At 38.2% G+C, this 72,089-nt stretch overlaps 2 protein-coding genes across 5 annotated transcripts; both read right to left on the reverse strand.

Moving 5' to 3' along the window:
* Nucleotides 1-7,748: 7,748 nt before the first annotated feature.
* LOC110690760 lies at nt 7,749-31,619 on the reverse strand. Of its 3 annotated transcripts, none has more exons than XM_021867654.1 (15): nt 31,258-31,618; nt 31,022-31,149; nt 30,275-30,407; nt 28,963-29,119; nt 28,779-28,857; nt 22,857-22,897; nt 17,004-17,120; nt 16,737-16,817; nt 16,565-16,627; nt 16,384-16,432; nt 15,518-15,592; nt 9,028-9,095; nt 8,798-8,833; nt 8,638-8,712; nt 7,749-8,131 (listed from the first exon to the last, which is right to left on the reverse strand). In XM_021867654.1, the coding sequence occupies exons 1-14, from the start codon at nt 31,415-31,417 to the stop codon at nt 8,673-8,675; spliced, it is 1,227 nt and encodes a 408-aa protein (XP_021723346.1). In that variant the 5' UTR covers nt 31,418-31,618; the 3' UTR covers nt 7,749-8,131; nt 8,638-8,672. The 3 variants fall into 3 exon arrangements, 2 of the variants coding, with proteins under 2 accessions (XP_021723346.1, XP_021723345.1); XM_021867653.1 differs by having other exon boundaries at nt 9,028-9,075; nt 31,258-31,616; XR_002505157.1 differs by lacking the exons at nt 7,749-8,131; nt 8,638-8,712 and adding an exon at nt 14,896-14,998 and having other exon boundaries at nt 9,028-9,075; nt 31,258-31,619.
* An 8,375-nt stretch (nt 31,620-39,994) lies between these two features.
* On the reverse strand, nt 39,995-46,027 carry LOC110690761 (probable serine/threonine-protein kinase PBL8). 2 transcript variants are annotated; one of them, XM_021867655.1, is made up of 7 exons: nt 45,769-46,024; nt 45,374-45,667; nt 44,915-45,270; nt 44,682-44,817; nt 43,962-44,098; nt 42,423-42,546; nt 39,995-40,732 (listed from the first exon to the last, which is right to left on the reverse strand). In XM_021867655.1, exons 2-7 carry the CDS (start codon nt 45,423-45,425, stop codon nt 40,218-40,220), a joined length of 1,320 nt encoding a protein of 439 aa, XP_021723347.1. In that variant the 5' UTR covers nt 45,426-45,667; nt 45,769-46,024; the 3' UTR covers nt 39,995-40,217. The 2 variants fall into 2 exon arrangements, with proteins under 2 accessions (XP_021723347.1, XP_021723348.1); XM_021867656.1 differs by having other exon boundaries at nt 44,915-45,234; nt 45,374-46,027.
* Nucleotides 46,028-72,089: the final 26,062 nt, after the last annotated feature.

Raw genomic sequence — 72,089 nt, forward strand, 5'->3', positions numbered from 1 at the left:
TCCTATAAGGTCACACAAAGGGCCTATATTGAGCATGAGAGGACGAGGCCCATGATGGGCCTCATCCTCTAGTATGGCCGGCCATATAGAGTAGGATAGGAGAGTTTCGGGCTTCCTAACCCTAGTCTAATTACAATGTGATTATAAATAGACTATGTGCCTAGGGTTTGCATGACAGTTGAATTCAGTTGATCAGTAAGATCAAAACCCGAATTAGCAAACACGAGACCTAGCCCTCTAAAACACTCCTCTCTCTCACGACACTCTTTCTCATCCTCGGCGCCGGTTATGGTAGTGATCGTGGTTCTCCTCAATCACTCAACCAATCTAGTATTGGTGGACGACTCGTTCGTAGCTCGTGGACTAAGTAGAGGAGCAACGCTTGGGGCTCTATTCTCTTCCTTGATTTGTCAATCAATTGCTACGTGGAATTCACTCTTCAAAGGTATGATTATGTGTCTTGTGTGTTATGCATGTGATCTTGGGATTAGGTACTTGATTGAATATGATTCATGATTTTCCGCTGCGTAGTACCTATAAACTCCTACAGTGGTATCAGTTAGCCTCTTGCATGAACGCGCTTGATCACATTAATACGATTTATTTGAAGTCCATGTTAATTTTATAATCAATAAAGAGGGAGAAATTAATTTAATTATGGTTCAATTGTTATATTTAATGTGATTAAACTTTTGGAATTGATTAAATGTGATTTAATTATGCTCAAAATAGCCAAGAAGAAGACCGAATTAAGCCTTAGATCACTCGAAATTTTCGAACCCTAGAACCCTAGTTAGCCTCTTGCATGATTTTTGTGCTTGATTTTGATTTTAATTGGATTTTTTTATGTTTCATAATTTTAATCGAATTGATTTATGCATAAAAACGTTTTGTGTATGATCATCGATTTAATTTTAAGAGTTAGAATTAAATTGGGATTAATTTTATGATGTACCCTAATTTTAAAGTTGAATGTTGATTTACGAAAATTTTAGAAAATAACACCACAAAAAAACACAAATTTTGATTATAACACCACAAAATTTAAAATTTTGATTATAACACCACCAAAAAAACCAAAAAATTTGATTTCACCACTACTTTCTAATGCCATCCAAAAAACCGTTAGTGAGACCCACAAAGTACACGTGTCAGATGTATATTGGATTAAAAAAAGGAAAAATTAAATAAATAAAAAAAAATGAAAAACCCTAAAATCCAAACCCAGCCACCGTACTGACCATCGGCGTCGGTTTCTACTGATCACTGCCGCTGCTGGTTCGCGCAGTCAATCACCCTCGACCCCCGACCACCTGAACGACGCACCACCTTAACCGTTAAACGCCGTACCCATCTTGGCCTCACCCCCAACTCCGATTTAATTCGAAATCTGGAAACGGGTTAGGGTTCAGGTAAGGGCGGTTTTTAGTTGGTGCGGGTTGGGGTTTCGAAGACGGTTTTGGGTAAGAGAGGATAATCGGCGACGATGATGGTGTGGGAGAGGATTTCGGCGACGTGGGTGGTTTTTGGGTTGTGTGGGAGTTGATTTCGTCGAAGCTGGTGGTTTTTGGGTTGGTGCGTGATGTGTCTATTTTATATTGTATTTTACCCCTGTCCCTTGGTCATAATTAGTAGTGTTTTTAGCTCTTTAGAGCCACTTTTATTACTAATTGGCGTTTCCTAGTGTTTTCGTAGATTTGGTTGACTTTTGCAGGGATTTATGCTTTTGGAGTATTTTCCCGAGATATTTTGGAGCAATCACGAACATTGGAGAAGCACGACCAGATTTTATAGCCCAGGGCCGGTTAGAGCCATCGAACCGGCGATTGGGCTTGGTATGTGTGATACCGGGGCATTTGGGCCGAGTATTCAAGACCCGAAGAGGAAACCCAAATTGGCCCAAATAATTGGAGCCCAATCGTAGTCCAAATAGTGGCCCAAGAGAGTCGCCCGGCCAGGCGGGAGAAGCTAAGGTTGGCGCCCGGTGACGCGCCCGGCCGGGCGCGAGATTAGTATTAGGGAGCAAAAAGGCGCGCCCGATCGGGCGGTGCCTCGCTCGATCGGGCGCGTGTTATTGTTAGGAGACGATTAACGTCGTTTAAGTTTGTTTTAGTTTAGGATTCTTACGGAGTATAAATACTTCTCCGTAAAACGAATTTAGTAACTTTTTTACCTTCTTTTTACTCTTTTTTAATTTTTCTGAGACTTTCTCTCTCTAACTCTTTTCTCTCTCCTTTTAAACTTTTGGTATTATTTTCTCTCTATATAACTCTTAGTTTAATTTCAGTAATTTATTCTAGCTCTTTCTTTGATCATGTCTCCTGTAATTGTCTTGATTAGTTTAGTTTTAATTATGTGTGAGTATTTTATTTCTAGGGTTTATGGGGATCCATAAATAATACGAAGGGGTAATTTATTGTTGTTGATTGTCAATGCTAGATTAATTTCCTATTGATTGATTTAATGCTATGTGACTAGATTAGGCATGATCTTTTATGCATGAGTTTGACAATATTGATTCAAGATTCGACAAATGAGAATTGATGTTTAGTTATAGTTTCAATAGGCAGATTAATTTATAAATGGTTAAGTCGAGATTCGAGAGATGAGATTTAATACCGGTAAATTAATTGTGTGATTGTAATACGTAGCGAAAGCCCTTTACAATCTGGTTAATTGATGCATTGATGATTGACTATTATTGATTATTGGTATTGCATGATAATTTCTTATTGAATTGTTTTAACTCTTTACAATTACGGCTTGTAAAAGTATAGCAATATTGAATTGATGAATCGAGCAGATGTTAATTTGATATTAAAGGCTATTTTCAATAAGAACTTAGATCTAGTAAATTGCGAGAGCCTGTTAGATCTATGTTGATTAATAAATTGCGAGAGCCTGTTAATCATGTTATTCATGCAATGTTAATGATTGATTATTATGTTTTACCCTGGAGTATTATTTATTGGTGAACATATGCCCTAGATCCTTTTATATATTGTTTTCTCCTTATTCTCAATCTTAGTAGTTTAGTTTCTTATTCAAATATAAATATTGGTTACTTCATAATCTAGATTATTTTAGTTAATTAGGAATAGAAAGACTTGTTTCCCTGTGGAGATCGACCCTACTTCCCTATCTACAATAGTTATAGGATTTAGGTATTACTTTTGATTAGGGGATACGACTTTACCCTGTCAAAATTTGGCGCCGTTGCCGGGGATTAGTTAATCATAATTTGATGTTTGATCGCCTTGAAATCTTAACATGAGTTAGAGGATTTAGGTATTACTTTTGATTAGGGGATACAACTTTACCCTGTCAGTGCGGGTGAGAATTTCAGCGACGTGGGTGGTTTTCGGGGAAGGAGAAGGCAAAATACGGCAGCGTGGGTGGTTTCGTCAATTTTGGTGGAGGCAAATGGGTGCCGGCGACCTGGGTTACGGTGTTGGCGGCTAAGGTAAGGTGGCGCTGGTGGTGGAGCTAGCTAGGTTAGGGATTTTTTTTTTTTTTAATTTTTTTTTCTTTTAATTAATTCAATTTTTTAAACCTATAGATTATTGACACGTGTCTAATTATGGCCCCACTAACGGATTTCATCCAAGAATTCGTTAAGTGGTGGTGAAATCAAATTTGTGAGTTTTTTTTTGTGGTGTTATAAGCAAAATTTTAAATTTTGTGGTGTTATAATCAAAATTTGTGTTTTTTTGTGGTGTTATTTTCTAAAATTTCCTTGATTTAATTTTAATTTTTGACTGATTTGATTTAATTTTTATAAAAGTTATTTTAATTAAATTTAAAACAAAAAAATAATAATTAGTTTTAAGGCCGGAAGCCGCGGCTTGGTGGCGCAGCCACGCGCGGCTGCCGACCTTGTGGCAGTCCAAGAGGGATGGGAAGGGGAGGGCGACGGTCCAAGGTGGCTGGGGCAGCAGCTGTGCAACAGTTGCACGCTGCTGCCGTGGATGCAACTGCTACAGGGTGCTGCTGCCTTGCGGCTAGCCAACCAAGTTGGCCAACACCATGCAGTCACAGTTTTTCAAAAAAAAAAAAAAAAAAAAATATTGTTTTTTGAAAAATTATTTCAAGGTAATTACAAAATTATTTTGGGATAAAATCGGTTTTGTTTTGGATAAATTTTTTTGTTTTAGGATAAAATCAAATATTTAAAAGTTGTTATATTTGATATTATCCATATTTAAAGTTGTTAAATTGGTAATCATCCAAAATTAAAGTGGTTAATTTTGGATAAGATTGATTAGGATATTTTGAGCATATTCCAAAAGGATAATTGATTTAAATAATGTGATTATCCCATAATTAGATTAGGATATAATTGATTTTAAAATTATTTTATTGGCTAATAAATAGGATAGGATCTCCTAAATTTGTTAGGATAATCATGGAAGATTAGATATGATTTATTTTTCTAGATTAAAATAAGATTTGATTCTATCTCATGCCTAAATTAAAATATATGATATTTTATAATTGGTCATGAATAATGTATAATATTATCTAATTATGTTAAAGTATATGATATGTTAAAATATATGATATTTTAGGAAATACGTTGCCTTAACTATGAACATTCGATGTTATAGTTTAGACAAGCATGTTGAGTGATTTATTATATGACATTTTATATAATATATGATATTATGTTGCTGTATATAGACTAGTGTGGCTATAGATTCTAAAATACGATCTGCGCATCGTGATATATTTTTGTAATCTAAATACGGCCTGCGAAACGTTAAGAATTTTTGTAAATTTTATTTAAAGTAAATAGGTTAGTTATTTAAATAGTGTTAGTCCAAAGAAGCCCGTGAAGTGAAGGCCCAAAGGAGCGAGGTGGATGGAGATCCATGATGATTCAAGTGGGAGCTTTTCATTTCTAGTTTTCTTAGGACTAAGGAGCCATACTATGTCATGTTTTATTGCATTAGTAGATTATGCATGTTAGATTTTATTTATGTTGAGATGATGTGCTAGAGTTCACTAAATAATCACAACATAAATGAATCTAGGTCCCAGTAATATTGAGATTGCTTTTCCAATTAGATACCCAACCATCTTTGAATAGTGAGTGATAGGTCGGCCTCCGCAGAGTGTCACTTGTTATTTTAGGTATTGTGGGGTGGATAACGTTCTACATATTTAATTGATTATGCTCAACAAGGTTACCTAAAGCGTTTAGAACCTTGAAGCAAAAAGTAATAATTAAACATGTGATGGTTAATTATTCAACTAAGAGTTACAAGAGTTGTAATCAGTAAAGAGTTTACTCACCTTGAAAGTGTAATACTTGATGGTAGGGCCTCATTCCGGTCAACTATTACACAAATAAAGGATCTTAGAATCACTTAAAATTCAATTGGGATCAATTAATATTGAATAAAGTGCTTTAAAGTTACCTAATTAATTCGTATATGATACTTTAATGTTAAATTAAACATAATTATTAAACTTTGCCTTATTTTGACTTAGATGGGTAACCATAATCACAATGACAACAACATTTACAATCTTCGACCATTCCTTGAGAAGGATAGGTTGACAGGAGAAAACTTTTCCACTTGGGAAAGAATGCTAAAGCTCGTTATGAAATCTGAAGGTAGAGAGGATGTCATTATCATTCCATTGCTACGGCGAAGTTAAGAAGCACAAGGAAGCTCATGATAGAGTTGTGTCTATCACTTGCTTGATGATTGTTACCATGGAACCTAGTCTTCAAAAGCGTTTTGAGGACCAGGATGCGTACACAATTATGCAAGAACGCAAAGCTTTGTTTAAGAAACAAGCTAAGCTAGAGTTGAAAGGTACAAGCTCCATCGTGAGAATCTAGATTGTAGGATGGAGAAGGGTGCCACAGTTCATGATCATGTTTTAAAAATGATCGGCCTTATTCAAATTATGGAGAAACTGGGGCACCCATACAGTGATGAGATGACAACTGAAATCATTCTCCACTCACTTCCAGAAAGTTTTAACCAGTTTATCATGAATTTTAACATGACTGTGACTGCAAAGACTATGAATCAATTGCACACAATGCTGGTTAGTGCTGAAAAGCAAATCCCTAAGGAACCTAAGAAAGAGGTTATCATGGTTCAAAAGGGAAAGGGGTTCAAGAAGAAGGGGCAAAAGGCTAGTGCCAAGAGCAAGGGCAAGCAAGTTGCCAAGGCTCCTGATAAGCCTAAGGCAAATCCAAAACCCAAGGCTGCAAGTGAAAGTGAATGCTTTTACTGCAAGAAGGGGCATTGGAAACGCAATTGCCAGAAATACCTTGACTTCCTCAAGAAGAATGGAGCATCAACCTCAGGTATTATGTCACAAACATTTTAATTTTCACTTAGGTACTTTTGTGTTACCAAGGTTAAAAAAACGCGCATTGATGACGTACAATTGAATTATCACAATCCAAACTCTCAGAAGTTGAGTTTGAAAAAATTAGGAGGAGGAGCTTCCCACACCACCAAGTTACAATTGGATGGAGGTAGACATGTCAATTCGGGTTAACTTGTCGGGTTCGGGTCAACAGGTCGGGATGGGTCATTTGGTTCGAATGGTTGGATCATTACAAATTAAATTATGATAAATGGGTCAAATCGGGTCTATTTCGAGTCATTTGGGTCGGGTTGGGGTCAGGCTCTCTCTCATTAAAACGGGTTTGAAATCAAGTAGGATTGGGTTGCCACGTCGGGTCAGAAATTGACAGGTCTAGATGGAGGGGTATTGCAGTAGTTAGATGTCCTCGGAGGAGTAAAAGGTTTGTGAGAATTGCTCTTTGTGGTAAATTCTATATATATTTGAGACTCATTATATGATTATATTTATGTTGGTGTTTCGTTCTTTCCATGTACTCTAAATGAGAAAACAGTCCCTCCGTATTTTAATAAGTGTTACACTTTGACATAATTGTTTTGACTTAATTAATTTATTAATATTAAAAAACAAATATTATTGTACATGGTTTGATTCGCTATAATGTATACTTTGGTAAATATTAATTTTCCTATAGTTTTACAAACATATAATTAGATAAATAAATTAATGGTCAAAGTAGGTGTCTTGACATGTGTGTTCGATCAAACTATAACACTTATTAAGGCCTAATTTGGCAATTGGATGCTGCCTATTGGATGTGGACTGGTTTGATTGGCTGTTTGTATTGGCTTTTTTGTTGGCTATTTAACTTTTATTAGTCTAAAAACATATTTAGTAAAATTGGTTGCTGGATGTTATTAGTAACTTAGTTAGCAAAAAGCCAAAGGCCTTGTTTGGCAATTGGTTGCTGGCTATTTGTATTGGCTTTTTCGATGGCTGTTTGACTTTTTATTAGTCTAAAATATGTTTGTAAAATTAGTTGTTGGATGTTATTTGTAACTTAAGTAGCCAAAAGCTACTCCAAGTAGCTTTTACATTTTGGCTTAAAAGCCAACTTTTTAGCTGGCTAAAAAAATCATTTACCTAACACAAATTTTGGATATTTGACCAAATGAAAAAGCCAAAAGCCCAAAGCCAATAAAAAAGTCAATGAAAAGTCATTTACCAAACAATCAAAAAGTTTAGAGCCATTTTCCACTTTTTTCAATGTATTAGTTGTTGTTTTTGCAAGTTTACTTTATTTAGTCCCTTTTATGACCATTGGAAAAAAAAAAAAAAAAAGTATCATGGTTCCAAAACACCAAACTAAGCTTAGTGGTAAGATATGTACCTTCTAACCTTAAAGTTGTGGCTTCAAACCCTGCTGGGGAATTTAGTCCCTACTTCCAAAATATGAGATTTCCAAATTTGAAGGTTTATTGACAGATTCTGTTTACTATCCCCTAAAATTCAGAAAAGCAATTTTCTGCACATTAACACCAAATACAAGTAGTTGATCTCCCATATGCATATCAGCCCAACCATGGGATGGAAATCAGATATCAGAATAATATACAACACAGCATAACAAGCTGGTGCAAAGTACATGAAAAATACAAAATAATGGAATACTAGGAAGATTACAAGGTCAAGATTCTTGATCCATTTCAATGCCCAGGAAATCTTCCATCCATTCTCTGAATCACTCTTGTGCTGGTTCTATAACAGGGGGTATACAATCTACCTTGTAAAACAGAGCCTATTCCAATGATAAAAGAAAAAAAATGACGATGTAATCAATATTGAGATAGAAAACAACCAAGCCCAAATGCCAGAACAAGACCAACGTGTGCTATCTAACGCTTAGCAGGTAAAGCTCAAGTTGCGAATGAAATGCAATACTACGCTTCCTTAAACCAACTAGAATCTTGGATAGCATTAAGGAAATCACATACATAAGCCCCACCAAAAACAAGGCATAGGGGGTCCAAAACGTAAAAATTCTATTACATGTGCTAAAAACCTCATCTCAAGGCTATTCTAAGAACCTACATCTTCTCCGATATTAATTTCAACTTTTCAGATCATAAACCAAGGCTTTCCACCCTCTTTGAATGCAATGACTAGTTTAGCCCACCGCAAGTCTACTATATCATTTTACCTTTCCATAAATGTAAAAGGTATATGCAATGAAAGATAAATGCATAGATCACCAAACACATCTATCTAGTTCACAGAAACCAATTTCAATTTAAGCATTCCTACCTTTTTAAAAAAGGTTGAATATGAATTGTCCCATACTAGTTTGTAAGTTCCGGCCATACACGTGCAAAAATTTCCCTGAAATTTGTCAATTCATATAATTACATATCCCCATCAAGAACATCAGCAGAACAAAAAGCAACAGAAGTACAGAACTACTCACCTGATCAGATTCACAACGGCGATAAGGCAAGATAAGCTGTAGCATGTAAGTCAGATAATGCTTCAGTCACAGATTCATGAATGTTGTCATGTCGAAGCTCTATATAACTATTAAACTATATCTAGATGCACCATAGATATGAGAGTTTCCAGAAGACCAGAGAGAGAGAGAGACAGAGAGAGAGAGGGGGGGGGGGGGGGGAGAGAGAGATTTCTAAACTTATCACTCACACTTTTTTCACCAGAAGAGTTTGTATATTCCACGCTGAACCCAATATCCTGCATACAGCAAGATGAAGCTAAAAATATTACTCATAAGGATAAGTATAGCTTCGAGACATAATAATATATATACACAACATAAGTGTAAGAACAGAAGCCTCATACAGCTATAAGAAGCCAAATAAAATCATGCCACTATATCACCCCAGTGTAAGAAACCATCCTCATCACATATACTGTGTGTGTGTTTTGTTGGTACCATAGGCCTTAGAGCCATATAAGTTACGTACTTGCATTTGGACCTTGGATATGACAAAGTATTAAGTTTTCTAGTAATTAAAAAAAATATTGTGCTCCAAATGCAGTTTTAAAAAATAGGGTTTTTCTATACAGTGCCCCTGAAGTATTGACTTTTCCAAGCTGTGCCCACCCATTTTCAAAATTCTACGCTGTACCCCTGAAGAGCCTTTAGTGTTTACGCTGTAACCCTACCCTAATCCCTCCGTTAACATAAGTTAACTTCAAAATAAATTAATTAAAAAAAAACAAAAATTCCCAAAAACACCCAAACACCTCTCTCTCCTCCATCACAAGTACCCACCACCGCACCTCCAGCCGCACTGCCACACTTTCGATCCACCTGCACCGCCGCACCACAGTGGCTCGCCCCTCTCTCCTCGAACCACCACCGCATCATCCTCCTCCCTCCTTCTCTCTCACTTATCCTTTTACTGCCAGATTTTCGACCATTTTTCGAAATTTTTGGGCGTAATTCGAACAATCTCGACCAATTAAACCATATTCGTGCAGATTTTCATTGGAAAAATTAATTAAAACAAATTTATGTATTTAATCTCAATCTAATTGAACCAAAATTGATGATTTAACAATTAAAATTAAATAGGGGGAAAAATTAGGGTCTGGTGTCGTTTAATTGTTGCGGTGGTGCGCATGTGGTTGCGCTAATGTAGGGGTTGCTGGTGTTTTGTGATTTTAGGGGCTGAGGTGAGAGGAGAAGCTGGTCGGTGGCGTTTGCTGGTTCGTGCGGTTGGTCTGTTTTGGTGGTGTGGAGTGCAGGGAGCAGTTGGGAGTAGGAATGTGGGTTTTCCGGTGCAGGAGGGGATTGGGGTGGCTGGTATTCTAGCGGGCAGTAGGCGGTCGAGGAGATAGGGGCAAGCCACTGTGGTGCAGCTGGAGGTGTAGTGGTGGTTGGTGGGTAGTTGTGACTTGTGAGGGAGGAGAGAGAGGTGGTTGGTTTTTTTTTTTGTTTTTTTTTTTTAATTATTTATTTTAAAGTTAACGGAAAGTTAACTTAAGTTAACGGAGGGATAAGGGTAGGGTTACATCGTAGACACTAAAAGTACCTTAGGGGTACATCGTAGAATTTTGAAAATGGGTGGGCACAGCTTGGAAAAGTCAATATCTCATGGGCACTGTATAGAAAAACCCTAAAAAATAAATATACTACTCTAAATCTTCTTTCTCAGAGTAGTGAGTCTAGTGACAAACAAAGACCATCACGAGGATTCAACCTTTTGATCGGACCATAGTGTTAACTACTTTTTTTACCACCCACCCGGCGAGCAAAAACGATATGTCGGCTTATTTGAAGAATCGAGCATCCACAGGCAAGCATAAAGCATTGGTGTACACAGGTGAACCCAACTTGAAGAGATTAAGATTAGTCAAGAGACATGAACTACAACCGAAATTCACCAAGCTTTTTACACTTTGCAGACAAGTTGACAATGCAGGTGATTAATCCACGGCACTTCTGTATGCAATAGGCCGAGACCATGGTGCATCGAAAAATTGCTGAAGCAAAAATTAAGCTGCCAAGACTTCGATATTACAGTAATAAAAGGGATGCTACAGAAGTTAAAAGCTTCATCTTTAGCATTAGCTTCTTCAAAGAAGATATTTTTAGTTCATCGGCATACAAACACCCTTCTAAAGTGAATAGTTTTAGAGGTATTTGATGAATCATATTTATAAAGGATTCTTAGACACGTTTAGTTACTTTTATAGTTACTTTTTGGCTCTTTTAGCCACTTTTTGTGGTCACGTTTGCATATATTGTCACATTGTGCTCTATTACACTTTGTCAGTGTTATTATAGAATCTTAATACTACAGTTGACTTCACAATCATTTGGATGCTTTCAAAGTATTCAAAGTTAACTTGGATGATATTTGAAAGGAAAGTCAATGGATCAAGTTAGTGAATCAAAGTGTTCATGTCGATTTGGATGATTCAAGTTGATTGGAAACTACACTTGAAGAGCTTTTCAACAATAGGTCACATGCCCTTATCACAGGGATAAAGCGAGAGTTATAAAGGAAACAAGGACTAGTTGCCTTTCGTTGCTAGTGACAGCCGCTAGAGTGAAAACATTAACGGCCAACCATTGGGCGTTAGCCAAGTATTGTGATAGGGAATAAACTAAATTTGGAATTAATCTTGGCAGATGAGGCAAGGTTGAGATTAATGGTGGCAATTTTTCCTTTATATTATGAATCTCAATTGATCTTTTAATTTTCAATTGATAGTTTGATTAATTTTTATAAGAGTTTAAATAAAAAAATCGTACATTTAGAGGCTTATTTACAATTAATGAAGTCAATTATGGTTGCGACCATACTTTATATGTTAATTTGAAAGAGTTAATACCATATCATAGGATTAACTAGTGCTCTAGACATTGAATAATTAAATTGTAATGGACTGATATAACTCGATATAATAACAGTACAACTAAGGAGAAAACTCAGAAATTTAAGTAAACAAATTAATGGTTTCTTACAAACAATAGTAGTAGGTTTAGCCTACAAAGCTCCAATAGTGACTTGAGGTCACAACTCTCCTGGGGAATCACTCCAAAATTCTGCCTACTTTCTTCTACTCCTCTCTACCTATTTATACTAAGGGCAATTAACCTAGCAAACTAAAATTACTAAAATACCCATATTACATTTGATGACTACTAATATACTAAAATGCAACGGACTAGCGTGAAGTGATTAAATTAAATGGACGGAAGGTTGATTTGGATAGATAAAGCTTGAAGCTTTTGTACAATCGACAATGGCTTTAGGCCATCACTCTACAAGGACTCTCTAAAAATAATACTTTCTGTCTAATTTCTCTAGCTGCTGCCCTCCTCTATTTAAACTATTACAAGTACTACACAAATTGCCAAAGGCCTTAATTGCTATTTTACTACAGCTTGTCCCGTAGCTAAATTACCCATAGTAAAATTCTAACTAACACAGCCTGCTAAACAGTGGACCGTTGCTGCTATTCTATTGCCTCTGTTGTTTCTGAATCTGAATCTGTCCCCTGCCGTACACTAAGGTAGCTGGTGGTGGGTGCATTGCAATACCGCCCCCCAAAAGAGCCACCTTGTCCACAAGGTGGGAGTCAAGAATTCATCGACATCGCAGCCAGCAACTCCCCTGCTGCCGTCCCCTCTAGTGCCATCAGCTCGCTTGCGTCGTCCGTTTCATCTTCCTCCACGATTAGAACGCTTAGACTCTTGGCTGTGCAGACGTGAGTGGGACCCGTCCATCGGCCGTCGCACTTGAAACAGAGGCCTCTCGCCCTTTTGTCTTGAAGTTCCTTCTAAGTTAGGCGCCGCACCTCCCCACTAAATCTGGTTGAGCTTGGGTTGGTTCGATTTTGGTAGGAGTGGGTCGGGTGGTTTATCGAAGCTACAGAGGTTTGTGGAGTTTGGGTGGGGTTCGTGGTGGTGTAGGACCGGTTGTGCTGGTAGTGAAAGGTGTTTGAGTTGAAGGGATGTGCGAGGTTTAAGCATTTTGTGGGTTGGGGTTTGTGGAGTTAAAAGGCTGGTTGTGTGTTGTGTAAGATTGGGCCGGCCCAAGATCCTATAGGAATAAGAGGGATAGAAGCTGGGCTTCTATTAAAATCAGAATAGGGTCCAGACTTGGGAAAGGCTCCACTAGGGTTCTTCATGTGGCTGACCCGATTTCTCTCTTCTACCCGAATCGCAAGATCCATGGCCTCCTCAAGGGTCCACGGGTTTAACATCCGTAACTCCGCCTGTATCTCCTCCTTAAGTCCGTTCACGAAGTGGCTCTTCATGATACTCTCCGGGATGTCAAGTAGAGGTGAAGCCCTCTCTATGAACAAGCGCCGGTACTCCATCACGGTGGTGGTTTTCTCCACGGCAAGCCACTGCTCATGGAGGCTCCCTTCATTCACCGGCCGAAATTGAGTTAAGACCCGAGTTTTGAGATCCTCCCACCCGATTAGTGGTCGGCGCCGGCCTTCCCATTGGTACCAACGCAGCGCGTCGCCGTCCATGGCCACCACCGCCGCTTGGAGCCTCTCCACCTCCGTTAGCCTATAAAACTCGAAGTATTGCTCTCCCCGAAGAATCTAACCGTCGGGTTCGGCGCCGTCAAAGGTCAGCATGTCAGCTTGCGGTATTTCCTGCCACCACGACCGTCGGAGTGATCAAGGGGGTGATTCCGAAATCCCTCTCTCTCTCTCCGGGGTCCCAAGTTCCAAAACGGAGCCTGTTGAAACCCCCACCACCAGCTCTTAGCGGCAGCTCGTTGCAACCACCTGCACCCTGCGACGGGTCACTAAAACCCCCTGCTCCAGTAACTGCTCAGCCTCCTCTGTCGTTCTGGGTGTTTTTCCGTGATTTTTCAAGGCTGCAACCATTCCCCTGATTTCCTCAAAAAACTGGTCTTGCTGGTTCTTCATTAAAGCATTTTGTTGGTTCTGGTCATCTCTGAACTGATTCACGCGACCTTCAATTTTCTGGGTTGCTTCGTCAATGGCAGTCGTGTTCTTGCGGTTGGACTCTTCAATGGCTTCTCTATTTTTGCGGGCTGCCTATTCTTAATTCTTGTTGAATCTCTCCGTCAAAGTGTTTTGAATGGCTTCCATTCCTTCGCGAATCGTCGTCATCAAGATGTGCTGAATGGAGTTCTCTCCATCCCCTACCTTGTCGCTGATTTCCTCTAAACGCTCCTCGAGAGCTGCAACTCGTTCCACGGTCACTGTCGGCGCCATTGGAGGCATGTCGGCTCTGATACCAACTGCAACGGACTAGCGTGAAGTGATTAAATTAAATGGACGGAAGGTTGATTTGGATAGATAAAGCTTGAAGCTTTCGTACAATCGACAATGGCTTTAGGCCATCACTCTCCAAGGACTCTCTAAAAATAATACTTTCTGCCTAATTTCTCTAGCTACTGCCCTCCTCTATTTAAACTATTACAAGTACTACACAAATGGCCAAAGGCCTTAATTGCTATTATACTACAGCTTGTCCCGTAGCTAAATTACCCATAGTAAAACTCTAACTAACACAGCCTGCTAAACAGTGGACCGTTTCTGCTATTCTATTGCCTCTGTTGTTTCTGAATCTGTCCCCTGCCGTACACTAAGGTAGCTGGTGGTGGGTGCATTGCATAAAACTACCCATAATACCCTCCCCTAAGTTAGTTCATTACATAAATTGTAAAAGTATATTGATTGATTATGAAGTATAAACATGGTGAACCACAACCCTAGGGTTCTTTATTATATTTTATCTATTTTTGTTAGTATAGACTATCCATACTAATTATGTGACATAATTCTAAAGCAAGACTAAATAACCATCTCTCTATGTGTTCTACCATACTTACCCTACTACATTGGTAGGAGGTTTTACTAGGAATTTATTTTTGCCGGGCATATGATAACCTATCAATATCATTGTGTAAAAAAGAATTGAATGAGTAAACTCAACCATCTTACCCAAAAACTACTTTCCACCCCTTCTTTCACCAGAAAGAAAGAATATAGTACACTGAATTATTAGGTTCTTATAGCTTTCCAAAGTTTACAGAAAATTCTTACACAGTCTAGGTTGTATGGCGCTAGTTATGGAGATGGAGAGATAAATGAACATCAATGTTCCCATGGTCCATCAACTGTATCAATATATCCATTGAAGCCATCTCTAAGACAATGCACCAAAGAGGCAATAATTAGGCATAAATGATAAGAGGTCGGCAGCATCATGCTTTCAAACAACACAGACAGCACATATAATTCAACTTTGATGTCAATTGAGTTCACAAGAAATGCCCTCAAAATTTTCTGGAAGAAAATACCAACCAACTTGAACCACTATCTAAGCAAAAAATATCAGCTTAAAACTAACCCCAACTGCTTGATTCAGCTTAAAACTATCCCCATTTGCTTGATAGAGCAGCTAACTAATTTCGTCAAATTCACGGCTAAAAATTAGATCCACATGGTGGTGCTCAATCACAGTAATCTTTCCAAGTTCTCTAGTGAAACACTATACATTTGGACCTGTTTTGAGTTTAAAAAAACAGGCAACAGCCATTTGGCAATTACACTGGCTTATTTCATACACTAAAATAGAAAAGCACATCTTCTATAATTGCAGTTGCATTCAATGACAAAAAAAAAAAAAAAAAAAAAAAAAAAAAAAAAAAAAGCAAGAGAGTACCAATTTCATTTTACTTTGCTCCAAAGAGAAGTCCCAAGCAATATATGAGTTGATTGAATCCACTGACAACACCACCTAGAAAATTTTTATTTTAAAAAAAAATAATTAATAGTGAGATCAAGCAATACCAATAAATGAAAATATAAATAAAAAGATTTTTAAAATAAAATTTAGGTCAGAGAATTAAAATTACAAGCTCCTAGAACAAAGCAACAGGTTGGAACTTGTTTTTCAAGGTTGGCAATAAGATGACATAAGTTTATGTGTGCAATGTGGCAGCTTGTCCAGTTTTAATACGTAGTATTTAAATTCCTGCCCACCCCACCAACCCTAGAAAAATGGCATATTTGCCATATTACTTTATTGGTGTTGCCATTTTCAAATCAAAGAAATCAAACATTTCAAGACAGACTCTAAGAAGAGACTAAAAGACCAGATTCTAAAACAAGTGTTGTCTAAAATCAAGATGCAAAACAAGAGGGGACACCAATTCTACCTAAACCTTTCTGGCTTTGTACTCTACAATCAGTCTTCTCAAATCCAAGTTAAAGATATGCCATATGCCCCTTTCACCAACCCTCTTAGCAAAAAGGTCAATGACATGAATGATATCATTAGCTCAAACCTTAGATGAGCTATTTAATCAATGTTGTGGTCATAATAATTTACAAAATGGGGTCTCCAATAGTATTCCTGGTCTTATGCTAATTAGGCTTTTGCATGGTTATCTTCATTTTGATCTTCTGTCATCAAACTTAGCCCTAAGAAGTCAATCCACTTACCAAATATCAACAAACAAAAGAAATCCATAGACATACAAAATACCACCTTTACATTTAAGTTTGAAAAGGGCTATTGCAACAAACCTCATGGGTTTTCCCAGCAGGAATGCTCATCTCTTTATAATCATCATTTCTGCAGATTCCAATTACAAATTAAAAACTTGTTTATAGATTAACAACAAGAAATTCAATTGACAACCAATAATGAGGGTAGCATATTAGCCTTGCCTGACCCTGACAATAAGAAAACTAAATAAGAGCTCACCTTGAATCTATGGAGCCTACTTCATCAGCTGATATAAAGAAGGGGGAATTTGCAAAGACCTCACTAACAAAATAAGGTATGCCCCCAAAACGATGCGTCAATAAAGTATGAAGATAATGGAATGTGCTTTGGAGAGCAATTGTACTTTCAAAAGAATAGTAAGAAGGTTTACCCCATAAACTTGATAAACCTCTCAAATTCAGTAGTATAAACGTTGACAGCTTGCTCTAAAATAGCTAATTCATTTTCTGTTCTGTTTATCAAGTAAAACAACAAGAAAAGTGTTAGAAGCTCACAGGGATGACAAAGAGTACATCTAGGAAAAGTAACAAAAAAAAATCTGAAAACAGCAAAATTTAGCTGCACTACAATCTAAAGGCTAAACAGTAAACACATCAGAATCCAGGAAAATAAGAGAAAATATCAAAGAATATCTCACATCTTTCTGGCATCAAAACGCGTCCACATCAGTAAAATTAACAGCCGTATAGAGAGCACCATCTTTGTAAGGCTGTACAGTGGTGGTCCATACCGATGTCTCTGCTCTTCCATGGGCCTGTTAATAAAAAGCATTTAAGCTAATTTAAGTAAAACATGAACAGGAACATCGTGTTCTTATTTCTCTTAACCAGACAAGAAGTTAAATGAAAGAGACGAACTGAGCAACATCAAGCAAGCTATTACTTTTAAGTCAAGTTCAGCAGGATTCAGTAGCTGATGTAAATGAGTAAAAAGGGGTAACAGAATTTAGCTATATACCAATGGACTAGGTTGAACCAAGTTTTGGCACAATCTAAAAAGAGCTCTTAGCATTGGAATTTTTGGCCAATCATCACCATAGCCAATGAATTGGGTTTGAACTTTGAAGATAGCATTACCCATCATCAAACCATTGGCACACATTCTCTTCATCACTCTGACACGTCGTGTAGCTATTTACATTTTCACCCTACTGTAAATAAGTCTCTTAAAGGCTCTCTTTCATTGCAATGACTTAATTGTTTTAGCATTGAAGAATTAGCATACTTTTGATTAATATAACTAGTGTTGTTGGTATGTTGGAAATAATTATTTCTTGGAAGTTCCATTTTAATTTATCACCAATAGTCACCTAATTCACAAGGGAATGAAAGGTGATCTGGTGGAGCAAATGACTTGTAGGTGGACATGCAATCTCAATTCACGTGAGGATTAAATTTCCATAAAATTTCATCTCATTGGAAGTTTTTTTTCGCTGTACACTACCTAGGAGATGCCCTCGATATGTTTGGATGACGCTAAGGAAGCACTACCCATTGATTGATTTCTTTTCTTATGTTTGGCTGACTTCATCTATTTCCCATGGAATCTAACAGCTTCAACTACATGTTTATGTACTTCCCATAAATTGCCTGTATTTCCATTATAAATTAGGTAAAATTGGCCGCAACACTGAATTATGGCTTAAGTGCACTGAGCACCCTGAACTTTGCGTAGTAGCCAAAACACCACCAACTATGGTATTAGGTACAACGCATGCCATAAATGAACATTTCGGCAACTTATTTCACCGGGATGAGGTGAATCTTCACGCTCTATAACATTTATGTAGTATTCCATCCAATTAACACGCATGGATTTACATTCTCTAATGAAATAAGTGGCAGAACATTTTCATTTAAGGCACGCGTCACACCTACCACATAGTTGGTGGTATTTTGGCAACTACACATAGTTCATGGTGCTCAGTGCACCTAAGCCATACGTCAGGGTGTTGTAGCCAATTTTGCCTTTAAATTATTGTTTATCTAATACTTCCTCCGTTGTTTTTTATTTTTATTTTTATTTTTAAGTTTACATGTTTCTTAAGTCACATTTGCTAATGCACAAATTCAACTATTAATATTTTTATTTACCGATAAGCAAAAATTATAAACAGTTGATATTTTGAAAATCTATATCGTAACGAATTTAATAAGATCTAACATGACTATATTTTTCACTATGTATAAATCACAAAACATGGTATAAGGGAAGTGTGTGACAACTTGAAAAAGGAGGTAGTAGTTGTTATGGATGACTAAGGTTCATCACGCAATATATTGCATTATTTTATGATAATCTTAATGGCTACCTATTTATACATACTATTGATTGAAAAAGCTTCATGACTAGTTAATGTTCATATAGATTACATCACTTTTTAAAACCTAATAACCTTATTCTTTTTGCAGCTTAGAAACTAAAAGAGAGATATATCTCCATCTCTATTTATAAATCACAGTTATTTTACGCCTTCTTCTCCCAAGACAGAAAAAGGTTCAATGTAGAACCTAAATTTACGTCTTGGAAATTAGAAGAGGAGGCTGCAGAGAAAAGCTTGAGATTTAGTTGCTTGATTTCAATGGACGAATCAAATATATGAATCTGCATTTAATATATATAAGTTTTAGAATTTGCAAACTATCCATTTATAAACACTATAGAGAGGAAAAATTAGAGAGAAAGAGAAGGGGGGCGGGGCGGGGGGGGGGGGGGGGGGGGGAGGAGATGCAGCTGTATTATTAAAAAGAAGATGATAAAGATCATTACAGAATTGCCATTATTTACACGTGAATGGTAGCCATTAGATTTCAGTATATCCAATGGAATAATGGGTTTCTAATAGGTCTCTTATTAATAAGGTCAGGTTATAGCTATAGCCACCACATTTTAAAGCTCCCAAAATCAGATAATTTCAAAGCCCTAACACATTAAATCAGATAAAAGTCATCACTGGTCCCGCTTGTGTCTAACTAGACCTGCTTGGCCATCGTACAAAGCATTGATCAAAGATCTGGCGTGTACAACTACGTGCTCACAAGTACTTTTGACCCTAAATAGACAAGAGCGTGAAACACTTGGACCGTGACAGTTGGTATATACTCCCTTTGTCCCATAGTATAGTACTTGTTTCTCATTTTACATGGGAATTAAGGGTAGTAAAGGAAATGTGTAATATTTTATAAATAGGTGTATACTAGGTTAAGTCCCGTGCCATGCACGGTCATAATTAAATTTTACTGCAAATAAATAATAAATAATGGTTTAATTCAACAATAATTTATCCAAAAATAATAATTATTTGTAAACAAATAAGTTGAATTTTAATTAGTTTATACCAATACTAAATACGTAAAGGTTATTAAATTGAATTGTATAAATAAATAAATATAGTAATAGAAAATTAGAAGCTATAAAATTTTATATAAGAAAATTAAAAAATAAACTTAGATTAGTACCCATATACGAACTCATATACATTTGTCCTTAAATTGTTGACATACATTAATCGACATAATATGAAAATTAAGTTGAGTTCATTTTACTTTAGGATAATTAATATTCTATAATCAACTTTTTAAATATGTTTTAGTGAGTAGTAGGCCGAGGTTTTAAAATATTTAGAATAATTAGGTTTAATTTTTCAATATGTGTTATGTATAAAGTATACTATTACAAAATTATTTTTTTCTTATAAACGTTATGTATAATTTTAAGATTAATACAAAGTATGCTACCAAAATGATTTTTCATTTTTAATTAAAATAAATTTTATTATCATATGATAAAAGTTGAAGGAAAAAAAAATTGATATTGATAATATTATAATAATATTGTAAAATAATATATTCCAATACAATCTATGCTAGTATTTTTGTAACTTAAAGTTTCCTAGTATACAGAATATATGTAAAAAAATTTAATTGAGTATAATTGAATTAAATATATTGTCAAAATGGAAATAACTATTATCTTAGGTTATAAAATGGATGTCATTAAAATATGGCAAAAGACTAAAAAGGAAAGAAAAAAAGGCGGAAATTTTTTTAACTAAGAAATGACATGTGTCATTCCTGGTTTCGCCTTTAGTATAGTTTATTGATTGTGTTACTCACCCGACACAAATCCGGGTATGAAATCCGTTCCAGACATGCCACTAGGCCGTTGGGTACGGCAAGGTTGTAGAAGGGAAGCTATAGAGAGAAGATGAAAGCACGGGTCGTAGCATTAAAGGAAGATGATGCAATGTATAAAAAAGCTCAAAGGCGCGCTGAGGCGAGAAGGGTTATGCAGCGCCTTGGCGCACCCGCCTCAGTGCGTACAAGCACTTAAAAAATTTGGCAAAAAATTGCTTCGGGTGCGCTTTTGGTGCACCTAACCAAACGCGCCTCGCCCAGACCAAGTTAAGCGCTTACCCCATTTCGCCTTGCGTCTCATGGGCCTTAGGCGCGCTTTTTCAAACACTGAGATGAAGGATTTTTTTTTATTTTTTTACCTTTATTTAAATAAGCTTTGTGGTTTCCCAAGAGGTACAATGATAATTTTTGGTCCTTTGCATTTATTAAAAAAAAAACTTAAAGGCTCCCCGAGGAAGAAAAACTTTTTTGTATAGAGCTGATAAAAAGGCTTTGTGGTTAAAAATTTTTTGTTTCACTTCGTAATTATTATTTTAGTTTGGTTTCCCAAACAAGCCTCCCCAATATTTTATAGTTAGTTAAAATATACGGTGTTTATCAGTTTATGTAATCAATTTTAATAAATATGTTTAATTTTAAAGGGTTTCAAAATTAGATGCTTATTTCCTTTTTTAGTAAGTGATTTTTTACCAAGTTATCCTTATTCCCCAAATTTATTCCCGAAATTGATGTGGCAATACTTTATTTAATTTTGCTTTTGGCATTTAATGGTTGCACAGATACATTTATTCTCTCTTAATTCCCCATTTGAACAATTGCAAACCATGTGCAGCATATTAAATGAATTTGATTGGTTCTTTTATTTTTCATAAACAAATGTCATTGGCCTTTTTTTTTCCTTAAAGGATTGTTGACATGTGCAAGCATTTAATTTCATTCTATTTAGTTTTATTCAATGATAACAATAAAAGTCTTTTTATTCCCTTTGTACTTCCCAATCATAGGTTTTAATTATACTCCAAGTTCCTTAATTCCCGAAAGTAAGCATCTAATTAAGGGACGAAGAAAGTATCTTTTTTTTCCTTAAAAAAATTTATTATCGTATTCGTACCCGAGTCCAAAGTTAAGACAATGTCCTCGTGTCCTAAATTTTTAAAAATGTCGTATCGACACTTGGATTCGTACCAATATCGGATACCCATACCTGTGTGAATGTAACATAGGGTGTATATTATAAAGGGTAGAAAACTAAATAATGGCATTTAATCAAGCTTTGGATGTAGAGAAATATTATATTGCAAAGGTAAAAAAAAGTAGATTATGGCATGAAATATTGTGAAAATGTAGTAAATCAAAAATTGAGAAAATGATAAAAATCAAAAACAGAAATATTAGTAACACAACACTTTGGGAAACCTAAAATTGAATACAGGCTACCTAAATTACGAAACAATATATATATATATATATTTGTACGCGGCTGGCCACATGGTGCGGCAGGGGTTACTTGTAGGGTTGTTACTGTTTTTGCAGGAATTATTTGTATTTGTATTGTGGGGTTACTTGTACAAGAGTTACTAGTTTTGGTCAGGGGTTACTTATACGGTGTTACTGGTTTTGTCAAAGGTTACTTGTAGGTGTTACTTGAATTTTGGGGTTACTTGTATGGGTGTTACTGGTTTTGGTAAGGGGTTACTTGTAGGGTGTTACTGGTTTGGTATGGAGTTTTGGTCTGGAGTTACTCGGAATACAAGTAACACCTACAAGTAACCCCACGATACAAGTAACCTCATAATGTGCAAAAAAAATCAAATGTGCAAAAATAATCTGACCGAAATTTAATGTGCATATTTTTTTTGTGCATAAATCTTCGTTTTTCCAGAAACATCAAAAAAAATATCAGGTCAAAAAGAAAATGTGCACATTTAGTAGAAAATACTACGTATGTGCACGATCAGTTTAAACTAAATGCACATCAGATCTCAACACTATATGTGTGTGTGTGCGCGCGCGTGTGTGTGTGAGTATACACGCATGCGCACACACACACTTGGTGGACCAATCGCAGCCCCAACTAATTAATTATACTCTCCTTTGTAGGATTTTTTTTTTTTTTTTTTACCATGAAAAGATAAAGATGTGAACGAGAAAGGGAATTCAAACATATCCAAATTCCTAGTCAAACACTGGAATTAGGGTGGAGTCTAAAGAAGTGGGCACTATACATTCTCAGTAAAAAGGGGAATTTAATAGAGGGTATCTTTTTCCAAAACTAGCATTTCAGGACAATTCTAAACGTGAAACATTATTCAGTCTAAATCACATTTGAGTACATCAAAAATAAAAGTACATACCCATCATCATCATTAATCTGCCGAATAAAATCCAGCAAAACCTACATTCAAAGACATCACATAAATGAGATCATTCCCTAAACACTCAATTGTTTTTAATCATGATCAGGAACTATATCAGCAAGAGCAACAAAGACTGCGGACCACCTAATACTTCATGGCTGCATGCATTTCTATAACAGCAACATCATCAATATCAGTTCTACAAACCATATTGATGCAATTATCACCAGCTAAACTCATTCCGTTGATGCTTAAAAAAAAAAAAAAAAATTAAATTGTGGCCAAAATTTTATATCCATTTAAGTAACGATTCAAGCAACACATGTTGTGATTGCTGGGAACTTCTAACCACCTTAGACAGCCCAGGGGAAAAAAACCCCTCTGTGAGTAAATTAAAAGAGAAATGATTTCGAGTTAACATATCAGAACTCCACATGTACAACTTTGGAACCCTGTAAATACACTAATTAGATGTCCCCATTGAACTGGTACAAAGTCAGTGGAAAATTATGGGAGGACTGAGTAGCATGTTTTGTATGTTGCAATAGATATTATACATTCTTTCGTATCACTGCCTCATTTACAAGGATTGTCGTCGTCGATCTTTTACAAATATTCGGGAGAGTAATAGAAGATCTAGTACAAGAAGTGTTAAAGAGAAGAAATGCTTTACTTCTACACCGACATCTAATACAATCTAATTAATACATATGGAAGTAGAATATAGCACACTCAAAGAGAGAAAAGAAATAGCTTTTTTTTCGCACAAATAGTTCTCTCTTTTTTTTTTCTTTTTGAAGTGCCATTATTTCAAACTCCCTCTATTTCAAGATAAATACTCCTAGCGTCGCTAAATAAAAATCCCATTTAACTAACAACCTATGACACTAAATATAAGTCACATTTCACCTTTATATATAGTACCTCCGTTAATTGTTATGTGCAACTTTGGAATATTTTATATCTCAAAAATAATACCCAAAAGTTGCACATAACATTTAACGGAGGTAGTATATATATTGAGATCCAATAAGAAGGATCTTAAAATGAGAAGAATGAGAAGGAATTTTGATCATGTATTTAATCCAATGGTTAAATTTTATCTTTGTAAAATTGTGCACATTTAGTCTAAAATACCTGCACAATCAGTTCGAAAATTATGCACATTTCATTTTCCAGTTTTTATATGATACTTATAACTCTTTTTTCTCCTCCCCAACATCTCTCTTCTTAGATTCATACACATTCTTTTATCTCTTTTTCTCTCTCCCAAAAAATATGCACATTTGACTCAAAAATTATGCATGTTTGACTCAAAACTTAAGCACATTCATAATTCACTTTCCTTTTTTCATTGTTTTTCCTCTTCGTTGTATTGAACTCTCCCTCTCCATTATCAATGCTTATTCATAGTTTTAATTGTACTTATAATTTTAGAGAAGAGAAAGTGATAGTGGTCATGAACAACTTGTAAACCTAATAATAAGGATTAATTGCTAGCTGAACATTCTCCAAATAACGTTAACTTTTACTTGATTCCTCTTAATAATCATTTTAGAACATCTTCTAAACTCAAAGTGAAAAAAAAAAATGGGGAAGAGATATGAACAAGGAAGAGGGAGAAGGAGAGGAATGGGGAAAATAGAAAAAAAAAAAAAAAAAAAATAGGAAAAAGGGATATTTACATCTTTGCCATTAATGAAGGATGTAATGAGAGCCATTAGATCTTTTTATTTGAACGTATGAGATTCCTTCTCATTCTTCTGCAACGAGCCCGTGTACGGCAGGAAGCCACGAGGACAGTTACAGCAGCAGAGCAATTCACCCACTACTCAAACAACAACACAAGCAGCAAGTAGCAGGGCTTCCTTGGATTAATTGCTTAATTTGTTTTATTCCCTTATGTATGGCACTAAAAGACAAGTAGTAGTAGTTGTAGCACTTGTAGCCCTAAAGGCATGTGGCCAGCTATGTAATAGAATCTAGCAGTATAAATAGAGAGAGAATAAGAAGAAGGCAGTAGCCAGAAAATTGTATTGAGTAATTGGAGAGTCATGGCCTGAAGCCATAGTTACATTTCGCAAGCTCGACGCTTTATCTATCAAAATTACAACCTTTCTCCTCTAATATTCTTGTTGAGCCACCGCGTTCATTCCATCTTCTCATTTTAAGGTCCTTCTCATATGACCCTAAATATATACACACACACACACACACACACACACACACACACACATATACACGCACATATATAAAACTTTAATCAACCAAACCCCACTATCTTTAAAATTAAAAACTTTCAATCAACCAAACCCTCCTAGGCTACTATGTTCTTTAATGTTAACTTTTAATCAGTCAAACCCATCTTTTTCTTTTTACATCCCTCTAAACTTGTGCTGATAGCAAAACAGAAGGGTTCTCTCTATCTATCTCTGAATTCAAAAATAATCCTGCTTGCTTTCATCTGTCCCTTTTTGGGGCCAGTGGGTCCCTTATTAGGGCAAGCGGAGAGGGTAAAAAGGAGTTTATGGTGGAAGCATACTGTTTCTTTAGCAAAGAAATTGAAAATCCACAGACATACAAAATTTAACAGTTTTCCAGCAATTAAAATGTTCATTTCCCAACACAAGCCGATTGATAGTAACCATGCAAAATTTATTTGAGCAAGCCAGCATGATGTCAATGACTAGAAAAGGAGGAGGGAAAAAGAAAAAAAAGCAAGAAAAAAAACTATAAACTTTCAAGTATTATATGATAGTAATGGAGTTCTCTCTATCTGTCATGCTCATCAGATACAGGTTTCAAGTTTTAGATGACTTCCAAAGTCCTTTCTCATACCTCTTCAGCTTCTCTACCATATAAAGACAACAAAGTCATTGCGAGGGTCTCCTCTCTCCGACAGACTATAAAGCCGGGATATTTTTTACTCTTCCAATAAATTTTAAAATTAAAAGTTCTTGATTATCCTAGATCCATTCAAACTGATGCAATCTTCCAAAATTAACTTGTAACTTCTTATCTACAGTTTGTTAACTGCATCTTCTCTGCATCCTCTATTCATTTCAGGGTCGGACCCATATCTCATGTTTGTATCAATGTATAAAAAAGCCCAAGGCGCGCTGAAGCGATAAGGGTTATGCGGCGCCTAAGTGCGCCTCTTTGAAGTGAGGCGCACTATATAAACAGTTAAAAAAATGGCAGAAATTTGCTTCAGGTGCGCCTCGGGCGCTTTTGGCGCACCTTATTGAAAACGCCTTGCCTGGGCCAAAAAAGCGCTTACCCCCTATCGCCTTGCGCACTTTTTCAAACACTCGTCTATATCCAGCACGTATCCAACATCAAACTTGAGTAAGTTTTTTTTTTTTAAACTAGTAGAGGATATTAAACGTCCCCCCCCCCACCTCTTTTCTCCCATATGCTCCATTATTTTTTCAATTGTTAGCTCCAAGTCATTGTACACGAGCAAGCCGAGCAAATTGTGAAATTGATGGCTGACAGAGATGCCCTCCGCGAACAATTGCAATTTGTTCAAGGAAAAGCCGACGAAGCACTTGAGAAATGTGCTACCTTAACGCGCGTTGTGGGCAGAGACGCACTGGGTGTTGGTGCGGCGAAGATAAAGCCACCCAAACCTCGCGACTACAATGGCGCTAGAGATGCGAAAGAAGTTGATAACTTCCTCTTCGACATGGAGCAGTACTTCCGAATATGTCAACTAAGTGACGATCAGAAGGTGGATACTGCCATCATGTACTTGTCCGAAGATGCTAAGCTGTGGTGGCGCACCAAGCACGCAGACATCGAAGCAGGAAGGATCAAGATTGATACATGGGCGGAGTTCAAAGAGGAACTCAAAGAACAATTCTACCCCGTCAACACAGCGTTTGTTGCACGGATGAAGTTGCAAGAGTGCCGCCAGAAGGGTTCTCTTCGCAACTATGTTAAGGAATACTCGGCGATAATGTTGGACATCACAGACATGAATGAGAAAGATCGTGTGTTCAACTTTGTCAACGGGTTACAGGAATGGGCGCAGTGAGAGATTTTGAGGCAGAATATTAATACCCTCGCTGCTGCTATGTGTGCTGCTGAGAGATTTTGAGGCAGAATATTAATACTCAGTCGGGAAGGGTCGTCAATCCGAGAAGGATTCAAGTGGGACGTCAACACACTCTAACAGTCCGTCTCCAAGCTCTCCAAAGGGTACAGAGAACGGCTCACGAGTATCGTCCAACACCATTAATACATATCATAGAAGAAGTGGAGGAGGTGATGCCCAAAGACAAACATCTACCCCCTCCCACAACTCAGGAAACTCGAGGGCCGGCGCATCCTCGGAAAACACAAGGACAATAAACTGCATACTTTGTCGAGGTCCACACAAATGGTGGGATTGCGAGCATAAAGAAGAACTTGACAAGATCCAAAAGAGATTGTCATCCATGTCCGATCAGGAGGCCACAAAAGAGACTAGCAGCGATGAGGAGCCCACATATAGGATGGGTTCCATACGACGCCTGAGTGCTATGAGAATGATAGCACCTCAAGAAGAACCAGAAGTCCGATATCTTTCGGCAATGCGAGTGATGGAGCCTGAGAAGAAGGCAACATCGAAGAAACAAGCTCGCACCAGAAACCCAGAGAAGCGGGAGATGAAACCCATGGAGTTGGCAACATCCCAGATACACACCCGCCAAAACCAGAATCAGTCACAAGGTTCGAAGCAAAGAGCGACGAGCCCAGAGACACCAAAGAAGAACCTCCCAAGAGGGAGGAAAAACAGTGGTTGAGCAAACAACGCAGGGCGCATGCAAGGGATTACAAAGAAAATGGTCACCCAAGAGGCACCAGCCACAACTTGAAGCTCTCCACCACAGTCTCAAGGAAGCAGCTCCCCAACAGATGATGGTGGAAGCAGCTGTCCCCCTTAATTCAACAGATTCCACTCCCAGGAGGAAATTTAGAGATGAAGCTCTCAACAAGATGTTTGAGCCGAGCGACTCCAGAGACAAGCTCCTCGTCAACAAAGAAGATCCAGCTCAAGAGTCAGATAAGATTCCAGAAGATAGCCGCACCAACGGCGCATCCGAAACTTGAGATAGTTTAGGGCTTTCTAATTTTGATTGTAACTTTTGTAAGTCGACGAGGTCGTCGACAGCTTAAGTGGGGGAGGATGTTAGAATCCAACTCCTTTTGATGTATTAGATTCCATTTAAGTGCTTTCCTAGAGTTTAGGTTCTGTTTTCTTAGCTTGAGGTCCCATTATTGTGTTACTGTCAGATCAGTGTTCACTAGGGATTCTCCTTGTATGTCATTTAAAGCTCTTTAGAGGGCGAATGATTAATGAAATCTTAAAGCCTTCTACCAAGTGTTGCCTTGCTTTTATGCTTGTTTGTTGTTAGACCTTTATAGATATTGTGTCTTACTTGCATATTAGCTCCCCTCCAACCCAACTTGATGCGCTAAGGACTCGTGGTTCGGACCCGCTTGTGCCCGCTTTGAAGTATCGGCCGTCACAAGCCCCAACCACCCGCACTCCGTCGCCCAGATAGACGTGAGTGCTCCTGAGATTCTATTGCCCGCTTGTGTTGCTTTGTGCTCACAAGCCCCTCTTCCGCTCAAGGCTAGCGTTCTTGCCGCCAAAAGGCTAGAGCGCGCCGCACGTTTCGGGGTCCAAACTCCCGGACCGTGACACTTATACATAGTCGCCATTAATTGAATAAGACACTAACTAAATCATAAAAGTGGTAGCTGTTCTTTGTTCTGCTAACATGAATCTCTAGCATATTATCAACAAACAAAAAGGTAATTGTATATCCTACCTTGCAAAACAAAAGGGCTCTTATTTACCCCATCCCAACCACTAAAAATCAGTGAAGGAACAACACCCAAACAAAACTAAACTAAAATAATACAAACCTGTGGTACTCCTACTAGGTACTTCACAAGTGTTTTATATACACCTGTTGCAGATCCAAGCTGAGCCAATTGCCGCCTCCTGAAAATACAACAATAATATGAAGCAAAAAAAAAAATAAAAAATAAATAAAAAATAAAAAATAAAAAAAAGAATTGGCCGACAAACAAAATTTAGACAAGCCACCTTTCCATCTGTTGCTTCCACAGCAAAGCATATCGATCACGTATACTGACTCCGGACTTGACCAAAGCATCAATTTCAGCTTGCTTAGTCCTCTCTGAGCGTTCCCTTTGTTGTCGAATCAAGGTACCCCTGAAGTCTTGAGGCATATAGCTCATGACTGAAACATAACCACAGAAGAAAAAAAAAAATCAATGATATCCTCCTATTGCAAAAGTGCAAGACAAAGACTACGAAATAAATTGTACGCAGTGCACGGCTATGTAACACTTCCTCCATCTCTATTTACTTGACTAACATTCCTAATCTAGAAATGTCATATTTCTTGTCCTATACTATATTTGGAAAACTTTTGGTAGACAAATCCACTAAATTATCATCATATTGTGCAAGTGGGAACAACTTTTGGGGTAATAAAGTAAACCATGTGCACCCCGCAAACCACCCCTCCTTTTTTTCCCCATCTCAAAAAGCCCTCCTTCCCCACCGAAATCTGTCCCCTTCCCCAGCCCCACCATCAAAATGCCCTCTCTTTCAAATTCTTTCAAAATCCGTCCCCAGCCTCAAAATTCAATTTCTTGTAATGGTACCTCTTAATTCAAAAGTTTCCCCAGCCCCACCATCAAAAACTATCACAAGAAATTTCATTTGCCTAAGGGAACAACAGTAAGAGACTTCCTCTATGTGTGGGAAGTATAACTGTCAACCAAACAGCTCCGCCCTTATCCACTTCCCATAAAAATTATACATTGTACTTCATCCGTTTGTTTTAATTGCATCACTTTTACAATTGCAGACTCCTAGGCAATTTTTAGAAAAAGAGAAAATAAAGAGGGCCTGCGTGATAGAGAGAGAGGTAGATAGAATTTATCAACTAAAAGAGAAAGTGATGGAACTAAATTGGAACTTCTACTTATCGAAAGTGATGTAACAACAAAGAAACGGACAAGCTATTAAAATCACATTTTGTACTATAAATCCATACAATGTAATGATCCAGATATGAGTACATGATTCATATACATTGTACGACCATTGTAGTATTGTAGTATAATATTTGTTAACGAAGGAATCACTAGATTCATGACCCTAAATCCTAGGAACATTTTTAGCTATCCTACAGAATGATTAAATCGTAAGCATTGAACTCCAGAAATGAGAATTTTCCAATATTGCAACAAAAAGATCCCAGGAACCTACTTCAGACTATGATTCTATGATACAATCCATACAGAAATCTTGAGAAATGTTACAAAGTTAAACTTGGTGTCTCAATACGCATTTACTATTAAAAGTGAAGAAGAGCAGAGCTAACCTGTATTAAATACATTATCAGCATTTTTTGATTGAAAATATTCCAATAACTTCAATGTGTTTTCAAATTTAACTTTCATCTCCTCAAAAATGGGAGCAAGTTCCACATCTCCCAATTTGGATTGTTGTTGAAGCTGTATGCACAGGAAAAGTCAGTTCACACCTAGGCCCAGGTATCACTACACAAAAGATGGTTCAATGATACTAACAGCAGAAATTATAAATAGCATCTGTATCGTAGACTAAGTTTCAAATCTTTGCAACTGTACTTTATAGCCTACGTAGTACGTACTCTTTCAACTTCCTTCCAAATTTTTATTTTGCTTTGTAATCTTTTGGTAGAGACTTACCATCTAATATTTTCTTCCATATTTTCTACTTAACAACAGATAAAATTACATGGTATTTACTTTTCCTTTAATCACTCATTTCAGTTTTCATTGTAAAATGACTCAGAATCCGAATGCAAGATAGCAACACAGATGACTATATTTTTCTAACACATTGGGAATATTTCAAAAAAGATTTCATCAAATTGTGAATAGTTGCAAGATTATAAACAAAGGGAGCATGATTGATTTATCATGTACATAAAAAATTACTCCGTACTTACTAAAAATATAATCTCTAAGCCTTTAGGGGATCGCGTTTTATTAAAGCCCCAAGTAAATAGACGCAAAGCCCCAATCTAAAACTCAGAGTTGGGATCAAAAGCCAGGAAATGAATAAGGGAGTTAGTAGTGAATACCGTGTTTGGCCAATGAGGCCTATCGAGCAAAAAGATGATCTCTTCTAAGTGTTCTCGATTCTTCCACATATTCTCATCAATTTTATGAGGCGGCTGGGCATCAACTTCATCCACCAAAACACTTTCATCTGCAAAAGTATAAAATAAAATGTAATTGCAGACAAACTCTAATTCCGAAAGTTTCAAGAGAAAAAAAAAAAAAAAAAAAAAAAAAAAAAAAAAGGAAAATAGAAAACCTTGAGTAAGCGGGGTATGTGTCTGCAAATCGGTGATCAAAGAGCGAATATCCGAAGTGAGGGTAGCAACATCGTCGGAGAGAGGGACGAAAGGGTACTTGTCGTAATAAGAAGATAAATAAGCCCTGGTAATTGGAACCAAACCCTCGGTTGAAGCCATGAAAACCCAATTTCAGATCTCACCAAGGAAGAAGATCCCACTCACAACCACCAAACGACCGACTTATTATGAACAATGGAGTTTTTGCTTTTTAAAATCCAACACTGTCTCAGTATATTCTCGCCTCCCAAAGCATCCAACAGAATTTACCCCAACCAATTTCTCTCTTTAGCCAAAAATTGTTTGTGGGTGAGAGAAAAATAAATAAAATGCATGTCATAAAGATAAATAATAGTATGACATTTTATGGAAAAAAAAAACATTTGTACACTCTCTCTCAAATGTATGTGTGTAACTTCATGAAAAAATTTCCTGTCAAATGCACTTATTTATCATATATTTTATTTTTATTTTTTTAGAAATTGATTTTTTTTATTTTTAATCATTTTTATTTCAATCTTTTGACTGTGTCAATAAATAAATAAATAAATTTTTGGTTGGAATAAATAAATTGATATCTAAAAATTAGCTTTCAATTTTATATTATGTTACTCATGTAATTTATAATGATAGCTGCATATCTTTTATGATTTAACTTATTAGTATATACGAGAAAATAAATAATAGGAATAAGCTATTTCATTTCAATAATTTTTGTAATCCTTGCATCGGGTCTAATCTAGTTATTGCATATAATAGGTAATAAGCGGTAGTAATTTATTCATAACTAGTTTTATCCCCGTGCAAATGCACGGATTTATAATAATAAGACTTGAAAATAAAAATAAATTAATTAATTAATAAAATTCAATTAAAATGGAGTTAGTTTAAATGAAATGGCTTATATGTAACATTTTTTATTTTTGAATTTGAATTCATATCATGTCTATCCTTAAAATTCTCATGTTAGATACATTATTTAAAATATTTTATAAATTATTGTAAGTTTTTTTTCATTAAATTTTTTTTATCATGTTATTTTTTAAGGGAAAAAAAGAAATTTAAAAAAAAAAGCTAAAAAAATATTCGGGCGGGAAAATTTTTGTTGTCAATGTGACATGTGTACTTAAGGGATAACTCTGGTGATTACTTTAGTATATAGTATAGATAAATTTCTATTGTAATTTGTCAAAAAAAAATTAGTTTCCCTTGGACCTCATCCAAATTGTAGTAAATTAAATTGAACTGAATTAAAATAGACTAAACTAAAGTAGGAAAAGAGGAAATACATTAATCTTTATGCTTGACAAAGTATGTAAATCATAACTTCAAAAGGGTAAAATTGACATTTCTATGAATTATTTGAGATAATTTTGTAATTTTAATGGATACCGCTAGGTTTAGCATTTCCTTCCTGTTTCCCACTGCTTTCTCATCCTTCTCTCCCTGCACTCCTCTAACTCAACAATATAATGGAGCTTCAACATTAAATTTTTCGACCTCACTTCTTCACCACCACAATCATTATCACAATTACTGTCACAATCACTATCATTTGCTATCTCCTCCCCAACGTCGCCGACATCACTTCTTTCATCATTTTCAAAAATCAAGCTCAATTGAGGGAGCTTTCAATGGAGGACATGGTCACCCCTACTCTTTGGGGTTGACCATGCCCTTAATTTCACCCTTCATTCATAGGTGTAGACACCCATTTGTGTCTCCCCAAAACCAAACCCAGTGATGAGTGTCTTTCACGTCGAATCATATCGAATGAAACGAAAGTGTGGAAAGGTCTAGCGTTGCGGAGAGTTTTATTTCTTTTCTCTTCTCCCTGTTTTTGAAAACTTTATTTTAAGAAAACAGTTAATCCAGGTTGGTTGGTCCATGATGTGGGTCCAATAGTGATGTAGTTGGATATGGCTTGCAAAGGCCTTTCCAACGATATATTATAAGCCCAATTCCGATGAATATTGAGGAAGTTATGGCCAATTTACTAAACTGGGTCCGGTTTGAGCTTTATGTACGGCCCAATGATCTAGGGGAGGGCCTAATATAATTTATCATTCCTAATGCAATTAGGAATGGTTTTAGTCTTCTAGAACATTCTAGAAGGTTCTTTTCATTCCTAATTCAATTAGGTTTCTTTAGAGTTTTAATCAAGATCAAATAGCATTTTCGATGGAATTATATTATTTTATCTTCCAGTACGGTAAGTTTATCAGATTTTCGAAAACGCATTGAAAACCACTTTGGCGTCCAACCCCGGGCCTTGGCGCCTGGAACCAGGATTGGCGCCAGGCGCTAGCCATTGGCGCCTGGCGCTAGCCACTGGTGCTGGCGCCAATGTTGATTTTCGATCTTCAGACTCTGTTTTGTTAAATTATCTTTTTGGATGATTTTCTCTATAAATATCGTATCAACTCTCTTCATTCGCCAACTATCTTCATCATTCATCAACAAGCATCAATCATTCATCAATTCTTTTAATTCATTCTCTTCATCACCAACTCTCATCAAGATTTTCTTGATTATTCTCTCTCTCTTTCCTTTCAAAACCTTGTTTTTAAATACAAAATTCCGCATTCGCAAGATCTAGAAACACCTAGCCATATTCGAAGTTGCCTTTGCCCTAGACGTGAAAGGTTTTAATTTCTGAGGGTTTGGTCCCAAATCTCTCTTTCAATTATTTAATTTAATTGCTTTGATTATTATTTTCCTTGAAGTTACTAACGTGTGTATTTTGTTATTAGAAAGAGGTACGAGACATCAAAGTAAGTACTTTAATGGTTTTAATTGATATTATGATGTAGAAATCATGTTTATATTGTTATTTTGATTCCTAGTATCATGTCTAGGGTAATTTTAATATTAAATATGATTCTTGTGATGCTTCCTATGTTCTTCCTAATATTTGTGATTGTTAGTATCATGTTAGGGCTAAAGATTTGATTTTTATTGCTTAGTGACATGCTAGGGTTTGTTATTAATCTTGTTAGTATCATGCCTAGGATCTTGCTATGCTTTAACATGATTATGATTATGATTGATTATTATTATTATTATTCATGATGTTGATTATTTATTTATGTTGCTTGATATGCATTATATTTTATATTGTTATTTCTTGATCACCTTTATTGCATGTTTAAAGGGAATTTGTACTTGTAATCATGCTTAATAAGATAATTAATAATCTTGTTAGGGTTAATTGTGATTATAATTCAACTGATCGCCAATCATAGATTTATTTGTGCATTAATATTCAACCAACATAGATAAACAGGTTTAGGGTTAATCCTAGTGAAACGCTAAACATCGCCCGCAATTTACCATATAAAGCCCACAAATATGATATGGTTTGACCATTATGCCCATTTTCTAAAATTGAAATAATCTCGCTGTAAAAAATGTGGAGCCGTACTGGCTCGTCGGGGGAGACCGGAGGGCAGGCCGGAGATGCGGGGGACGCCGGAGGTACGTCGTCGTCGACGGAAAACGAGGTAAGTCACCGTTAAAATTCACGGTTTACCGTCGGAGTGGCTCCGGCGCCTAGGATGGACGCCCAAACCGTAGCCTGGACGTCCAAGCCAGACGCCAGAACCACCAGAGTGGCGTCCAGCCCAGACGCCCAGACCAAATGGGATTCCGGGTCGTGGCTGATGTTTTTCAAATGGGCGAAGACAACTACGGTTTGGTGCGTCAGTTGATGTACAGCGAAATTGCATCTAACCGAAATGTTTATCGTCATGTGTACCAGGATGACATGGATGGCGCTCTGCGGCGTATCCGGTGGGGAGGTGGACCTTGCGGCCAAAATCATTATTTTGACGCGCCCCTAGATCTGTTTGCCGTTGCAAACATTTACAAATGTGCAGTCATGCATTTCGGCCTGGGAGTGCATAGTCAAGCTTATTATCCTTGTACCACGGTTCTCCCTTGGTGGTCGCGTGAGACTGTCACCACACCGGTCAGAGAGCTAGCTATTGCGTTTCTTGGGTCGTCATACAGACATTTCATCCGACTAGACATGTCATCCGATTTTCCAGTGCCACCGATTATACCTCGGTGGTACAACATTCGCACAGCGAGCGTAGAGGGTTGGGATGCGCTATATCATGACCGGATCCACGAATGGAACACCCTAGCTGCATTTTAGTTTTTCATGTTTACATTCTTTATTTGTAATCTTATTTGTACGTTGCTCTTTTAATGAGAACATTAATCTTTTACATTGTATTGCTTACTGCATTCTATATGTTGCATGGGTAAGTTGCGCGGATCCACGAACGGTTATATCAAAATTTAAAAACATCAATGATTAAGTTGGAAGCTAAAAGAACAATCTAAAATGTTACAAACTTACAACATAATGTCCAATTTAATAAATTAAAACGATGATATTTAAAGTGCTCTATAAATAAAATGACAAAACCATCAGTAATCCCTCCTCGACGACGACTCCCACTGCGCAAGGGTCTGTTCCAGACTATCAACAACAGCTCTCCCTGTTGCACTCATGTTGTCCTTCTCAAGAGAGAGTTTTTGTACGTCCTGCATTATCTTTCCCATCCACTGCATACAACAAAAAACAGAAGATGAAATACAATAACAACATATAAAACTTAATTAAAAGACAACGATAAATATAATATAAGACATACCGCTTCCATGGCAGTAGGCGGTGGCACATAATCATCATCGCTGTGGTCGAGATCTGCGATCAACCTCGGGTGCGAATACCGGTTGAACCATTCCATGTAGTAATGGTCACACATGAGAGTAACCCCAGAGGGCGGCCGCTGCAACTCCGCAGTCCATAAGCGGGCCACCATCGGAAACTGGTCCCACGTCCCGGTCATGATATCCAGCCATTGCACGACGTAGTCCCTCGAAGATGCAGGTCGGACCGCCTTCATCGGGCATGTCGGGGGAGGAGGGACAACTTGGACAAATCCAAGCTGGCGAAGACAACGCTGGGGCATGTACGCCTCAACGATCTCACGATACTGAATGAGTCCCGTGTACAGGGTCCTGGGTACCCTAACACTAGGGTTCGGGCCGAAAGGCATCCAGTTCACCTGCACATAGTTTTAAAATTTAATAACATGAATATAATATGTGCAAATAATAAAATGTAGAAACAATTTATAAACGTTACCTCTAAGGGGGACAACCTGTCCAGCAACAACCGTATCGATCGGAGGCGGTCAACGGACTTCTTCTCCGAGCGCGGACTCCACGCACAAGCACGCGGCATCCCCTCATCAATAGGAACTGGGTCACGATGTGGTCGCAATGCAGGAAAGTACTCGTATATCCAGGTCTGCAATAGAGTCAGACACCCAGTGATACCTGTCGCGTCAGCCCGACTCGCAAATCCTAGTTGGCGATACAAATACGCCAACGTAGCCGATCCCCAGGAAAACTGGCCTACACTGTCGGGGTCACACGCCTCCACTATGTCGCGTGGCCTGAGCTTGTTTCCGCCGCTCTTATCCGGAAACAAGGTACATCCGAGGAGTAGAAAAACATAAGCACTCAGCTGTGCGTCGTGCGTCCTACGTGCACTGGGGTACAAACACCGCTGCAACACGGATGCGATCTTCACACCTCCGTGTTCCCAAACACCTAGCGCCTCGGTGTACAGTGCAGCCTTGTCCACCGCCAACAACTCTGCCAGCAAATCTGCCTGATCCGCATCAGCCACAGCACAAAGTCGTTTACCCTCAACACGAATCCCCAGAATGGCCTCGACGTCATGTAACATGATCGTCATCTCACCGAACGGAAGGTGGAAAGAGTTTGTATCCGGCTGCCATCGCTCAATGAAAGCCGTGATCAGTGTACTGTCAATCTTATCGTGCATGGTGGAAGGAACGTGATTCACCCCAGTGCCCTCCAATCGCTCGAACATCTCGCTCTCCGCCGGCCAAGCCTCTGCCCATGTACGCAAAAAGCTACAAGTCTTTTCCCGGGTATGACATTTCAACAACCCCGTAACTGAAGGCCTCTCCTGGTCCTCCCAAATACGGGAAGCTATGTGTCCTAGAAAGCTAGGAATCACACTCCCGTCAACAGGCCCACCGGGCACCTTACTCCTAACAACCCAAGAATCATTACCGGCCCTCGACCGTTTCCTGCTTGCCCCAGATACAGTGGACGCAGATGATGTGCCAGATCTACTAACAAACCTACCACCCCTACCCTTACGCACCTCCACCATATGTGTCTCGTACATGTCATCAACCCTCTGACTGAATGGACCGTAATCATCATACGGTCCATTGCCATCGTCCACATCCTCATCCTCATCTGCGCCCTCCTCCTGCTCCTCCTCCTGGTCACCCTCCTCAGCATCATCATCGTCATCGTCATCCTCATCCCGACGGTGGATCCGTTCTCTACGAGCTGAGGCCGAAATACCACGGGATCTGACATGTCTATGCCCCGACCTCTCCACTGAATAGCTTCTACTAAGAAGCTCTACATTCTTCCCCGCACCATGACGACCCAGTGAATTCTACACAAAATTTTAAAATATATAAACATACAAAAATTTATACGAAAAATAGCTACCACTCCCAAATCAAATAAACTAAAAACATACAAATAATTGTAAACAAAATATAAACATAGAAAAAATACAACGAAATTGAAAAAATTTATAAAAATAAACAACAAAATATAAAAACAATTCAAAAATATATTACACAAAAAAAAAAAAAAAAATTAAAAATAATATTTTTAAACAAATATATAAAAAAAAGGGGGGGGGGGGGCGCCTTGGCTGGACGCCGCCACCAGTGGGCTGGCGCCTGGGCTGGACGCCACAGCCACGGCTGCGGCGCCTTGAATAAACGCCACAACCGTGGCTATTGCGTCCAGCCCAGGCGCCAGCCAACTGGTGGCGGCGTCTGCAGCTGGCGCCACCACCGCTTGCTGGGCGTCCAGCCAGGGCGCCCCACCGCCGTCACGGCGGTTTTTCCCTTTTTTTTTTTTTTTTTTTTTTTTTTACAAATTGTACCTTTCCTCCTTGGGACATCCTTCCCTCCGCCGCCGCCGCCTCGACATTGCCGTTGTTTGAAATTTTTTTTTTTTTAAGAGAGGTTGAAAGAAGATGAGCAATGAGAGTGTGAGTGTTTTTTTTTTAAGGTCAAGGGCAATTTTGTCAAACCAAGTGAATTTTGTGGGCTTTATGTAGTAATTTGTGGGCGATGTTTAACAAATCCCTAATCCTATTGATTGTATGTTAATCAGAAAGCGCACATGAATACGAGCAGAATAAAGTAGAGGCCTATTATTAGGGCAGGTTCAATCTCTTTTAGGTTGAATTTGTACCATCATCCCCGAACCCTTATTTGGTTCATGACCTTATGGAGTTGACGATCTCTTGGATCGTTAAGGGGTGTAACCTTCACCTCGTGATGGTTTACAAGTTCCTTAAAAACTTGTTGGCGACTCTTTTGCTCTATCTTCTTCCCTTTTGGACGCCACAATACTTTAGTGTATGATCACAGTGGGGTTCGAGCTAGTGGGATTTTTAAAGGCTTGAAACTATTCCCTACAATAGGGTTTTCGTTTAAGACTGGGAAAGGTGGGTGGAGATCTGGGAAGCTTCATTGGTGTTGGTGTCAAGGAAGCTTCTATGGTGTTTGAGGTCGGGGTAGCTTTAATGGAGGAAGAGCAAGAAGCTTTTTAATGCAGGGAGTTCAATGGAGGTGTAGTCAATGGAGTAATGGGTAAAAAATCGTTAAGTTGGCGTTATCTTTGCTCTTGATGTGGCAACAAGTGCTGCTCTGTATTGTTACAATAATGCCATTAGATTGACGAATTTCGTCAATCAAAAAGATTAATTGGAGCTGGTTCGTAGAAAAATGAGTTGAGATGAACTAAAGATAGGTCCAAAAAAACATGGCGTAAATAGCCAAACCATACACTTGCCCAGTTGCATAATACTCCACATGGAGTAATATTACAAAATAAGGGCATGTTCTCATTGACTGAACTCAGCTGAACTGAACTGAATTGAGCTGAACTAAAATGAAATGAATATTATATAAGAGAAGGAAATTAGGAGCTGAACTGAATTGAATTGAATTGAATTTCAACGTAAGAGAACATACCCTAAACTCATTTAAAATTTTGCATGATCATCAATCAATAACATAATACTCTATGTAAAATTTAAGATAACTACTCACAAGACTTTAGCTAGTCTCATACTCCGTATATTTCAAAGTAAAGAATAGTAGATTTTATTTGTCAACAAAAAAAAAAAAAAAAAAAAAAAAAAAAAAAAAAAAAAAAGAATAGTAGATTTTAACTCTGAACTTGTGGAAAATTTCTTAAAATGAAGGTGGATGAGATATAACCCGCAACCTTGTTACCACGCTATGTCTAACACTCCACGTCATATTTGAGAATTAACTCAATCAAAAACTTAAAGGAGTATGACACGTGCCTAAACTTAAGTGTGAAATGATGTCAATGTTGGTTTGTTTTAGTAGTAGTTAATTGATGTCATTGTTCATCATTGAATTGGAAAATATATTGTAATAATTATCACCCAAAGTCAAAAAACAGACGTGCCAAACTAATCTTAATATCAGAATCACCCACATTGAAAACCCAAAAAAAAAAAAAAAAAAAAAAAAAAAAAAAAAAAAAAAAAAACTGAAGCCATAAAAGAAAAGATAAAGACTTACCACGGATGGCAAATGAGAAAGCCAACAGAAAAAATAAAATAAAAATTAAAAAGTAAAATAAAATCTAAGAAAAGATGGCCATTTGCACAATAGATAGGTAGAAAAACAAAACCATTTACATCACATTAAGAGGCATTTCCAGTCATGATTAACTTGCCATTAGATGTTGCATGTAAGGTAGGAACTAGAAGCAGTATACAAAGAGATACTAGTCATCTCACTCGGCAAGGTGCAAGACCACTGGGAGAACAGTTAGGGTTGGGGGAACGACAACTAGCTGCAGCACTAACATTGCTGGGAAATCTTTGCCGTATTGGGAACTCTGGCACTCCCCTCACAGGAAACTGACCAGCACGCTTACTTCTGAAGGCTGAAACCGGTAATGATGAGGATGCAGATGATATTTCACCCACAGCATCACCACTACATTGCAAAGGTTCCAGAGTTTCAACCACATCACTCATTAAGGGTCTTGCCTTTGGGTTTTGGCTCAGACAATAGTATGCCAAACTGCAGGCTTTCTGTGCCGCTCTTATAGAGTACTGATTTTCCAATCTCGGGTCAATTATTTGCAGAAGCTTTCGCTTGTCATTGAGCTTTGGTCGTGCCCAATCCACCAAGTTCTGCTCTTTACTTGGTCTGGTCTTGTCAACCGACCTTCTCCCTGTCAATAGCTCCAAGAGTACAACTCCAAAGCTGTAAACATCACTTCTAGCTGTGAGATGACCTGCTCACATAGACTCTGATCAGAACCATTGTTTACATACAATCGTACAAATTCCAATAAAATGTGTTATGAAATGCATATTTGGGGTACGGGGCTTCATATGATGTGCAAATGATGTAATGAAAACTGAATAGAGTAAAACTAGCTAGAAATTAGAATCTGCTAAAGTAATTAGAAAAGGACAATGAAAAATAACACTCTCTTGCCAGGAGTAGGTAAACCCAGTTTCTTTCTATCACTAGCAATCCAGCAAAAAGACTAGATTTCAGGTCCACAGAACATATAAACAAATCCATAAGGTGAAAAAAACCTACTTAGATAGAGTATAACCAGAGCTAGTCAAGTACATACACTCGTGTACTTGGAAGCACACATGTTTTAACACACCTGCTTCCCAAGTTCAGGCCAACTCCTGGTTGATAATCGCAATCGCATAGTTCAAGTTTATCAGCGATATATTCGGCATAATTTTTATCCCGGCCAAATGAAGTAATGAGCAAGGAAAATACAGGCCAAGAAGGAAAGTTGACAAAACACAGAACATAAACCCAAAACTTCCAATGAATTTCCTTTACATGCACTAGTGAGTAAGATGTAAGTCATGTGACGCATTGTGGTTTTCATTCTTTTGATCCCTGAGGGAGGGCAAAGAGAGGGAAATTTTCACTTAGCTTGATCCTTTTATTGGAGAAGGGAAAAGTTGATCCTAATTGTCCAAGTAAATTAGAACCCTTGGTGTGGAAAAAGAGGGGGGGGCGGGGGAACAGGAGGGTAAAAAATATCTTCCTTGGTTTGCACTCTGCAGGAGAGGAGTAGTGTGGGGGAGGGGAGACCAGGTAGCAATACAAAGGGGAATGGGAGTTAAAAGGGTTCCGAGGAAAGATGGGGGATTATTTTTTAAGTTCACAATTACCTCATTAGTGGAAAAAAAAAAAAAAAAAAGAAGGTAGGGGTAACCTTAGCAAAAAGTTTATCTAACGGATGGAAATTATGTTTCAGTGTTTACATGGAGACAGAATGAAAGATTAGGAGGGCAGTTTCAGTTATAAAATTTAGCTATTGATAGTTAATGATCCCATTAGTTTAGTAAAATAAAAATTGCTAAGGATGTTATATACACAAATGACAGGACAAGGTATTACCATAACATACTAATTTTGACACCAATATAATTGCAGTTATAAAATTTAGCTGATACAAATAGATGAATAGTGCGAACTCCGCAGTTGTGAATTACTACAGCATAAATCATGAATATAATTATCATTCTCAAATTTCCATTTATATGACAATAACTTGAACCAACAGTAAACTCAATTCATATAGACAGCAGTAATTACTGTAATTAAAACAGACACAATTTTTCTGATTTGTGATGAGACAAGTGCCAAGTGATGAGTGTACGAACTAACATATATACACTTGTATTTCTGCTGGAAATTGCAGCACATCAACAACACGTCACAATGACCATTATCAGATACTGCAAGAAGACAATGAAAATCATAGAACCATACAGAATAAACAATCAGCCCATGTAAGCTATTTCTTGTTGAAAGAAAATATTGTGATTGGAGACATTAGTAGCAATTGTCCCAAGATGTAAGAAGATGATAATACAAGAAACCTCAGGCAAAAGAAGGAAGGACAGAAGTTTAATTTGATCGAATGTTTGAGCTCTGTTACATACCAGTCATCACATATTCAGGGGCAGCATATCCATAGGTTCCCATCACACGAGTAGATACATGGGTCTCATCACCTTGTGGTCCAGCTTTTGCAAGCCCAAAGTCAGAAAGCTTTGCCGTGTAATCCTAGCGAGGGCAGCAAGCACAGACAATATGAATATATATGAGAATGAGGTATTAGCACATCAATATCATCCCTAAATCTAGATAGAGATCAGGAACATATTTATGGTATTTATTGACACATCAAACCAATAGTTGTATACTTGTATATATTAGCACATCAATATATATCTCCTTTCAATCCGTATTTCCTTCGAACATGAACTAAAAAAAGTCAGCAGACCCTGCCCCAGTCTAGTAGGTGTCACACTGTACACAGCAGCCTCCTTCATCAGGCAGGTCAACAGCATCTCGAGCCCCACTTAAGGGTCTCATGGCCGTCACCCTCCCCTATTGGCTTTCTCCACACACTCACAACTCTCTACTCAAAGAGAAGGAAAAGAAACTTAGTGCCATCAATCATTTGCCAGCAGTGCTCAGAGCCACTAACCACCTCAATGGTGGATTGACCCTCCCCCTTATCCTTTCCTTTCCTTTCCTTCCCTCCCCCATTGTTTTTTCCATCCATCCTGCTTTCATTCAGCACCATGATACACAGGGGCTGCAACCCATAAACCCAATAACAAGGCAAAGTGAAGGCTCCCTACTGCCACTTATTTTTATTAAGTTGGACTTAATATGTCTACACTCTGCTAAGGTTGTGTCTTAATTTTTTGGCCTTGATGATTCTTCTAGAATTGTTACCGTACTTTTACACTGACATTTAAGAATAGAGATTATCATATGGCACCTAGTTAGCTTTGTGTTTTTTAATATCAAAGTCTCATATTTTAAAATATACTCAATAATACAAAATATATCTTCTACTTATTAACTATCAAAGTAGTGACTGAAAGACAATTGGCAGCATTCAGTTAAAAAGATTCCCTACAGATCTACAAGCTGTTAAGAAAGCCTAAAAATATTAATAATCTATAATAATTCCATATAAAATTTAACTTCTAGAATTTTAAGTTAGCCTTCTTTTTTTTTTTTTTTTTTTTTTTTTTTTTTGCTGTTCTTAATGCATATAACTAACTTAACATACCTAAAGCTATAAGTTTGGATTGTTATAATTCTAACAAGAATAATAAGTTTCTGAACAATGAAGAGAATAGAATAAAAGTCAACCTTTCTAATTAGGGAAGAAAGAGGGCTTTGGTAAAAACGTAATTCTTGACATCGCCACATGTAAGAAGATAATTAACCATGAGATTCGGGAGCAAGAATTAAAAAGGGACATGAGTTAGTGAATTCTATAGGTACAAGTTATATAGACATATTGGATTATTATCAGCTATCATAATTTTGGTTTTAGATAATCTATTTAGATTTGATAATTGTTAAAGTTCTGCATTGACACATGTGAAAGTCAAATATAGAACAATTGCGAAAGAAAATGGAGGGAGTATAAAAATAGTAAAGTTAAGAAAACGTACAGAGTCTAGAAGTATATTAGATGTCTTGAAATCACGGTAAATAACAGGCCTTTCAGCATTGTGAAGGAAGGCAAGTCCTTTAGCTGCTCCAAGGGCAATCATCATCCTTGTAGACCACGATAAGGGAGCAACTGCCTCTGTATGCCTCAGGAAAAGCCATAACAACTTAAGCTAAAAATGTCCAGTAACTATGTATACATAAATAAATAATGTAATTAAAAGGGACGAAGAGCATGATTAAAATAATATTGAGCAATGACACTGCAACAAGTTCAAAGAGATCCAATTGCATGCAATCCTAAATGAGTTTGACTATTGTACCCCCATCATTATCATTTTGACAAATCCCCTTGTAACCTCAATGTGGATATCGGAATGAAGATGGTAACCTAACTTGTAGAGTCGGCCTTCACAATGGGAAATCCTGAAGGTGACCTCAGTGAAGGACATAGGATGGTTTGGTTGACTTTAAACTTATTAAGCTCAGGGTAATATTGCTGAAAATCTAAAAGGGTAGTCAATTATAATGTATAAGTTTTAGTATGTCACTTGAGTGCAAGTTTGTTATTTGAATGAGATATTGTTCTGTCATCCTCTTAAGTTGTCGGAATAATTTATAATCATCAAAAATAGAAACTAAAATCCTAGCTTGAAGATCAAGAAGAAAGAGAGTTGATAACAAAATTATAAGTAATAAAAAAAAAGGAGGAAATTACATACTTCGAAACAAGTGATTTTCAAGGCTTCCTCGAAACATGAATTCGTAGACGAGTAAGCGATGGTCATCCTCGCAGCAATAACCAATCAACTTAACAAGATTAGGATGACGGAGCTGGCCAAGAAAATTGACTTCAGTCTGCGAATAAAGTGAGGGTGTGAGCTCATTGGAAAATAACAACTTGAAAAAGGAAAAAACAAAAACAAAAAAAAAAAAGGGGTGGAAGAAGACATACTAGCCATTCCCGGTGGCCCTGAAGACCTTCTTTGTTGAGAACTTTGACGGCAACAGGGAGAGATTTAAGGCCAACACGGACATTCTCATCAATGTAACCCTTGTAAACAGTTCCGAAGCCGCCTTCTCCCAAGATGTAGTCTGAACGGAAGCTCTTAGTAATGGTCTCCAACTCATAGAGTGTAAAAGCGATAACATCTGTGTAAAGTCCGACATTCTTTCTAGAGTCTTCTTCAATGCCCAATAATCGAGGGGTAGATGAAGGATCACTCAGATCTGACACAGACCTATGCTGCTTCTTGGATCCTGCTGCTACTGCCGCTGCTTGCAATGAGGTTAGCATGTGAAGCTGATCAACTACATAATATGATACACCCCAAAACACTTAGATCTATATGTATGTATAGCTTTACAATCAAAATCAAAATTTTACTAATAATGTTTGTCTGTCTGTGTGTACCTTGAGCATGAGCCACCACGGCAGATTCTTCTCTAGTGCCGCAATTGCCCATCTTTCGAACCCAGTTTCAGCTCAGCTCGATTCGACTCGACTCCTGCACCGCTCAAGTAAATAACCAACCCCGGCCTGGAAGTGGAGTGGCCGTGCAGCAGATGCTCACTGTCCACTCTCCTGCCGTGACAAATTAAAGCTTCCTTACCAATTCAATTCAATTGCAATTGCTGCTTCTGCTGCTAGTCCTGCAGTCTGCTACTACGGAGTATCTCTCATTCTTCCGGCTAATCCTCTCTTCACCTTTTTCGACAATAAAAATAAAGTAAACACTACTTTTACTACTCCCAAAGTGCAAGTACTGAAGTAAATTTTTAACTAGTGTTTTTACATGAATTGCCTACCTTCCCTCCCCTGCTTTTGCATTGTCTTTTCCGCCTCCAATGTCCTATCCTCACTAGTCACTATTTGGGAGATTGCAAGATTTGCAACTTCCACTCTTCTTCCTCTTTTCTTTCTTTCTTGCTTTTTTATTTTTTTTTATTTTTTCTCTTATTATTATTATCTTTAGTTGCTCTCTTTCATAACACTTCTGGTTCATCACTTCTCTATTCTTCTTTTAAAAGATTGTTTCCTTATCGCTCCTTAAAAAAAGAAAAAAATGTTTCCTTATCAGACATTTTTCAGGTTATATCCTCTCTATTTCACATAAATAAATGCAACAATTTGATTAATTCATATATCAATGCACAACTTTAATCATTAATAATTGTAATCTAATTTGATATTATATCATATTATCACTACTCCCTCCATTTCATAATTAGAACCTTATTTTCCATTTTTCACGGTTATTGGATTCAATCATAACCGCTCCAAATTGTTTATGAATATAGGTGAAGAAACTATATGGAAGACATCAGCAAATCAATAAAAAAACAAGCATTTCATTTTCATTAAGCTTTCCTCTTAGTTTTCCCTTGGCTTAGTAGCCAATTCAAGCGATAGTCTACATGTATTACTGAAGATCTATCGTCTTTTTCAATTGTATAAACGTGGAGATAACCTTTCCTTCGAGGATTTAACTTTTACAAGTGTGGACCTGACTTTATCATTTAATTAATATAGCGCATTTGCATTGTTTATCATATGTTTATCTACTTGTTTCTTTATTAAGCAATCTAACTAGTTTAATTTATTTTGGAAACTTCTTTATTGTTTGATTTTGTTATATTAGCGAGACTTTCAATCTTTAAACAAGTAACTGGGGTAGCCCCCTAATACAATAAAACAAGATAGGGAATTTGAATAGTTAGTAAAGAACAATATTTGCCTTAACACTTACCGATTCTGCTAGTTTTTTAAAAAGATATTTCATATTCTTAATTGTTGTGTTCAAAACTCACTACTGACACTAGTAGGATAGCTTGTAGAATAAGACAGGTAATTAGTAGTGTGTGGAATAAGTCATGCAAGGTAATGTGTAGATAAGCCAAGTGTTGACTTAGTTGCTTTTGTGGTAATGTGCTTTGTACACTTCGTAGTTGGCTTGTAGAATTGTAACACCCCCGATTTACTAACTATTAATAAACAATAAATAAAGAAAAATAAACAACCTTTAAATAATATTGCGGAAGCATACACCTAAATCGAAGGTATTACCGCCACACTCGACAACTTGTCAAGTGTTAAGGCTTACAAAATCCCCAATAATTACAACCCAAAAAATCTAGGTGAGCTATTTACAACTTTACAAACTCGTTATAGCATACTAATCGATCACTTGAGCTCCTTTAGCTACGATCACTTGATTAACCTGCTTAAACAATCTTGACTGCTCACCATTAAGGACAAATTCCAAAATACATCGTCGCAGGGCCACCATAAGAAAAAGACATGGCCGCAAACACCAGTAGCAAAACAAAACAACACACACAAGTCAGCGAAACCTGAGTAATCACCACATATCATAATATAGAGTATAATATAATAATTAACATTACTAGATCAATTAAATAATATAGTTTGAAACTACATTACACATTGTACTCTGAAAATAACCTTTAACAACTCAACCTCGAATAATAGTACGAACCTTTACTCAACTCTTAACCAATAGTGTGTCATGCTCTTTGTTCTATACTTAGCCTTGGACATGGGTAATTCGAATAAAACCAACAAGTATAAAAACTTGAATACTCCCAATAACCGAAAAAACACCTTGAACTAGACCATACACGGGCCAATTCCCAATGTAGGGGACCATAGAAAAACAAATAATAAAGATTGTACCTCATTCTTAACTCATTATCATTATCTCATTACCAACAAGCCAAGGACTAAGGTTTATAACGTCGAGCCTCAAACCAATAACAAAATAATAATCTCAACCTTTTGATCTCATACATTGATCAAATAACCATTCACAATTAATTTATAATATCTCAACAATGGCACAGATTCCCAAATAACATAATAATTCAAACTCGATTCAATCGTAGTATATCTCAACTCTTAAGGGCAATCATACTAGTTACCCAAATGTAATCAATTCTCAACCCAAAAATAATACTCTGCATTAACAACCCTAAACCTTGATAAAACAATACTCTCTATAACAACAACATTAAAAACCCTAGAAATAATTGCACAGTCAATTATATAACAAAAAATAAATACGATAATCAAATCAAATCATACAATATCATACTAATTAATCATATATACAAAGAGTACAAATAATAAATCATATCACACATAATAATACGAAATATAATACAAACATCTCCAAAATTTTGTGTGATTACCGTCACAGACATACAATCTGAACTTATAAAATACTCGTCTTGCTTGATGAGGAGAACATCACACTTTCTTTCACATTGTATAATGAAAATCTCATGAATATGAGATGTTTATTTATGCGCACCAAAACAAGGGTTGACTTTGATTTGGAAAATCCAATTGATGATTGAATTGTATCATCATGGTTAGCGGCCAAAGTAGTAAACACACGAGGTTTTTTTTTTTTTTTTTTTTTTTTTTTTTTTTTTTTTTTTGCAGAGTACAAAGTTGGAGTAAGCGGAGGCAATGCTTAATATTATTAGGGTTTAAAATAGTTTATATACGTTTAAAATTGTAGAGTCCTATTTAAATTAAAATAGGGTTTTAAACCTTTCCGAACTCTAAAATAAAAATATGAGATTAGAAAAGTTTTTTTAATAAATAAAAATAACTATTTTTAAAAATATATATATATATATATATATATATAATCATAAAATATTCGGGTATTACAAGAATAAGCCAAACTTGGTAGTGTGTTATATAAGTTATAACATACTGCTTGTATAAATAGCACAAGTAGAAGTGAGAAGAAATACTACTTACTCTAAGGTTTTGAGAGAAAATATAAGAGAGTGAATAGTAGTTAGTAGCTTGTGAGTGCAAATACTAGAGAGCTTGTGAGTGCAAATACTAGAGAGCTTGTGAGCTCACTAAGAGTGTTTGTAATTATGGTTTTGTAGCTCAAATTCAATAGTGAGATTGTCTTTGAGAAGTGTAACACAGTTACCCATAAAAAAAACTAACAAATTGGTGTTAGAGCAGAGGTTGTTTCCGGGGCGATTTAAAGGCCAAAGACACATTCTTTGAGGTAGAGAAGGTGTAGGAGTTGTGGTAAACTTAGGTATTGAAAAATGGGTGATTTGCCAAAGTTTTCAATTCCTTTGCATTGTTTGATGGAAATATGAACTTTCAAGTGTGGAAAAGTTCGGTTGAAGACTGGTTGGTGCAACAAGGTCTTGATGATGCTCTTGAAGAAGAGAAGCCCACTAAGACAGAGGGTGGTAAGTGGGAATCAGAGAAGAAGAAGGCGGTGAGTACAATCCGACTTGCGATTGCATCGGAAATCAAGTACAACTACCTTTACGAGACGAATCCTAAGGCGTTGTTGGAGAAGCTACAAGTGGTGTATGCTTCGAAGTCTTTGACAAACAAGCTTTGTCTAAGGTGGGAGTTTTATCAATTCATGAAGGAGGAGGATACATGTATGCAAGATCACATTAATATATTAAATCAATTAGTGTGTCAATTGTTGAACGCCAATGAGAAGATTTCGGATCAAGATCAAGCTTTGTTGTTGTTAGCATCTCTTCCTAAAGGTTATAGAATAATTGTTAAAACTATGCTAGTTGGAAGAAGTGAGATTACTCTTGATCAAGCTTTGGCGGTATTAAGAGAAAATGAGAGGTTGATGTCCAAAATTGATGGAGAAAAGAAGTCATCGGAGTTTGGGCTAGTTCCTGAAGGTTCTTATCGGGGAAGAGCTCAGAAGAGGAACAAGGATGGCCAACGAGGAAGCTCAAAGTCTCAACCAAGGAAAGATTATAGTGGCTTGTAGTGTTACTATTGTCACAAAAAGGGCCACATTCAATATTCTTGCAAGGCATGAAGGAAGACCTCAAGAAATTGAAATCCTTGAAGATGAAAGTGAAGGAGACCGAGAGGGGAAGGGGATGCATCTTTTGCTCATAGCGATGAGGAAGATGATGATCAAATCTTCTTGCTAGAAGAAGAGGGTGTAATCCCCTGTATTTTTAAATATTTTATAAATGAAAATTTATTTTATTTATAATATTTATTTGTTATTTTTCATAATTTAATTTCAAAAGTTTCAAATTATTAATCTGGGTCGAAAATTATTTGAACAAATTATTTTATGCACCTTTATTCTACAATTTATGTCCAATCACTCAAGCCTAACCCATTTGTTTACTTAATCGACCCATTATTTTTATGAGGCCCAATCTTCCTATTTACCCTACAATTCTCTCCTATAAATACCCCATGAATCTCCAAAAATTTCCCACACAAAAAGGTTAGTCTTATTTTCTCCTTTGTTTTATTAATTTGTATAATTATAATTATTGATTTATGAGTTTTGATTTTATTGTTTGAAATTAATTTAATTAGTATCAAATTGTATTTTGATGATTAAATTTGATAATTTCAGATTTTATAAATGTCATAATTTTTAGATTTTGTAAATTTTATAACCTAGGGTTTTCAATTATTGTAAATCATGATTTTAGGGTTTTTATGAACAATTGATTTAAGGCTTTTATAGTAATGGTGTTTTAAAATTTTGTTGATTATAACTAATGATTAGTTTAACTTAATTCCAGATTATTTTGAACACTTAAATTCGGGTTTTAATTTTTAGATTTCCGTTCGTTCATATTAATCCCGTTTTAATCCCGATCAGGTTTTGAACTCATCTGATTTTGATGAAAAAGTAGTGTTAATCCCTCTCGTGGCCAAATTTAGCCTGTAAATATGATTTTCGGGCAGTTTTTGATTTTAACGAAGTTTTTTTATACTTAAAATATTATCCTTGAGTTTGATTGATAAAATTAATTATGTTTAAAGTTAATTAAGCATAAATATATGTTTTTATTGAAGTTTTAAGTGCTGGAAATAGTTTCTAAGTACTACTTTTGATGTTTTATAAAGAGGGTTTAATCACCCATTAAAGGGAGATTATTAGGGGTTTTTAAATAATTTTAAGATTTTTATTAAACTTTAAACTTGCTGTAATTTCATGTATAAGAGTGTATTTTAAGGTTTTTATGAAGAAAATTTAATGAACTATATAAGACTTTAATCTTAACTAAAGGGAAGGTTTTAAAGTGTTGTTTGATTTGGATTTTGAAGGTTTTAAAGTAAGTTAGTATTGCTATAAATTTGATTGATTGGGTATTGATTGAGATGTTATTATTTGGTTTAGGAGAGGAGTTTATTGAAGGTGATTTCTAGTTAGTAAAGTGGCATACCAATTCGTTTATTCAAGGTACGTACAAGTTACGAAACCTTGCTTTTAGGGGCATGTTTAAGGACGGATCGAGAACTTAGTATCATGTATAGGGTTGACTGGGTTAAATTGTTTGGTTATACATTGTGAATTTCAAATGATGTGCAATATTTTGTACTACAAGTATTATTTGTGCTCTAATTATGCAAGTTCGCTTAGAGGCAAAGGTATGTGATTGGTATAAAGATTAATTTATTACTCATTCATGATTATGCAAACAGGATGAGTAAAGGAAGAATTTAAGTCTTATAAGACGAGGTTAAGGTTTTGGGGTGCCTTATGCACTCAAGGTGTTTATACACCGAGGTAGTAAAGGAATAAATAATAAATGTTGTTTGTCACTAATAAATCAAGAATTGAAATTGAAAACTCGTCTTTTTTTATTGAATTGTGTTTGGAATGTTTGTATTGTTATGCATATGAGTCATCACTAAGTCTAAACTTGTAAATCACGTAAAGTGCAAGATGGGTGAGCAATAAAACTCTGGATTGGTGCACATCTGGAGTAATGACAATCAGGGGTTGGGATACATGGGGTATTAGCCGTGTACTTTTATCGAGGCCGTCTGATCTACGAGTCTCCTATTTCAAATACTATTTTTTTAAAAACTAGGAGTTAGGTGAGATCTCATACTAACTACGGTCATGGAGTCGCGCCCGTGGTCGTTGGATGTTTATTGATGTTTCTGAAAGGAGGCATGGGGTTTTTCTTTTATTGATGTTCCAAATGGAGCATGGGTTGGACAACCTTGTCTATTGCGTAATCCAATGAATAAAAATAATGATTTACCTATTATTAATTAATGGAGTCATAGTGATGTAAATAGTTGAGTCCTGTGTCGAGTCTACAAACTAATGATACGTGATGATTGATTATTAGTAGCATGCTAGGGATTTCTTATTATGTTTCGCAGCTTGTATGTACTCAACTTTGCTGATTGCGTGCTTTGTGTGTCTTTCTTTGGTCATGGCCTTCGCCTTTCAATGACCTTGTGACGATCCAATTTTTACACTTGTAATATTGGGGAGCAGATTAACCACAGGTTCTTACATACGCAACATTCGCATCAGGATTGTGGGATTTTGAGTAGAGAGTTGGTTATTATTCGCATTTTATTTCTTTTCATAAGTCTGAATTTATTTAAACTCTGGTTTTATTTATTTACTACTTTTGTTGGGTTGAATAAGAGTCTTAATGGTTCCAGCTTGTATCATTTAATTTGGTTTTGGTTATTGGTTTTGAAACTTATTTATAACTGAGTTAGTTTTTCCGCTTCTATTTTCTGATAAAGCCTTAACGTTTGAACACGTGGCGGTAGCACGCCAGTAATTCTCTTGGATTTTGTTCAGGGTATTTACATGTTTTAAGAGAGAATTATTGGGGTGTTACAGAGGGGGCAAATGGATCATTGATACGGGTTGCTCATACCATGTATGCCATGATAAGAAGAAGTTCAAGAAGTTTGAAGCTTGTGAGGATGTTTTAGTGCTTCAAAATGAAGAGAAAGTGCAAGTTGAAGGCATTGGAGAGGTGGAGGTTGTGACACATGATGGTGTCCAAAGAAAGCTTGGAAGTGTGAGGTATGCTCCTAAGGTTGGTAGGAATTTGATCTCACTTGGTAGGCTTGAGGCCAGGGGCAGACCTTCAGTAGGGGCCTACTGGGGCCTGGCCCCTAGTACAACCCAAAAAAATGTCCAAACATATAATGAGGCCCAAGTAAAAAATAAACGTAAAACTATTTTAATAAAGCCCAAGTATACTGACTGATAAGAGCTAACCTCACATTCCCAAAAATAAAAAAAAAATATAAAAAAATTGATGACCCTATGTGACCTACAATCCCATATACCGTAGTACTTTTTTTTTTACTTTTTATTTTTTTATTTTTTTTGAAGCATACAATCCCATATACTTTATACATCTAGTAGTATCCCATTTTCACTTTCTCATTTATTTGTCAAGTTCACATATTATTTAATTTAGAATTAATTTTTTAAAAATAGTATAGTAGGCAGCTAAGCATATTGTATTTTGTATGTACCATTTGATTTCATATTGAACTTTCTATTTTAACCAATTTTGTCTCTAAATATATTTTTAAGTACAAAGAACAATATAACATGAACGTAGAGGGTATAATATATTTCGTATCAATCACATAAACTTAAATTATATATTTACCTTTTTAGATACGTAGTAGGAGTATGATATATACTCAGTAACCAATACCTCTTATACGATCGAACTAAATACATGTATCATTTTTTTTTGAATGAATGTGTATCATTAATTGTTAATCGTTATATGTTAAATTTTAATGTTGTTTATGCACCAAACAATTTTAGATTTTTTTTATCACAAATTTTATATGAGGAAACTGAAAAGTATCATTATTTTTCTAATTTCTCAAAAAAAAAAAAGAATATATCATTATTTTTCTATAACAATGATAAATGATATGGAGTACTATTTTTTTCTTCATATAATATGAAGTAGAAATAAATAACTCTAATCTAACCTCGTACACCCCATAATAAGTTTTAGATCAGGAATTTATGTCATAAGTCTAAAAATGTTTGGCCCCTAAAAGAAAATTACTCAAGATCCGCCACTGCTTGAGGCAAGAGGTTGTTCCATCAAAGCAATTTATGAACAAATGAAGATTGGTAGAAGAAATTTGGTGGTCATGAAAGGATCACGAAATAGAAGGAACATATGAATTGCAAGAGTGGAATGGGAAGGCTAAATCCAACCATGAAGTTAAAGTGAAGGAGTCATCAAAGAGGGTGACATTCATGAAAGATTCATCATAGAGAAAAGTGGTTTTGGTGTTAGGGGTAATGGTCTTGAGGCGGAGATTTGTTGTGTTCAAGACTCACTACTAACACTAGTAGGATAGCTTGTAGAATAAGATAGGTAATTAAATTAGTAGTGTGTGGAATAAGCCATGCAAGGTAATGTGTAGATAAGCCAAGTGTTGACTTAGTTGCTTCTGTGGTAATGTTCTTTGTACGTACACTTTGTAGTTGGCTTGTAGAATAAGTCAAACTTGGTAGTGTGTTATATAAGTTATAGCATACTACTTGTATAAATAGCACAAGTAGAAATGAGAGGAAATACTACTTACTCTAAGCTAAGGTTTTGAGAGAAAACATAAGAGTGAGTAGTAATTAGTAGCTTATGAGTACAAATACTATAGATCTTGTGAGCTCACTAAGGTCCTGATCTTTTGAGCTTCTAGAAGAGCAGAGCAGAGCCGAGCCGAGCAGAGTAGATTTCATTATTATTATTATTATTATTATTATTATTATTGTTATTATTATTATTATTATTATTATTATTATTGTTATTGTTGTTATTATTATTATTATAATTATTAAATATTTATTAAATATTATAATTATTAATATTATAATTATTAAATATTAATTATTTATTATTGTTATTATTGAATATTAATTTTTCATATTATTATTATTATTAAATATTAATTATTATTATAATAATTCAATATTAAGTATTATTTTTAAGCAGAGCAGAACATTAATACACATATTAACTCTAATTTAAGGTGTTTATTTATCAATTATTTATTTTATTATTGATATTGTTTCGGGGTTTTCTGATGTCCTGCGGGAGAGTTACAATTCCGAGACTGGAACCGGACGCCTGTACCTGCAAAACAAACGGATACTCCGGATGATTGGAGATCCGCCTCCGACGGTCAAGTTAGTACTTGATTAAGGAGTAATTAATGCGGAAATTAAAGTGATTGGGTCTCTCTAGGTGAGAGTGTTTAATGTGTGTAATCTGCGTTTTTTGCGTAATCTCTCTTAATGAGGATTAAGGGAGGTATTTATAACCTCGGGAAACGTGCCAATCTAAGTTTAGGTTAACCTTGAGCTGATTGGGCTTCCCTCGGAAGTTGGGCCTAGGTGACCGGCTTCTCCATTAGGCATGGAGTATGCCACGTGTCATGACATAATAAGTCCAGGGTGGACGAATAAGCGTGTGCCACGTGGAAAGCCCTGAGAGGTCCAAGTGGGGGACACTTGGCAGGACCTGATTGGCCCACGTGGCGCATTCCGATTGGTGGGAGCAAAATCCCCTAATCATTTTCCCCTCACAGGTGGCACGTGACTGGTCACGTGTTACCTGTGACAGGTATCGCCCTGTAACAGGCGACGACCTGCTACAGGTGTCACTCGGCGAGAGGCCGAGAGATTCTCCCGCCAAAATTTTGAATTCTGGAAGTGACCCTTCGCCTTCTCACTTCGCCTATATAAAGGAGTGTTGACTTCGGTCATTTTCACACTTGAAAACTTTGTGAGAGAACATTCGGACCCCTGAACTTGCTCTGACATTTTGGACCCTTTCTGCCTACCGCCTGCTCTGACAAACCGACTGCAAAGGATTTTCAGAACTTCATCAATCGTCACTCGTTCAGGTAACCGTCGGTTCTCTTACTCTTAATTTTCTCTTTACTTTATTCTTTTTTGAAATGGCACCACGGAAACACACGACACGACCTAGGTTAGTGATCAGCCGGTCACCGGGGACGGCTGAATCTAGGACTAGGAGTGCCGCCTGCCCTTTTCTGGACCCATATTTGCCCTTTATACAAAGTCCGACTGTATCTGTGTCTATGCAGAGCATGATGGCCAGAACAAAAAAGACTGCCAGGATCTCAAACTCAGACGGCTCCTCCCACAGGGTGCCGATTAGTGAAACATCTGACCAGGCGCCAGATGTGGAAGTGAAACAAAGCGGCTTGAAAGCCGGCAGTTCTGAGGGAGGAGTCAAAGTGACCCCTTCCCAGTTTACAGTTGACAATTCTACATTCTCTCCTGCTCCTTTTAAAGGAGAGGAGGCGGGCCCCTCCGGGAGAGGGGAGGAGTCGTCCTCTTCGGACTCGTCAGAGGACGATTCCGAGTCTAGCTCTTCTGGCCATGCTTCTCTGGACACAGAAGAGAAAAACAGTCGCCTACAAGAGGCGAGGCTTTCTCACGCAGTTGAGAAGGGGGACGATTGGGCGGAGCCATCCGCCTCTCACCGAGAGCAAAATACCCCCTACTACTGCACGGTACCTCGGGGCCGGATCACGGCCATGCAAGAGAAAGTGGAGAGCTTTATCGCAAACCACACAATGGGCCCCAGCTTTTTAGTGTTCGTGCCGGATCCAGAAGACACAGTCGTCTGGCCGGCTGGTGCCAGTTATGATGGCGCCTGCTTTGGCTGCTACGAGGCGGCCATCAAGGCTGGGCTGCACTTCCCACTACATCCGGCTGTTCAGCGGATCTTGGATGGGTATGAGTTGGGGTTATGGCAGTTAGCCCCGAAAACCTAGGTCAACGTACTCGGCTATGTGGCCGGGTGCGAACTGCACGGGGTGGAGCCGAACTTCGAGGCTTTTGCCCACATGAACTACCTCAGCCGGACCCCTAAGGCAGGCGGTACCGACTGGTATCAATTGACGAGCCACAGGGGCTACCTCATGACGAGAGGTAAAGCAAACAAATGGAAGGACTGGCGGAGCACCTTCCTTATCATTGAGAGTTCAGACACAGAGCTGAACAAGCGCTTCAACAGGTGGAACAGGAATCCGCCCCTTCTTGCAGGCGGCCGCAGCATGCCGCTTGTTCCCCCAAGGCTAAGAAAGAGATCCTAGATAAAGGACTCTTCAAAGTAGAGTCGAAGGTGAACTCTACTTCAGGGGTACGAGAGCAAGTACCCCTGCACTGCGTCCCGAGCTTCAAATGGCTCTACGACGAGTACTTTTTGGCCGCCTGTGGCCTCAGCAGTCGGTGCTCAAGAGGTAGCCGGCCTGTCGAATACTCTGTTGTTCTGTGCATTTCTTGTTATGACTTTTATTAACTTTGCTATTTGTTTTTGCAGCGGACGCCATGAGCAAAATTACCGCCTCCAAGACTGCGGCGGCCGTGTTGCGGGCCTCCATCATGCAACAGTCTTCAACCGACTCCCCCAACAAGGGGGCACCCTTGGTGGGCTTTGAACCTTTCACCCTCTTTTTGGAGTTGTGTTTATGCATATACTGACTCTTTTCTTCTTTTTTAGACGGGCGCTCCAAGAGCTTCTTCTTCCCAACAGCCGGACCCCAAGGCCCGGAGGACGACTGTTGCGAGCTCTCCTGGTTCTGCCAGGAAACATGCGGCGGCTGAGAAACAGCCGGCCACTTCTTCTAAAACTCCAGCTGGGCCACCTAGAAGTATGAAATTGTCCTTGTAAATTTTAGACTTGCTCCCTCCTTTACTAGGTCTAATCCGTTTGTTTATGCTTGATGCAGCCGGCCCTCAGGAGCCTGACTTGGTCGAAGTGGCCAAGTCTATGATCAAGGCCGTACCTCCGGCTGAAAAGGAGGCGGTCAGGGGTGTCGGCACCCTTGACCTAGACGGGATTGCAGGGGTCCTTGCTGAGGTATACTTAGCATATTTTTGAGTATTTGAATTCCAGGACGTCTGTTTTCTTTTTTGTTTGGAAACTGACGCCTGTTCCCCTTTTTACTTAGGCCCTGCTCCGAGTGAACGGCCTTCGCAAGCCGCTTGACCGGAAGAACAAAGAGGTAAAGGCTACAAAAGCTATGGTTGCCTCTGACTGTGATAAGGAAATGTTTCAAATTGCCCAAAATGAAGTTCTGACAATTGATATTCTTTATTATCAGGCGTAGGCTACCGCCGCTATCCGGGCTTAGTTAGAGGCGGCCCAGAAGAGGAATAGCGAGCTGGAGGCGACCATCAACAACCTCAAGACCGAGCTGAGACCTCCTCGCCAAAAGATGTCCTCATACGAAACCTTGGAGAAATCCTTGGCGAGCGTAAAGGAACGCCTGGTGACCCAGGAGAAGAGTCTTACTCAGGAGCTCTCGGAAAAGGCCGAGCAAGAAAAGAAAGAGCTGGTCCGGGAGATGATGGAAGACTATGCTCAAATCCAGCGCATGACTTGGGGCCGCCTCTTCCCCAATGCCGACTTTGCCTCGTGGGAAAAAACGTACCACCAGTGTTCTGATAGATATAATCAAGAGATCCTGGCGGCTGCTGAGGAAGAGGCGTTGGAGGAGGAGGAGCAGCTGGTAGTGGCGCTTGTGCCGCTTGGGGGTAATGCATCGAAGAAGGATGCAGCTGAAGCCGAGTCCATCAAAAAGAGTGCTGACTAGGCGGCAAATGCTAATATTGAAGATCTGCCCCCTTCATAAGCTTTATGTCTTCTTTCCTCGGCCTGCGTGCCGTTTGTTTGTATTTACCCGGCCAGGGGGCCGGGGCTCTGAATATTTTGCCGGTCTTTAATGACCGGCTTCCTTTTAATGAATATTTTTGTTTTGCTTCAAATTTGTTTAAGTATTGAATATTCTGATATCCAATTGTACACTATACCGACTGTTTTACATGGCCGATAGTTGCAGACAGGTACGGATAGTTAGTCACGCCGCCTATGCCCCTGGACGACTGGTTGTCTGTGTCCAGGCTAGACGATCAGTCGGCCATTTATCCAATCGGTATTCGAACCATTTTAAAGACTGGATCCCCTTTAGGCAGGCGGTCCTGTCGTTTGTAAAATTAACCAAGTAGGAAAGTGGTTTCCTACTTGTCATGTTTTTAGGCTAGAGACTTTAGGCCGTCTAGACCGACTGTTCCCCGCCATATTTAATCTAGTGTGAACAGGTGCTGTATGAACACGTTTTTAGTTTCATACTAAATTTTTAAGGAGTGACCAAGTAAACATGATTGTTACTTAGTCGCCAAGTAACTGAGTAGTAGAGGTATCAAGCGGTGGGTACCGGTTGTTCCCCTTTATTCGCCAATGTTTGTTGGCTTTTAACTCATAGGTTGTTAACCTAGCTGGAGTAGTGGTTGAGAGCCCCTGTTTGCTAAAAACAGGCGGACGACTCATACCTTTTAGGCTCCATACTAAGTTTGAGAGAGTGACTATGAGTTAACTTTGGTGTTACTCAGTCGCCGTCACTCCTGCTTGAGTAGTAAAGGTACCAGGCGGCGGAGGCCGGCTGAACCTTTTGATTCGCTAATGTTTGTTGGCTATTAACTCAAGAGGTACCCCCTGCATTTATCCCAAGTAATACAGGCGGTCATCTGACTCAGATGTCAACTGCTACCACTGGTTTGGTTAGTGATAGAGTTATCCTTGTCTCAAAAACGGCTACGTGGTTGCCCTTGGGGACAGTCGTATAGGTGCCGTGTAATTAGTTTATAGAGCAATGTTCCACCCAAAAGGGAGCTGCTCTCTGCGACGAATTTCATCCGGAGGGATGCCGCCGGACGCCTGCTATGATGTTGGGACATGTCGTATTAGTTTTGAAGATTGGATCAGTTGGCTTGGCGCCTGGTCTGATCATTCGGCTTGTGGCCTTGGTTAGTCCTTTGGTGGACGCAGATGCTAAGTATAAGGAAGGCAGCTGCCTATTTAGGCACAGGGTCGGCCAGGCCACCATCATTTTTTAGCTAAGTATAGGAGGGTGGTCGTCTGTCTTGGAATCGACTGTATGTCCAGACGGCATGCCCCTATGGTGATAGAGTAAAATATTCAATGGAGAGTAGCCTACTGTAAAGGTACAGGCGGCATGCCCCTCTGAAGATAGAGTAAAATACTCAATGGAGAGTAGCCGACTGTAAAGGTACAGGCGGCATGCCCCTCTGAAGATAGAGTAAAATACTCAATGGAGAGTAGCCGACTGTAAAGGTACAGACGACATGCCCCTCTGAAGATAGAGTAAAATACTCAATGGAGAGTAGCCGACTGTAAAGGTACAGACGGCATGCCTCTCTGATGATAAAGTGAAATACTCAATGGAGAGTAGGCGACTGTAAATGTATAGGCGGCCTGCCCCTCTTAAGTAAGAATAAAAATTAAACATGGAGAGTAGCCGACTGTTTGTCAGTAGGTACGCCCCTCTTAAGTAAAAATGAAAACTGAGTATGGAGAGTAGCCGACTGTTTGTTAGTAGGCGTGCCCCTCTTAGTACAAAATTGAATATTAAGTATGCAAACTTTTATTAAGTAGCCCTTGACTATTTATATCATTCAAAAGAAATATTTCTTAAGATTATCTACATTCCAAGTTCGAGGCAACGGTTGGCCGTCTGGTGTTTCCAGACGGTAGGTACCGTCCCTGACCTCTTCACAGATTTGGTAGGGTCCTTCCCAGTTGGGAGTTAGTTTGCCAGACTCATTAGCCCTTCCAACTGCTTCCATTTTTCTAAGTACAAAGTCCCCCACTTTGAGTGGACGCCTGCGTACTTTTTTGTTGTATGATCTAGTCATTCTCAGGCGGTAAATTTCATGGCGCAAGACAGCATTGCCCCTCCTTTCAGGAAGTGAGTCTAATGCCAGGCGCATGGCTTCCCAGTTTGCCTCTTCGTCATATAACATTACTCGAAGAGTCGGCTCGTAGTGTTCTATTGGAAGAACAGCTTTCGCACCATAAGTTAGGAGGAATGGAGTTTCTCCAGTCGCCCCTTTTTCAGTCGTCCTAATGGCCCAGAGAACATGTGGTAATTCATCCGCCCATAGGCCGCCTGCTCGTTCAATCTTTTTCTTGAGACCGTCTGAGATGATTTTATTAAAGGCTTCTACCTGGCCGTTTGCTTGTGGACGGCCGACAGATGCAAAGCAGTGTGCAATTCCTTGGTCACCCAACCAGCTTTTGAGAACAGGCGTCTCAAATTGGGGACCATTATCAAAAACCATAGACATGGGAACCACGAACCGAGTGATGACATTTTTCCAAATGAATGAAATTACATCCTTCGTCTTGATTCCCTTTAAAGCCTCCGCCTCTACCCATTTAGTGAAGTAGTCGACGACAACAAGTATGTACCTCCTTCCGCCTGTAGCAGGCGTATATGGACCCAGAATATCCATGCCCCACTTAGCAAACGGTAGTGGGTTATGAATGGTAGTGAGGTCAGTAGCCGGACGGTGAATTAGTTTGCCAAACCTTTGGCACTTGTCACATTTTTTCACCATCCCCATCGCATCTGCTTCTAAAGTAGGCCAAAAGTAGCCTTGCTGCCTTTCCCGTTGAGCAAGCGTCCTACCGCCTATATGGGAAGCACAGTAACCAGAGTGAAGATCATCGAGAATCTCTCGCCCCTTTTCTGGAGTAACACACTTTAAGAAGGGTTGAAGGTACCCCCTTTTGTGAAGTTCTCCCTTTATTATTTCAAAACTGGTTGCTCGTTTTTTCAGTGCTGCCGCCTGTTGATGATCATCCGGCAGGGTACCATTTGTCAGATATGCCCTGATTGGATCCATCCAGGTTGAGCTTCTGTCTAAGATTCCAATAGGGTCTTCCTCAATGCTTCTCCTCTCCATTACTTCCCAAAAAACAGTTCGAGGAGTATCACAGGAGGCGGATGATGCTAATTTTGAAAGTGCATCCGCCTGGTTGTTTTCTGATCTCGGCACTTGGGTCAGATGGAAATCCTCAAGGGAGCCGACTGCTTGTCGGACCGCCTGTAAATACTTGATCATGGCTGGATGGGTTGCTTCGTATTCTCCATTGTACTGACTCACTATCAATTGTGAATCGGAACAGGCGTCTATTTTTCTTGCCCCTGTCGCCTTGCACATGCGGATTCCGGCTAGTATAGCTTCATATTTTGCCTCATTGTTTGAGGCTTGAAAACTGAAGCGTAGAGCATACTCGTACCTGTCGCCCTCTGGCGACTGACATATGACGCCTGCTCCACAACCATTTGAAGTAGAGCTTCCATCCACATATACCTTCCAGACTTGGTCTGGAACTTGAGAGTCAGGAGGACGAGTCATCTCAACAATAAAGTCAGCAAAGGCTTGCCCCTTCACTGCTTTTCTAGGCTCGAAGGTAACTTCGAGGCTCTGTATTTCTATGGCCCATTTGATCATTCGGCCTGACGACTCCATGATGGTCAGTGGCCGCTTGATAGGTTGGTCTGTATACACGACGACTGCATGTGCCAAAAAGTAGGGCTTCAATTTTTTAACAGCCATGAAGAGTGCAAGACCAAATTTCTCCACTAAGGGATACCTCAACTCGGCATTTTTCAGTACGTGACTGACAAAGTAGACCGGGAGCTGACAGCCGTCTCTTTCAGCAAGGAGAACAACGCTTAACGCATGATCAGAGACGACCAGGTACATGTAGATTACTTCTTTGGGCAAAGGGCTGACCAGCCTCGGCAAGGAATGCAAGTGAACTTTCAATTTCTGGAAGGCCGCCTCAGCATCCGGCCCCCATTCAAACCTTGCCTTTTTCTTAATTGCCTGGAAAAAGTATAGGCATTTGTCGCATGATCGGCTTAGAAATCTTCCCAAGGCCGCCAGACAGCCTGTTAACTTCTGAACCTCTCGGATGGTACGAGGCGACTGCATGTCGATGACCGCCTGCACCTTCTCAGGGTTCGCATTTATTCCTCTCTGATTGATAAGGAATCCGAGAAATTTCCCAGACTCAACTCCAAAGAAACATTTCTTGGGATTGAGCATGACATGGTGCCGCCTGAGTGTGGCGAAAGTTTCTCGGAGGTCCGGCAGATGATCTTTCTGAAGTTTAGACTTGACAATCATATCATCAATATATGCCTCAACATTTCTCCCACTCTGATCAAAGAACACAGTGTTTATCATTCGCTGGAAAGTGGCCGGGGCATTCTTAAGACCAAACGGCATGACCGTGTAACAGTATAACCCCTGATCAGTGACGAAGACCGTCTCCTCCTGATCTTTCTTCCATAAAGGAATTTGATGGAAACCAGAGTAGGCGTCCATAAAGCTCATCAAAGCATGGCCGGCTGTTGAGTCGACCAGGTTATCAATTTTAGGCAGAGGGTAACTGTCTTTGGGGCACGCCTTGTTTAAGTCTGTGTAGTCTACACACATTCGCCAGGTGCCATTCGGCTTTTTAACAAGCACCACATTTGCAACCCAGTCTGGGAAGTAACATTGCCGAATGAACCCTGCATCAAGTAATTTTTTAACTTCGGCGGCTGCCGCCTGACTTCTTTCTTCGCCATGGTTCCGCTTCTTCTGCCGTACCGGCTTCTTTTTCGGATCCACGGCCAGTTTATGTACCGCCAGATCAGGACTAATGCCTGGCATTTCATGGACTTCGAATGCAAAGATGTCCTTGTATTCTTTCAATAGTTTGTGCAAGTCGTCACCCAGGTCCCTTAGAGCAGTCGTCCCAACCTTGATTGTTCTGTCAGGACGCAAGTCATCTAAGATCAGGTCCGTATGCTCACCAGCTGGCTGAGGGCGGAATTCATCCGACCGCTCCTCTGCCAATGATTGCTATTTTCTGTCTTTTCTTGCGGCCCCTGTCTGGGATGCCTTTCTCTTCTTGCCGCCTGCTTCTTGAACAGGCGCACTCTCCTTGACATTGTCAAGGTCTATTTTTCCACCGCTCGACCCAGTGGCCATAACAGTGGGCTTGACATCCGAGAGATAGCACTCTCGGGCCATCCTCTGATCTCCCCTTAGGGACCCGACTGTTCCATTATCCCTCTCAAAATTGAGCAACATAAGAGATGGGATTATAACAGCCTTGGAATTATTCAGGGTTGGTCGTCCCAAAATCATGTTGTAGGCCGAGAGTTCTTCTACTACCAGGAACCGGACTACTATGTGTCGTCCTTCCCCTTTTTGCCCAGGCAGATGGGTAAATCCACTCGTCCCACTGGGTGGACGACTCCTCCTCCAAACCCTACTAAAGGGTGGGATGCCGGATGTATGCAATCAGTCTGATATTTTAGTTTCGACAGACATTTGCTACTGATGAGATCTGAGGAGCTTCCGGTATCTATGAGGATTCGGCCAACTCTCTGGTTGGCCACTTTACATTCAATAACGATAGGGTCGTCATGCGGCCCTCTTACCCCTCCTAGATCTTCTTCAGTGATGACAATCTCAGGAAATGAATATTTGGAGGGCCGTTCTTGGTGAACGGAATTTACATCTAACCGTCTGATATTGTCTTTGTTGCACCTAATAGTGGGGCCGCCTCCTGAGAAGCCGCCTGCAATGGTGTAGACGACTGCATCATCTGTATCGGAGCTGTCGGCCTGTTGATTCTTTTTGGTCGACTGCTTTTTCGAGGAAGTGTTCCCCGTAGATTTCTTGACATAAGTGTCAAGGTCACCTTGCTCAGCCAGGCGGTCCAGATACCGCATGAGAGTGATGCATTCATTGGTGTGATGACCAACATCTTCATGATAATCACATAATTTTTCTTGGTTCCGATTGTTTGCAGAACCCTTCATGGGGACCGGCTTCTCAATTGAGATCCGTCCCTTGATTTCCTTTAGGATAAATTGGCTATCCTTGTTAAACACTTACTTTGGGAAGTATGGTTTGAATTCTTTTTTCTTCTTCTGGGACGGCTGTTTAGAGGAATCAGTTGCCCAGACCTCTTTTCTCTTCTCGTCTTTGTTTGACGATTGCTTCTGTCGTCCTTCTCTTTTGTCGGACCTTTTCCCGTCTGACTGTTTTACCGTACTACAAAGATCAGTCGCCTGTATATAGGCTTCCGCTTCAATCAAGGCCTCTTGAAGAGTCGCCACCCTCTTTCGGACCAAATCAAATTTGAAGGTCGACCCGTCTTTGAGACCTCTGAAAAAGTCAGTATAGGTTACTTCATCCGGTAACCCTTGAATCTGTATTCTCATCAGGTTAAATCGCCTGATGTAAGAACAAAGCCCCTCCTTCTCTCCCTGCTGAATTGTTCCTAAATCAAGGGTTGTCTTCTTCGCAGGGATGTTCATGGCGAAGTTGGAGGTGAATAAGTAAGCAAGCGTCTTGAAGTTATTTACACAACCAGTCGGCAGGTTTCCGAACCATTGTTGTGCGATTCCTTTGAGAGTCGCTGGGAAACACTTGCACCAAGTGGGATCATCCAACCCTTGAAGGTACATTAGGTTGGTGAATGCCATCAGATGGTCTTCTGGGTTAGTAGTGCCGTCATAGGCGCCTACTAATACATTTTTCACTTTGGCCGGCTGAGCGGCTTCAGTAATTTCCTTGGAGAAGGCCGACGACTGTTCACCAAGTCTAAGCAACCGTAGCTGCCAGTCCATAGGTTGGACATTTTTTGCTGCATGTCCACCAAACGGAGGTGGCTGTAAAAAATACTGTTGTTGCGGTACAAACGGTAAGTTTGGTACCGCCTGGTCGCTATGAAAGCCGGACTGACGGGAGGTGCCGCCTGACTGACTCTCATGATACGACTGAGTATGCCTCATCGAGGTATTTCGCAGACTGTCTTGGAAGTTTGAAGTAGAGGCCGACTCTGACAATCGATCACTCTTCTTCTGCTCTAGCAGTAGCCGAACGTCTGTGTATGTTTTCCTCGACCCGTCCGCCTGAATATGACGAACAGGTTTCCTATTTCATGGAGTAGGAAAACGGTATTTTGTGAAATCAAGGGCAGGTGGCTCCCACTTCCTAGATTTAGGATGAGGGGTCGCCTCTCGCCCTTGAACTGGCTTCCTCTTCCGTGAAGTGGAGGGTTTCTTAGCCGACTGCTCCTTGTCCAGAGCAGACGGCTTCTTGTTGATCAACTCTTGAATTTCTCCCTTGAAGTCCCTCATGAAGGTCATGAGTTCGTTCCTTGTGATGGGAGCAGACCCATCAGTCGGCTGCTGCCGAACAGGCGGTGCGCCTGCTGGCTCGCTTCCAGTTTGAAGATGTTCCCGTTCCCTCCTTTCGGTATGACGGGTACAACGGGCCCTTAGGGTCGTCTGAAGCTGTGTGAGCTTCAACTTCAAATTCATTCTCAGTATTGTGGTCCGACTGAACTTGAGGGTCGTCTAGGGGACGCCTCTCTTCAGGAGTCGGTACAGACGTGGATGCCATCTCAGAAGTACTCTCCCCACAGACGGGGCCAAAATGTTTCGGGGTTTTCTGATGTCCTGCGGGAGAGTTACAATTCCGAGACTGGAACCGGACGCCTGTACCTGCAAAACAAACGGATACTCCGGATGATTGGAGATCCGCCTCCGACGGTCAAGTTAGTACTTGATTAAGGAGTAATTAATGCGGAAATTAAAGTGATTGGGTCTCTCTAGGTGAGAGTGTTTAATGTGTGTAATCTGCGTTTTTTGCGTAATCTCCCTTAATGAGGATTAAGGGAGGTATTTATAACCTCGGGAAACGTGCCAATCTAGGTTTAGGTTAACCTTGGGCTGATTGGGCTTCCCTCGGAAGTTGGGCCTAGGTGACCGGCTTCTCCATTAGGAATGGAGTATGCCACGTGTCATGACATAATAAGTCCAAGGTGGACGAATAAGCGTGTGCCACGTGGCAAGCCCTGAGAGGTCCAACTGGGGGACACTTGGCAGGACCTGATTGGCCCACGTGGCGCATTCCGATTGGTGGGAGCAAAATCCCCTAATCAGATATATTATTTCATCATATAATTTACCCTCCATTTTATTTTGTTATCACATATGGAATCTTAAACTTTTATGTCTTTTTAATTTGGAAAATTAAAAACTAATAATCCCGCCTTTTTTACTCAAAACAATCAGTGGCGGATGTATGTGAAAATAAGGGGGGGGGCACTGGACCCCACTTGGTGAAAAGTTTTTCTATAAATAAAAAAGCTAGTACAGAAAAAATAAATTATATATACAAAGATGACCCCACTTATAGCTAAAAAGTGACCCCCTATTTTACCACTTTCAAGAGATTTTCTATATTCTTAGAAAAAGAAAAGGTAAAAAAAATAAAGATAAATTTTATACCCCTAATTTACGTTTTCAAGACTTCCTATTATGACTATCCTATTTTATTTATCTTTATTATTTTTGTAAGTGAATGTAGACCATCACTTTTTCTATAGTTTGTGATAGGTTGTCGTACACCCGTCAAAAATAAATTCCTAACAAAACCAACTAACAATGTAGTAGGGTAAGTAGGGTCGAATCCACAGAGAGATGGTTATTCAATCTAACTTCTAAGGTATGGAGAAGCTAAACTATGTCACGAAATTGGGATAGAAAAATAATCTAAATTAAAATGAAATAAAACAATTCATAAAAAGACCTAGGGTTATGGTTCACCATGTTTATAGCTCTAAATCTATCAAATATCAATAACAATTCAATCAATCAATTATCTAGAGCAATTGCTAAGCCTATGGTCGGGTCTTAACGCTCTCAATTTAACATATGCAGTACAGTCGCTAACATAATCAAAATTGCTAATTGTAGGGAAGCCTCTAAAAGTAAGATCTTTCGATTCAAACTCTTATATGAATTAATCAAACAATTGATCAGGTTGCAAGATTAACAATATAACACTATCAATTAGAGAAATGAATAATCAAAATATTAAAAATACCAATCAAGATTCATCATATAATCATGGATTCCCAAACCCTAGAAATAAACTACTCAAACATGGAAGAAATAATTAAAACTAGATCTAAGGAATAAAACATAATTAAAAACAAGAAAAAGAAATAAAATACCTCAATTAATTGAAATAATAAACCCAAGAATCATCCATGGAAGAATCCATGGAGATGCCATGAGAAACTAGGGTTCGAGAGAAAACTAAAAAGAACGTAAAATAATAAAAGATATAAAAGGCATAAGGAAAAAATAATATCCCTTGAGTATTTATATTATCCTAAAACTAATCTAAAGATAAATAAATAAAATAAAATCAGAAAAATAACAATTACATAAGTCGTGATATGATTGGTCGCCGATTAAAAGAGTCATAGTTGATGTAGGTTGCCTCGGTGTCATGGGCGCACAACCCATCGCCCGATGGGTGGTCGCTGGTCAAGGGCTGTGATGAAGATGAAGCTCGACCATCCCCCGATGGTTTTCCAGTGGCCTGATCAGTTTCGAAGGCTGGTGTGCGTCGCAAGGCCATCGCCCGATGGCTGGTCGCTGGACTGGCAGATTTGCATGACCAACTTTGAATGGCTGTAACTCATGATATATGAATCGTATGGAGGCGTGCAACCTATCATTGGAAATCTATTCAAGTCTAGTTTCTAAGACAACTTGAATCACCTCAATCCAATATGTAGAACTCAAGTTATGATCAAAAGAGTAGACAAAGGTAAGTTTTACCACTTTGTAAAATATCGTTTAACTTCGTTTCCAACTCAAATTCAATTCCGAAAAGTGCATAACGATCATTGTGGATGCTATTTTCATTTCTCATGCATAAATTCCTTAGATTCAACATCCACGAACATGAGATCTTCAATTAATAAACTTAATTCATCAACTTTTCATCCTTTCATTGTTCGATTCTTCCAAAACCACTCCGAAAGCGTTCAAATAGCTATAGAAACTACCTGAAACATTAAGAAAATACAAACGAAGCGTAATAGAATACAAAATGGACAACTTATGCAATTGCGACCTAAAAAGCGACAAAAGACTCAAAAAGCAACTATAAAGCTAGCATAAACGTGTCTATAAACTCTATATAAATATGACTCATTAGTTTGTTTCTTTGTTCTTCCACTTCTTTACTTTCTTTCTTCTTAATATCATTATAATACTACATTTTTTAAATTCACCCAAGAATCAAAAGTCAAACCTTCAAAAGCAAAACCTATTTTTTAAATTTTTTTTTAATCCAGTCATCCAAGAACTAACAATCTAACATACAATATTGACGCTTTGGCTGTGCAGCACGATTATTGACGGTAAATATTTTTTTTAAATTTTTTTTTTGGTTCTTTAATTTTAGTTTATATGAATTATTTAAGTATCAAATTATTAATATTTGTGAATAGTTAGATTAGATTTATACCTTTTAAGTATTAATCTATACAGTATGTTAGTATATCTTCTTGAATGTTCGAAAGTGACAAGATTTTTTTTACTGTTATTGTATAGACTCTAATTAATATATGTATATTTCATTTTTTTCAGTTATAGACAAATTTGTAATAAGGAAAAAGGCTAGAGCGGATGAAGGTACAAGTCGGAGTACACCAAAATCGTCAAAACCCGCTCCTAATTGTGATGAGCAATTTGATTTAGAAAATCTTCCAATTGATCCGGGAGAAAAAACACGAATTTCGGACTATCCTTCTAAATTCCAAGAGGCGGTAAGACAAAAATATATTACCATTGGTCCTATTTAACCTCGCACTCATATCTTTCCCCAAAAATTGATTGGCAATAAGTTGAGAAGATTTAACTCTAGTTGGTGTGATGATTATAGCAATTAGTTAGAATATAACATTAAAAACGATGCATTTTTTGTTTGCCTTGCTACTTGTTCAAATCTGAGGGGTATAAGATGGGGGATGATGCTTTTTTTGTTGATGGTTTTTCATCTTGGAATAAAAAGGATAGGTTAGATTTGCATGTTGGTGATTTTGAAAGCTCACACAATAAAGCTGTTGAAAAATATTTAAATCTAAAAAATGTCCATGCTTCCATTGAAACAACATTCAATCCATTGCAAACACCTCAAATGAAAAATGATTATAAGACTCATTTAAATACATCTATTGTATGTATTAGATATTTGTTGCGGATGGGATTGACATTCCATGGTCATGATGAATCTGATGAGTCAAGTAATCGGGGAAATTTCATTGAAGTTGTAAAAGTTGCTGCTGTTTTGAATGGTGAAATTGATAAAGTTGTGTTAAACAATGCTCCCAAAAATCTACAAATGACTGCTCCTAGTATTTAGAAAGAGATTGTGCATGCATGTGCTAAAGAAACAACTAAAGCTATTATTGAAGAACTTGGAGGTGATTTGTTTGGCATACTAGTTGATGAATCTAGTGATGTTTCTATCAAAGAGCAATTGGTTGTTGTGTTGCGTTTTGTTAATAAGTCGGGTTTGCTTGTGGAACGCTTTCTTGGACTTAAGCATGTTCCTAATACTTGTGCCATATCTCTCAAATCTACCATTGAATCTTTATTGTTGGAAAATGGGTTAAGTATGACAAGCATACGAGGACAGGGTTATGATGGGGCAAGTAATATGCGTGGTGAATTTGGTGGAATTATACTAGTAGAAAAATACAAAAAGGCATCCCCTAAAGGCATCGATTCAGGCTAAACCAGTGTCATAAACCGGCCTAAAATCGGGCGCTATTTTATACAAAGAGAAAAGGCACCGGTTCAGCTTAAACCGGTGCTAAAAATAGAAAAGGCACCGGTTTGAACCGGTGCCACTGAACCGGTGTATTCAAATAAAAAAAAAACGCGCCCTAGATGCTTCTTTCTTCTTCCTTGTCTCTTTCATTTTCATTCACTTAGCTTGCTTCACTGTTGCATTCGAGAGCCGAAACCCTCACTGCACTCTCTCCATTTTCCCACCACTAGAGCCGCAACCGACACCGGCACCAGCCCCGCCACCACCTTCTCTTTCTCCCCTGCCCCGCCAACACAAGCCGGCCAATTGCCCTGCCCTTCACTCACTGTGAAGGTCTTGAAGCCTCGCCGCGCCACCACCTTAAGCTCGCCGCACTACCACCTTAAGCTCGCCGCACCACCGTGCTTCTGCTACCCTAAGGTCACCGCGTCTTCGCTGCTACTGCCCTCCACCACCACCGAGCTGCTGCTGCCCTCCATCTTCCCTCAAGGTTTTTTCCTTTTTTTTTTTTATTTCACAATTAATTTCCAATTATGTACTTATATTAATGTGTTTTGCATGTTGAATCATTGTTTGAAAATTAAAATTTAGGTTTTAATATAATTATGCTCCAATTTTTCTCAATTTTAGGTTGTTTTATTTGGAATTTGTGAAAATATTAGTGATTTTTCGCAATTAGTTGGATTTTTTTTTATGTTTTAATGGTTAATTTAATTTGTTTTGGTGGATGATTTTGAATTAATTATAGAATATATATTAACCTTGGTACTTAAATAGTTGAAATTTGGTTTGTTACTTTTAATGGTTGATTTGAAGTTGTTTTGATGGGTTATTTTGAATAAGTTAGAGATTAAAAACTTGTTATTTAATTAGTTGAATTTTGGAATGTTTAAATGGTTAATATTAAGTTATTTTGATGGGTATATTTGAATAAATTAGAGATTAGTAACCTTGTTACTAAAGTAGATGAATTTTGGAATGTTTTAATGTTTACTTTTAAGTTGTTTTGATGGGTAATTTTGAAAAAATTAGAGATTAGTAACCTTGTTAGTTTAGCAATTTTGAATAAATGAGATGAATTAAAGTAGTGAATACATAGTTTAGCAATTGTTAGTTCGATGAATGATGTGTTTTAGCTTATAAATAAATTAGTGAATTGACATGTTATGAGAAAGAAATATTACATACATAATATTTAACCTAATTTTTGTTTATTGTTTTTTTTTAATAGATTTGTGAATTGAAGCACGAGTTTAGCTTGAGGACTACATATTGAGCTCAAGTGGGTAGTTGCTATATTGGTATGACTTATAAACTTTACTAAGCTATATTTATTTCTATTTATCCATTTAATAAAAGTTTATTCATGAAATTGCAACTTGTGTATTGTTTAATTGCAAATAAATACAACAATATATAGAATACTTAGCTTGCATCATCATATGCCTAGATACTCGTTCAAGGCTTTCTCATTAGGATAAAGTCTTGAATAGTCCCCGGTTGGGACTGTTCTTGAATGTGTACTCTCACTTAGGTGGTGAATGTATGTTTTCTTTTCGATTTTAAGGAACATATTGGCTTACCTCACTATGTTCTCTGGGTACATATGTGGGTAATTAATTATCTACATCGTGTACTTGGAGAACTAGGGGGAAATGCTGCAGGATTTTCCTTAAAATTGGAAAGTTGACATGCATTCACTAGTGAGAGTAGACATTCAAGGATGGGTTAAGTTGGAGTGATAAGGACCCTTTGGAA

The sequence above is a fragment of the Chenopodium quinoa genome, unplaced genomic scaffold, assembly GCF_001683475.1.
Source record: "Chenopodium quinoa cultivar QQ74 unplaced genomic scaffold, ASM168347v1, whole genome shotgun sequence".
Classification (NCBI taxonomy): domain Eukaryota; kingdom Viridiplantae; phylum Streptophyta; class Magnoliopsida; order Caryophyllales; family Amaranthaceae; genus Chenopodium; species Chenopodium quinoa.

Coding starts and splice junctions, on each gene's coding strand:
- LOC110690760 (XM_021867653.1), bottom strand. CDS start 31,417: ATGGCTTCAACCGAGGGTTTGGTTCCAATTACCAGGGCTTATTTATCT. Junction 28,858..28,962: donor TGGAAGCAACAGATGGAAAG/GTGGCTTGTCTA, acceptor TTGTATTTTCAG/GAGGCGGCAATTGGCTCAGC. Junction 8,713..8,797: donor GCCGTTGTGAATCTGATCAG/GTGAGTAGTTCT, acceptor GACAAATTTCAG/GGAAATTTTTGCACGTGTAT.
- LOC110690761 (XM_021867655.1), bottom strand. CDS start 45,425: ATGGGCAATTGCGGCACTAGAGAAGAATCTGCCGTGGTGGCTCATGCT. Junction 44,099..44,681: donor TGAAAATCACTTGTTTCGAA/GTATGTAATTTC, acceptor TGAGGCATACAG/AGGCAGTTGCTCCCTTATCG. Junction 42,547..43,961: donor CTAATATACTTCTAGACTCT/GTACGTTTTCTT, acceptor TGCCCTCGCTAG/GATTACACGGCAAAGCTTTC.